At 31.7% G+C, this 60,948-nt stretch overlaps 4 protein-coding genes and 1 pseudogene across 10 annotated transcripts; 2 read left to right on the forward strand and 3 right to left on the reverse strand.

The window, feature by feature from the left end:
- Window positions 1-1,179: 1,179 nt before the first annotated feature.
- LOC107399082 (uncharacterized) lies at window positions 1,180-3,641 on the reverse strand. The gene is made up of 5 exons (XM_015984763.2): window positions 2,680-3,641; window positions 2,364-2,632; window positions 2,248-2,316; window positions 2,110-2,199; window positions 1,180-2,057 (listed from the first exon to the last, which is right to left on the reverse strand). Exons 1-5 carry the CDS (start codon window positions 3,167-3,169, stop codon window positions 1,986-1,988), a joined length of 990 nt encoding a protein of 329 aa, XP_015840249.1. The 5' UTR covers window positions 3,170-3,641; the 3' UTR covers window positions 1,180-1,985.
- A 10,799-nt stretch (window positions 3,642-14,440) lies between these two features.
- On the reverse strand, window positions 14,441-15,938 carry LOC107399089 (putative gustatory receptor 28b). Its single transcript, XM_015984769.2, has 5 exons — window positions 15,680-15,938; window positions 15,158-15,631; window positions 14,768-15,108; window positions 14,631-14,720; window positions 14,441-14,585 (listed from the first exon to the last, which is right to left on the reverse strand). Exons 1-5 carry the CDS (start codon window positions 15,906-15,908, stop codon window positions 14,517-14,519), a joined length of 1,203 nt encoding a protein of 400 aa, XP_015840255.1. The 5' UTR covers window positions 15,909-15,938; the 3' UTR covers window positions 14,441-14,516.
- An 8,491-nt stretch (window positions 15,939-24,429) lies between these two features.
- Window positions 24,430-26,935, reverse strand: LOC135266769 (uncharacterized; annotated as a pseudogene).
- Window positions 26,936-44,270: 17,335 nt separating this feature from the next.
- On the forward strand, window positions 44,271-46,501 carry LOC655811 (brachyurin). The gene is made up of 6 exons (XM_064358019.1): window positions 44,271-44,278; window positions 45,093-45,305; window positions 45,358-45,524; window positions 45,923-46,009; window positions 46,062-46,201; window positions 46,262-46,501. Exons 1-6 carry the CDS (start codon window positions 44,271-44,273, stop codon window positions 46,439-46,441), a joined length of 795 nt encoding a protein of 264 aa, XP_064214089.1. The 3' UTR covers window positions 46,442-46,501.
- Window positions 46,502-50,008: 3,507 nt separating this feature from the next.
- Window positions 50,009-60,346, forward strand: LOC655897 (carboxypeptidase A). Of its 7 annotated transcripts, none has more exons than XM_064357788.1 (9): window positions 50,009-50,197; window positions 50,255-50,320; window positions 50,372-50,686; window positions 53,804-53,949; window positions 54,002-54,740; window positions 58,788-59,052; window positions 59,114-59,318; window positions 59,377-59,568; window positions 59,765-60,346. In XM_064357788.1, the coding sequence occupies exons 3-9, from the start codon at window positions 50,455-50,457 to the stop codon at window positions 60,299-60,301; spliced, it is 2,316 nt and encodes a 771-aa protein (XP_064213858.1). In that variant the 5' UTR covers window positions 50,009-50,197; window positions 50,255-50,320; window positions 50,372-50,454; the 3' UTR covers window positions 60,302-60,346. The 7 variants fall into 7 exon arrangements, with proteins under 7 accessions (XP_064213858.1, XP_008196741.1, XP_008196734.1 ...); XM_064357787.1 differs by having other exon boundaries at window positions 50,079-50,203; XM_008198519.3 differs by having other exon boundaries at window positions 50,255-50,686.
- The last annotated feature ends 602 nt before the right edge of the window (window positions 60,347-60,948 follow it).

Genomic DNA, 60,948 nt, shown 5'->3' on the forward strand with positions numbered 1-60,948 from the left:
TCGCATCCACTTGTAAACGATTATTTAACTCTGTAGACACAAATTGAGTAAATTCACATAAATTCGTTACAGTGGAACGCCCTTTCATAAATCCGTGTTGTTCTGGAACAATTTGACTACTAACATGTGAAGAAATAAGAAATAAATAACACACATTCGAAAAGTATGGCAAAATTTGATAACAATGATACTGGTCTGTAGTTGGTGATATGCGTCTTGTCACCTGCTTTAAATATTGGAGTTACGCGAGATTTGATGACATATAATCATTTGATGGCATTGTACTTGATTAATGCAGCAATGACCACTGTGTGTTATCGATATTCATGATGAAAACGAGCACATTTTCCCAATACAACTAATTTAAACCCATGAGCGCCGTAAGTGGCACGGATTAAGGGGTTTCTACTCCTACGAAATAAAAACGTAGATATGGTACAAATCGTGTCTACTTATTATTGGCAAGCTGTGGTAAAACTTTGTCGGTTTATTTAAGAATCACGCTGTATAGATTGAAGTGATTGAACCTGATACTAGACAGAGTCGAAAATCTATAAAAAATATAAATCAATCGTTTGGAGCTAAATTGAGTAAATGTTAGTTTGAAGAGAATAATTAATAATATCCATAATTAATTAATAATTAAGCGACAATTACACACTCGCAGTATGTGTTCATACAGGCTGCTTAAAAACTAGCGCACCAACTCAGTGCTACGTTGTTGCATAGATTACGAGAAAAATTGTGAAAAATTCCTAGTCTTAAAAATCTGGGGCTACAAACTAATTTTGTTAACTCCTTCAGTTTTAATTATTTTTCATTAGGTTTATGTTTCACACTAAGTAATTGCTCCCGAAAACAATGATCAATAATTATTTTTATATTTATTATCAGACTTTAGTAGCTGTTTGAATCTAAAAAAAAATAAAAGTCATCAAAAAATCACAATTTGTAGAAGTGGTTACACTGGGAGTTATTTCCTAGAGAACCGTTTCTAAAATAAGGCAGACAAGCTTATTTTGGTATATAATTTATTGTCGACGTTTTGTCACCGTTTTGGGGGCTTCTTCAGGGCAATAAATAGGTAACCATTCGTGGAATGTGACGGGGAACCATTTGTATTGTATTTTTTTCCTGAACCAGATGAACCAAGTCACTTCTTCAGTTTGTCCTCTTGAGTGTTGGGTTCGATTTTTGTCACATTTTTTGTCTTTTATGTAGGTTTTACTTCTCAGACTCGTATAAAATAGTAATGGAACACAAGCACAAAACTCTCTGTGTAGAGAAATTGCCCCATAATTAGAATACAAGTTTGTTTTTTGGGAATAAGCAAAAAAGAAACGGTTTAGATCAATAAAAATGCATTAATTATCGGGAAATTATCTAACTTTAACAATACAAACAATTAAAGTAAACAAAAACTAGGAATTTTCTCAATTTTGTATCAAACTGAAAATCTACAAAAGCTTGATTTCATTTAAAGTGCAGGTAATTTGAAAAAAGTTTTTACAATTGTATTCACTTTTTTTAAAAAAACTAATTCAACTAAATTTACAGTTTTACAGTGTCTATACAATTGTCTTGTGTATAAAAAAATATTTTGTCAAGTAGATACAGTACCTAATGTACAATGTGTTTTTAAATGATTCTCATCTAGTTAGCTTTGAAATTGGTTTTCATGTAAAAAAATGTGCCGCTCTACTCAATTGAATTATCTGTCAATAAATGTCAAATCTGTCAGTTGTGAAATTCAATTAATTTCTTTTAAATATTTCGTTAAAATGCAACTAAATTGTTATACTATGGAAGAAAACACTTTTATTATCGAAGCTTATTTCCAAATTCGAGACTTAATAAATGGAGAATGGTACCTAATAATATTCGATGTCTACAATAAATGCCTAATTCCATGAAGCGGCATTTTCTGATTGTACTTGAGAAATTTACAGACGACTAGATGAGAATCATTTAAAAACACGTTGTAGTTACACCACTTGTATTGTTCTGGAAGTGGATTGCATCAAAATCATCCAGTAAGTACTGATAGAACTAAGAATCTAAAAAAATTACAACGAATTAACAATACGAATAATATTGAACAATACTAACGGAAATGATAAGTCTTCTGTTAATTTTCGGCAAAGCATATGCAGAAAACAAGATTTTTCTAGTTGTTACCAAAAAGAAAAGTACTCTAACCTAAAAAATCAAACATACACCAATTTACAATCACATTTGAATGTCTACCATGTTTTTGACTTTTTCGTTTAATTTACAAAGTAATAATTGATAAACTAAACTTCTAGTTTTTCGGTTCTGTAAAAAAATGGCAAAATATGAAATATCAAAAAATGAAACCAAACCTCATTTTCACATTTCTGACAAACTTCGACAATTGTTAAAACTCTCATAATGTGTAAAGAGATCCACAGTAAATACACATAGTTAAATAGAGAAGTTTCAGTGCTTGAGACTACCACAAAAAGTTGGTACGGACTTATTACTAAATGAATATAACAGCTGAAAATAATTGTAGTCGTACTGTAACTAAAACATTTATTAATTTCTTCCACCGAATCATTGATCGAATTAAAACTTTGGGTGACCACTAATATTTCATGTTCGCAGAATCCTAGAAATTATTATTTTTTAAAAAATTAACAATTTGTTTGAACAAACCTGTTTTATTTTTAAAGTAATCTCTCAAAGTTTTATTGAGCCCCAAAATACGGGCATACATCATAGTCATGATATGCCAATACTGCAATTCGTGAACGACAACAATGCTGTACATTATGTAAAAAGCAAAATAATTATTTAATCCCTCCCAGTTGTTTTTCCCCCACATAAACAGATCAAGGACGTATAAAGTTGGCAAAAAAGTTACCAAGACTTTTACAAAAATATTGCTCCTTTTTCGAATCTGTTCCACCAAGATTGGAGAGATGCGAGCGTCAATTCGGTCAAAATTCTCGACGATTTGCACAAAATGCTTAAATTTGAAAGGTGTGGAAGTGACGAAAAAAATCGCACTAACAATCACATCATTGACATCGAAGCAAGCAATCACAAAATCAGCAGTGCCTCTGAAGCCCAAGGCTGTGAAGGAAGCCACTTGCATGTCACGTACGAAGCCCCAAAACGACCAACATGCTATAAAAAATTTCATAAAAAGTAAAAAAAAATATACTCACCTAAAATTGTAATTATCACAAGGGAGGTAATATATAATTTCCAGGACCATTTGAATGCGTTTTCATGTTTGTGGTAAATAACAGGACACAGTCCCATAATTTGTGACATTTTAAAAATAGGGCCCAGACTTTTATGAATTTTCTGACCAGGTTTGTAATTTGTCATTTTGTGAATACATAAATTGTGTATGTGGAAATGATTTTCCGTAATTGCGGGAAACTTTGTCATGCATTTTTTATAATCAATAGACAAAGATAATGAGGTGAAACAACCAGTAAAAATTCGTTTATTATTTATCAGTGTTTTGTTACTTTCAGATCCAATCGTAAAGTAAACTTTGGTGAATCAATTTCAATTTATTAATCCGTCTATACTCATGTCTTAAAATAAAAAAAAATTAAAAAGTGTTTTTTTAGAAAACAGTGCTCAATTTAAGAAAGTAATTCTGTAATGCCGTATTGTTATGAGTTATGAACGTTCCCAAAGCTTTTATAAATTTTAAAATCCTAATTTGTAAGCAAAAATATTCTCCTCTTATAGAAAAACATAATTTTTGACATTTTATTGCATCTTTTAATAAAAACAATTTTCTTAAGAACATTTTTTAGAATTTTTTTATTTATTGCTTTTTAGTCTTAACGTCTTTTTCTTCGAGATTTAGTTTCGCCGTATTATTGTAATACCATTATTTTGCTGATCTGTGCAAACTTGTTTTGGTGATATGTGATAGAAAACAGCTGTTGTATTGAAAGCTTTACCTCTGTTCTGTGCCTATACTCTGTCGTCCAAGATAAATGAATTTAAAAAAAATAACGACACTTGTTTGTAATAAAACGTAATGGAATTGATTAGGTGAGACCATTCGGGCCTTTACACCTTATGCAACCAACATTTCGGCACATTTTTTTTTTTCTCTTTTTTTTTTCTTTTCCATTTAACGAGCCAAGCATTCAATATTTAAATTATTTTCTTCATCAAAAATCCTACAACGTTTTAAAATACAAGTTGAGAAACTTCTTTGCGTCACTTTTCGACCCTCGAAGAGACGATTTTACCCAACCACCGGATGTGAAACAAAAGAGCAGGTAGCGAGGGCCTGAAAAACACCACATTCCTCAAATTCCAAAGGGAGAAAGCTGATTCCAGATGGCGGACTGTTCTATTGTTTTACCCTAATTAAATCGTTAATTCTCTGCATTACCAACCAGGCAAAAACCTAATCTAAATCAAATTCACAAGAGGAAGCCCTAAGCCCGAAATCGCCGATCTTTGATACCGTTTGAGGTACATTTCGATTCATCCCCATTTTATATCAAACAAAATCGTCACGGATTGAATCAAACCTGCAAACTTCATTCAACATACAACTCCAAACCTCATTCAGCTTAAGACACGAGAAAATTATCAAGAATCAAGCAGAATAAACCCGAAGAAAGCTCTTTTATTCCACGTGGAAACGCTTTTATTAATTAATTGGCGATTGAGGAACAAATACGTCGATTCTATCACATCTCGACATCACCCAGAGACGTTTGCAAACTTCCTGTCAATCCTTCGAAGATATTAACGCATTGTTTATCAACTTTAAACAATATTTCTTGTTAGTCACGTAGGCCACAGATCCAGTGACGTCACGCAACCCCTATAAATAGTTGCCGCTTGGAAGAGGAAAAGCAGATAGTGTTTGTACGTCTTTTCGGAGACAACGCTTGCACTCGTCTCACTGCTGTAGTTGAGCTTCTTTGTCTTCGACGGGTTGAGCCAACTAGCTTTGCGTTCCAAACTCATTTTTTCCACCGACGGGTCGGAAAGACTGTTTGGAGTAACTCCTGGTGCTGGATGTAAATCCTTGGCAGCTTCTTAGTCTCCGACGGGTTGAGCGCCAACTTCAAATAAAGGATTGATTCAGTTACCAACTTAATTCAGGTGCAGCTTCTTTGTCTTCGACGGGTTGAGCGCACCAGCCGCGAGTTTTGTTGAGCTTCTTTGTCTGCGACGGGTTGAGCCAACTAACTCGCGAAGCCGATCAATCTCTCCCGCCGACGGGTTGGAAAGATTGTTTGAGAAATAATCTCCTGGAGTTGAACGAAAATCTCAGGCAGCTTCTTAGTCTCCGACGGGTTGAGCGCCTCTTCAAAAGATGAGATTGGTTCAGCTTTCAGTTGGGGTTTTTCACCATGGCAGCTTCTTTGTCTGCGACGGGTTGAGCGCCAAACGGTGAAATGTACCTCGAGAGAAACCTCCAGGTCTCAAAGAGACAAACTCTTCGTCACACCACCAGGATCACCATCTTCGACGGTTGGAAGTCTCAGGGGAGGATCTTTATCTAAATCTTTTATTTTTCAGAGCGTTAATTAATCCTTTCTTTTACAGAGCGTTAATTAATCTTTTATTTTTCAGAACGTTAATTAATCTTTTCTTTTACAGAGCGTTAATTATTCTTTTCCACAGGGCGCAAACTTAATCCTTTCATGTCATTTATTTTATTTTTACTAGACTTTCGCTTACTGTAAAAATACTTAAGTTTAGTTAGGAGCACGTGATATGTACGTGTTGAATTTGACGAGAGCTCTTTTGCTTAATTAAAACAAACTGTTGATTACGAAGGCTTAATTTGGCTGCATGTTTGAGTAGTAACTATCTTTCTGTCTCCCTTTGGAACTTGCCATCACACTAGGGAAAAAGACCTCGGCAGTCCCAGTGAGTGCAATGGCCCAACTACAAAACATGCCAATTTAAAAGAGAGCCTAGCTTTTCCCCCGGGGCTTGGGGAGAGATGTATACCCAAGGTTAGGGAATGGAGAGCACGCGGTGGTCGGAACCTCTGGGAGTCCCTCTTGCAACCGTCTTTCTAGAATCACCAGGTTGGGTCCGAGTAATCAACTTTGCATTCAAATTTCCCGCTCAGTTCTCCGAGATTCAACACTCGATTAGCTGGTTGCCTAGGTATAGTGTTTAACTTGTTGTCTATACTCACTTCTGAATTGTATAACGTGTTGCATACTATCACCAATGACTGTAAATTTAGTGAATAAACATTTTGGGTCGAACTCTTTGCGTTTTCTTTTCCCAGACACACAGTGCTTGAAATAACGAATCTCCAAGTCTACACGACAACGTAGCGGTCCTCCAAACAATCTCTAGACGATCACCTCAAAACTAAATATTTTGACAAGGCCAGACCCCCGAACGGTTACATAGGTATTAATATATTTTCCAATGACCAACATACCGTTAATGTTGGTATAAGTTACGGTATGTACACATCGAAAACTTATTTGTAAACATAACCTAAATCTTCAAAACCCCATTTAATTCCTTTAGATGGTATTTAACCCATAGGATTGCATTGTCACACAGATTAAGTAAGTATGCAAAATTTCAATTTATTAGGACAACGGGAAATTCAAATTCAAATTTGGATACAAAAATATGAAACAGACAGACAGACAACAAAACAAACTAAATAAAAGCTTGGTATAATTAATGTATTCTAAAAAGAACAACTAAACAATTTTCATAAGTTAAAACGTTAATTAAAAACTACCTACTAAACGCAAAAAACTGCCAGAATAAGTGATTTAATTTGCAAACTTAGAAGCCTAATCAAATTTGACTCAACTAAATTATGCAAAAATTATTATTTGTCAACAAGATTCAGAACCGTAAGGACTTTGCACTTTTTTCTTTGCAGCAGCAGACTAAAGGTGTGTTGATTTAAGAACACTAGTCGGCAAAAAAGTGTTTTTCCTTCATCTTATTATTATGCGTGTTAAATTGGTTACTACAAATTTAATGCGTCTGAATCTATATACAGGGTGAACTAAGGGTGCGTAATCGGTCTATTTTTTTTTGTTACTTGAAATGTTGCCATGCTGTTTTTATTATCTGATAGATCGACTTAAAGTTCACAAATTAAAAATATTTTTATTATATACAGTGTTATATACAGGATGGTGAACTAAAGTTATATTTTTTTAAATGGGACACTACATATTTTTGAATAATTAGAATCTACACAAAAAAATATGTAACTTTATATAAACTATTCTATCTCTTGCCATTTCGGAATTATTTAAATTTTCGTTATAAAAAAGACCAATTCTTGAAAAATTAATGCAAAGTCGCCTATGAACATTTTCAGACAAATTTGCAACAGAAAACTCAGAACATCTTGTAGTTTTTCTTTTTTATTTATTTTATTATAAATTCATTTATGTATCAAGTAATAAGTAAATTACTAATGTAATTAATCACGTTAGTACATATCAAAAATAAATTACCATTTGATTTATCAGATTCTAGGATAACAAATTTTCTTGTACCTAATAATATTTTTTTTTTGAAAAATCTTAAAAAACATTTTAAATTTTCTATGCACACCATATACCATTAGAAAACTTATGCAAATTGCTATGAATACGTGTAAAAAATTCATGATGTTTCACTTGAACAAAATTAGTTAATCAACTTTTTGCATTTTGTTACTCCCTGTACATTTTCTGCAAGTTTCAAGTAAAAATCGACCATTTACTAAAGCTGCAAGATATTTTGAGTTTTACTGTAGCAAATTTCTCGGAAAATATTCAATGGCGACTTCGTAGTGATTTTTCAAAAATTGGTCATTTTTAATAAATATTCTGCTAGCATATTTAATAGAACCTTTAAAATTTAGTTTGTTTAACAAATTTTTTGTCGTTTTTTTTGTAAAGCACTTTTTGCAAAAGCGCTTTTTTAAATTTGATCCGCATGTGAAATGCGATTATGTCATGTGATCGTTGTAATCAGGAACAAAAAAATTTTCAAAAATACAAGTATCAAATATGGTGTCCATAAAAAAACAAAGTTGAGTGTTGTAATTCTTACATCAAGAATATCTTGGAAAAGGCAATGACAGCTTGAGATTTCTTGTAAAATAATAATAATAATAATAATAATAATAATAACTTTATTGACGCTAAGAAGCATTTACAATAACATAAGTAACGCAAAAAAAAACAATTACACTTTCATATTCATAACACAATCTGCTCTAAATCTGTACAAGGAGGAACCAAAAAAAACTATTTTGCTGGCATATTTATTTGCTTCCAAGAATAAACTATTAAGTGGTGAATTATAGGAATAATTGTGTTTATTCTTGTAAACAAAAAATAATTCCGGACATCTAACATTTACCAATGATACATTAAAATTAATTTTACATATTATGTCTGGTAAATCTAATTGGCTGTTAACCAATTTAAACATAAAACAAAGTTTATGTAGCGTACGCCTTTTTTCTAGGGGTATAATAGATAGATAGGATGACACATCATCTAAGCTATTCAAAATAACATTATTAGTAGACAGTTTGTATTTAGCATATTTTAGAAAACTAGTCTGCACAGCCTCTAATTTATCTGTATAAGTAATATATATAGGCGACCAAACGATGCAGCTATATTCAAGAATAGAACGGACCATAGAGTTATAGAGTATTGTGACTGACCTAATATTGCGAAAATCAGCCGTCCATCTTTTTATACACCCCAACATTTTTCTGCTTTTAGATAGGATGTAATCATAATGATATGTAAATAAAAGTTTTGTATCCAAAAAGACTCCAAGATCTTTTATAAAATTAATTTCATTTAATTCGATTGAATTTAGCATATATGAGTGTCTATTGGGATGTATTTTACGGCTAAAGCACATTGTCTTACATTTATCGGTGTTAAACTCCATGCCATTGCTTTTACACCAACCTTCAAGAGCTTTGATATCTTCTTGTAAAATCTTTATATCTTTATAAGATTTTATTACCCTATACATCTTTAGATCGTCAGCATACAATAGGTACTTAGATTTTATAACACTGCCAACATCGTTAATAAATATGTTAAAAAGTAAAGGGCCAAGTATGGAGCCCTGAGGCACACCAGAGGTTACTTTAATGACAAAAGATTTAAAGCCTTTTATTGAAACAGTTTGCGTTCGATGAGTAAGATAGTTTCTGATCCAAGATAAAAATGGATCGCTTATACCATATAAATTTAACTTATGTAATAATACAGAGTGGCTAACCGAATCAAACGCTTTCTTGAAGTCGGTGTAGACGCAATGCACCTCAAACCTGGACTCGAAAGCGTCTAATATGTCATTAACAAACACAAAAAGATTAGACTGAGTAGATCTGCCAGTGAAGAATCCATGCTGCGATGGGCTAATAACATTTTTAAATAGATAAAACAACTGACTGGATACAATGCTCTCAAATAACTTGGCGGGGGCAGATAGTAAACTGATAGGTCTATAGTTCTCTATTTCGTGCTTAAGACCCGACTTAAAAACATTAGAACATTTTCCATAAATTTGGAAAAATACCAGATACAAGTGAATTACGAAAAATGTGAGTCAAAGGCTCTGCAAGGGAGTTAGCACAGTTTCTGTAGAACAGAGGAGGGAGCCCATCAGGTCCTGCTCCTTTCCTGTTGTTTAGACTGCAAAGTTCTTTATGTACAGTGTTTTCAGATATAAAAATATTATTTATATCTACACTGTCTTTAGTAATATTGAAGTAATTTGTACCAGTAAGTGAAACTTGGCAGTCTTTGTATATTGAGGCAAAATAAATCGCAAATGTATTAGAAATATTGCTAACACCCATGACAGACTGACCTCTGAAAAACATTATATTAGGGAGATCATTACTACTTTTTAAGTGATTTATGAATTTCCAAAAATGCTTTGGATCAGAAGTTATTTGATCTTCTGTCTGTCCAATATAACTGTTGTAGCAACTGTTTATTTCATCTTTACACTGTTTCCTAACCTTTGCAAATGTAGCGTAGATATTAGGATCATTACTCAGTTTATACTCACGATGTAATGACTTTTTTAGAATTACTAAGCGCCTAGCCTCATCATTAAACCATATTGGAAAGTTATTTTTACGTCTACGTTTTGTGTGTACAAAAATATCACATATATAATATAAATAATTATAAAACAATTCTACACTAGCATTAATATCATATAAATTATCAATAAAAAACCAATCAATAGAGGATACAAAATTATTAACAAGTAGATAATCACAGTTTCTAAAATCGTAATAAATGTCACAGAAATAATTAGAGGTTTCATCACAGCTGTAAATCACAAATTCATAAGGAGGATGATGTAGATCCTCTTTGACAATGACTGTATTGGGCCTTTCAATAATAATGCTATCACTATTAGAAAAGCATAAGTCAAGTACATGACCAATGGGATTATCAAAAACATTAAACTGACAAAGATCATAATTAAAAAATGCATCAAATATAATAGTTTCTTTATCAGATTTAATACATGTGGGTATGTAACCCGGAATTTCATCATCTTGTATCCATTTGATATTTGGAAGATTGTAATCGCCGAGAATATATATTAAACTAGACAAGTTATTAGTAATAACATCTTTGACGATTTCAGTGTGCTTAATATAAACGTCTACTGTTGCATCTGGTGGAAGATACACTGCACCAAATGTGAAATATTTTTCCGCAACAAGTACTGACACCCAGATATCTTCAATATTCGAAACAATATTTAATTTGCACGACACATAGTTCTTATTCACAGCAATTAGCACACCGCCACCAATTGATTTGTAACTATTGTTCGAAGCTCTGTCTGTACGATAAACAACATATCGCATATCAATAAATTCTTTATCATTGATGCCCGGATGAAGCCAAGTTTCTGTGAGAATAATAACATCATAACTTGCACTTAGACAGGATAACAGACAGGATTTTAATTTAGTCCGTAGTCCTCTTACATTTTGGTAATATACCCGGAGATTGTAGGTATCAGGACTTATGTGACTTTTTTTTGAATGTTTCTTTACCTTGGAATTGTTTAAGAAGTTCCTTCCAGTGGTGCTTGAGAATTCTCGTTTGTTGGTTCGCCAGTTTCCCCTAAAAAAGGTTTCTTGCCAAAGTGGAATCTTCTAATCAATACACCGACCGGCCAGATTCCCGCTGAAGAGATATTGTCTTTAAAAACAAAATTAATCCCAATTTTGAAGGATTCATTCTTTCCAGCTGAATTTAATTTTTCTACAATAAGCTCATCAGCTTCCGGGAGTTTTCTTGAAATATAGTTTCTTATGACATCTTCATCCGTATCCGGTTTAACTTTGCCTAGATAAATCCAAGCTTTCTTGTTGGGTTTTGCCGCAAAGTTCTGTTCAAGATTCATTTTGACGTTTCCATACACCACATTTTGGGTCTTTTTTGTAGTGCCAAAAGAACGTCCTACTTAAAAACATCTAGTTCCTTTGGTTTTTGCTTAAGAAAATAAAAACGAAAATTACATTTTTTTAATTTTTATCAATAATTCGAAAACTAAAAATAAGTAAATGACATCAACTTTTCTTTCAGACAATTGTTCAGCATAAAAAGACGCAACTTTGCCCTAATTTAACCGACTCGTACTTTATAATAACTGAGATTCCCATAGTGGAGCTCGAGAAACGGAGACTGCATATTCAGCACGTTTAAATCTTTATTCTTTTTCTAATAATAATAATAATTTTATTTAAAGAAGAATTTCATTATAGACCGGTATAACAATCTTTATTCCTTGATACTGTCAAAATTTCCGGTTTTTCTCGTGTATAAGGCAGTTTTGACAACTGTTTGGCATTAAATTTAAATTTAAAGCAATTTTATGCCTTATTGAGTCTAATTTGAGAAATAAAATGTTGTATTCAACTAATTTTCGTGTAAATCGGTACAGATATTTCACCTCGTGGATGATAAACCATTCGTTTTCACTTGTGGTTTGGTGACATAAAATTTTACTTTTACTTTTTATCTGTTGCTGCAAATTTAACAGTTGATTTTATATATTTTTGGAGTGTAGATTTTAAATCTGACGTCTAAATTTGGCCCTTAGCTCAAGTTTCCTTTTTATAGCTCATGAAAAATGCGAAAAGTGCTAATAAAATTTACCTATTAGCTGTTTCAAAACTATAAAAACGCAAACGTCGCATCTTCTCTCAAAATTAGCTGTTATAAATTATTCGTGCACTTCAAAAAAGTAATAGTTAACTTAATTTATACTTTCAATGAAAGATCTAATCACTAATAATTATTTTACAATTTTATCAATCTTATTTAAAATAATATTCGGTAAAATACGATGTTGGCGCTCTCAAATATTCTCAAAAGCTGTTCCGAAAAATGTTATAAATGGTTATTTTGGCTAAATAACAACGTAATTATTGTTTAAAAAATTCTTCTTATTGTAGAAACATGGAAATAAGTAGTACAAACAATTAACAATTCTAAAATTCTAAAACTGTGTTTAGCCCGGCGCATCCACCAATATTCAGAAATTTCTAAACTGGTCGCTAACAATCTTTTAGAATGCAAAAAATTATTCATCGTTATTTTATTATCAATCATAGATTTATGTTTATAAAACAACTATTGTTTATAATAAAACAACGAAAAAAATAAACACACAAACTAACACATACTTTTGGCATTATACTTATTCTTGCTATTTATTTGGGAAGTGTATTAACTGCAGAAAATTAAACAATTTTTTTACATTTTTAATCGAGTTTAATATTTTAGTCTTGAAATGAACTTACTTACATAAAAACAAACCATCAGCAATTTTCTTAATGACATAATTTGTTGTTTATTGATAATACATTTTACATAGTTAAGCAACTAATATCTCTCAGAATAAACAGTTTTTGTAATTTTTCCGTTATAGAGAAAAGAAGCGTGCAGCAATTATCAATTTTTAAAAACTTACCTCACCATTGCATCAAAAAAATTTTCATAAATCTCGGATATCACAAAATTATGAAAAATTTTATTAAAGTTTACTTCATCTTGTACTTGAGCAGCTTCATAATTGATGTGGATACATGTAATACATGTGGTACATGTAACCACAACTTCAGTAAGGAATTGATGATAAAGTACGGAAGCACGATGATGCTTATTAGTTACGTAAGAGCATTATATACAGTGTTCCGTATAAAATAATCCGTCTATTACGGTCAATCGATAACAGCTTGGGCATCTGTTTGTCTACTCTTTCACATGTTCAACTTCAGCCAACAAATTAATTTACAAGTATTTCTACTCAATCAAAAAATACGTGGAATTGCTGAAGGTCATGATGATTCGCATTTTACAACGGCTCCTGACGATTTATATTGTCAACACTATGTTTTACAATGGATGCGTTTGTGCATTTCTCAGTATCTGAAAGTGAAAAGGTATCTTTTTTAGCCTACATTTTTTTTAACTTAACACCAATTCAAATACCCTATTTGTTTTTTATTTATTTTCTATCACTGTTGTGATAAGTGCATACAAATAATTGAAAAAACAGTAATGACAAAAATGTATTATTAATAATTTGTAATTAATTTAAACATACACTTAAACTTTAAACATACACTTTGACTTCCCATTTGTAGTGCCACTTGATTCATTTCGATATCTTCGACAGTGTAAGTGCAATTGAGCACGACCATATCAGTGATTCACCCTGTATGGTGAAGAATTTATTTCGCTGAACATTACATAGCACACATAACAGTAACAACATTGTATTGTATTTATGTATTTAAAACTGTTCAGTTTTAAAAAGTCCATGTCAATCTACTGCAAACAGTTCCATAGAAACGCTTATAATGTCATCAAGAAAGCACCGTTTCTATTTTTTTTTATTTTAAAAACTAAAGGTGTAAAACCTGAACTTGAACCGATTTAAAAAACTTTAAGGACATGTAAGAAGCTAAAAAGGCATCCTAATGAGAATTAAAAAATCATACCATGCCATTAAAAAATATTATTATGATATACTTTTTTGGGACACTCTGTATAATCAAAAATATTTTCTTGAAATACGTCCTAGAGTAAAAATAACATCTAGAAAAGATCAAAAGTTCAACTTTACTAATAACTGAGCTACAGAAGACAGGAGCTGAGCTGAACCACCCTGTAATACTTGTGCTTATTTAATTATTAATTAATTTAAAAAAATTAAAAAAAAAACTTTGGCTTTTTGCTTAACATTTGACTTTATAAAAAAATTATATAATTAATTTTATAATTGATTTATAAAAATTATGTTTCTTTTAACCACAGCCGTCTTTATAAAATAAATTATAAATAAATAAATTCTATTCACGCCAAAGCATTTTTTTAGTTCAACTGATTCCTTTTGTTCCTCTAGGCGCTATTTATATTTATTTACTTTTATTTATAGTATAGTAGACTTTTATACATTTCATTAAGAAGTGAGTGGTGTCAACAAACTCATATTTTGCTTGTTCTTGAGCTAAACTGCAATAGAATCATCCAGTATCCACCAATCGAACTCGCAACCTCGAAAAACAAAATAAGAAATCAATCAATAAAATTAAAGCTTACTGAGAGCAGAAGATGTCGTCCAACTTTGGGCAATCCATAAGCCGAAAACTTGATTTTTTTCTTCACCATTAGGAACAGAAACGTATTTGCCTTTAACACGTATTAAGCAATGAAACAACACACTTTTCAATTCTCACCTCCTTTTTTACATTTTTATCTAAACGACAATTCAACAACTGCGAAACTAAAATTCGAGTATTTTGAATTTCTTCTTCACAGTTGTGACAAACTTCTACTACTAAAACCAATCGAAAAATTTGCAATAAAACCCATAAACAATAAACATAATTCAAAATGCTTGTCTCGTTACTTGTTATCATTACAAAAAGTTGGTACGGACAAGTGACCAAATGGACATAACAGCTGAATAACATTAATGTTACAGTTTTGTTGAAACTTGAATTTATTGTTTCAATAGCGTCAGTTGTGTTATTGTAACAATGAATTAAGTCAAAAATAAATTCAAGTTTGATTCTACCTGAAAAAATAAAATCAGTTTATTGAAAAAAACAAACTTAAAAAATTACTAGTGTCCTTTTTTATATTTTCTTTGACAGTTTTATTTATCCCTGAAACACGAAGTTGGGCCATTTTAACAACTTGATAGTACTGTAATTCGTGCAAAACAACGATCGAATAAGAAACATAATAAGCGAAATAATTGTTAACACCTAGCCAGGAAGTATTACCCCACATAAAAACATCAAGAGTGTAAAGTACTGGTAAAAACACAAACCAACATCTTGAAAACCAAACCAAATTTGAGTAAAATCGATCACAAAACACTGGCGTAATAATCGCATCCACTTTATTAAGATTATGGAAAACAATCGATAATTTTGCGCACTTAAACGGCATCGAAACGATGAAATAAAGGCAACTTAAAAGCACATCACTAATATCGAACGAGGAAATCACTACATCGACACTTCCGGTAAACCCCAAGGACACAAAGGAGGCAATTTCCATGTCGTGGACGAAGCCCCAAAATCCCCAACAAACTGAAAAATAATTTTTTTGTATTTTATTTTGGGAATTTTTAAACGTACCTAAAGTCAGAGCCGTAGCACAGTTGGCCATATAAATCTTCCAAGACCACCTGATTGTGACGAAATTTTTTTGTTTAGTGTAGGTGATGGGGCACAGGCCTAGAATTCGAGCCGGGTTGATGAGAGGGGAAAGGGTGTGAAAAAGAGATCGGTTTGTTGTTATACTTCGAAGCATTTTGAACGAATTGGGGTTTGTGTAATGGAGTTGGGGGGAAATTACAGTATACATTTTTAATAGGGATGTAATTATTGTATGCACAATGTCTTTAAAATTAATGGGCTAGGTGGGGTTAAATATCAGTTTCGATTTGAAAAATATTCTGAGCAAGAATTAAGAACGTATACCATGTTCCTTGGTGTGTTTTGTAATATAGTGCGAAAATAATTTGTCATCCAACTAATCAACAAATAAACATTTTATTGTTAGAGATATATCACCAAGGGAATCTCGGTTATTACAAGAGACGAGGTCGGTTAAATTAGGGCAAAGTTGCTCATTTTTATGAAAAAAAATTGATATTTTTAGTTTTTGAATTATTGAAAAAAATCAAAAGTTTGTAATTTTTGTTTATATTTTTTTAAGCAAATACTAAAAGAACTAGACGTTTTTAAGGAGAACATTTTTCAGGCACGTTTTTACAAGAAATCTAAACCTACCATTGCCTTTTCCAAGGTGTTCGTCATGATGTCAGAGTTACAACACTAAAATATGATTTTTTTATAGACACCGCATTTGATAGATTTATTTTTGAAAAGTTTTTGATTAGAATGATGTATCACATGATTTGATTTCTTCTTACATGCTGATTAAAATTAAGAGAAAAGCGTTTTTACAAAGAGTGCCTTTTAAAAAAAAATGTTTTTTTAGAAAAAAGCTTTTACTTAAAAGATGCACTAGAAAGCAAAAAATAATGTTTTTCTATCAGAGGAGAATATTTTTACTTACAAATAACATTTTAAAATTTATAAAAGCTTTGGTAACAGAATTTAAGAAAGTAATTTTGTTATGCCGTTTTGTTATGACTTATGACCGTTTTCAAAGCATTTATAAATTAATCCTAATTTGCAAGCAACAATATTTTTCTCTATTTTGATCAGGATGTAAGATTCGATCATATCATCGTTGTAATCGGGAGTAAAAACTCTTTTCAAAAATACATAAAGCGAATATGGCTTCCATAAGAAAAACCAAATTTGAGTGTTGTAACTCTGACATCAGGAACGCCTTCGAAAATACAATTCCTTCGGAAAAAGTGCGTGAAGAGCGTCCAATTTAAAAACCTCTATTTCTTTTGGTTTTCGCTTGAAAAAATAAAAACCAAAATTACAAATTTTCGTCTTTTTCCAATAATTCAAGAACTAAAAATGACACATCAAATGCTCGGTCGTGGCCGAATTGGTTCCCGTAATAAGTATCATTCTCTAAAGGTGTTGATCGAATCGGTTTCTAAGTGAAGGTCGAATTGGCTCCCACATGAGCAGGTAGTTAGGAGGGATAAGCAACAGGTATGTTTATATTTTAGATTTAAAACTGGTAGAAATGTTCAAATAATTGTTTTCTTGGCACAATATCCAACAAGTTTCCTTTATTCCTGACTAACTGGTTATTTAAACAAAAGGGAATGTTATTTTTTAAGCACAATGATCTGTTTTCGATGGCAATGCAGCATTACTACTGAAAACAGAAAACTTATTTTGTGAACTGTAGGTACATGTATTTCACTACAAGGAAACAAATCATATAGAAAATAACGATTTATTTACGTTAGTAACATCTAATTATACACATATAAACTATATATACATACTTATATGCTACTTACTGATCTTAAAATGAGACGAAACGGCTTGCAGAAACGACGTGTTAATTGTTAATTTTTATGTTGTTCTATTTTATTACGTATACATTCATGTTTATTCAAAACACGTCAGTCATAAATTTTTGTTACACAATATACACTACGTTGTTTTATATATAAGAATCTTTAGAACAGTTGAAAATACATATTAGGATGGGCACTATAGAATAACAAATTAAATTTGGAATGAAATGTTTCACATACATTTGTAGTTCTTTGTAGAGATGCCGAATTTTTAGCCCACATATGAGGCGGAAACTTTGAATCATCGGATATATATAGTTTTCTACCAAACAATCCACAAATGCAGTCACGGTTCTGTTGGTTGGCTGAATTTTGGACAGGTCGAAGGCTAAAGTGTCTCCAACCTCTTCAGGGTGCAAAAGGGGTAAGCCAAACACATATGTAAGGTAGTGTGAAACTTGGGACTCCTTTTGAAGATATTCACTCACAAGGCCGAGCTTTTAAATCTCCCTGTACCTATTTACAAAACATTCATAAGAATAATAAAACAAATGTTAGTTTCATTTTAACTTACCATGATTTGCACTGGGAAAACTTCTTTAACATTTAAGTGAATCGATACTTCAAAATCAGCTGTCATGTTAGATGGTGAAAATTTTGTTTGAGTTTCTTCACAGGCTTGTTTTAAATACGACAAAGCAAGTCTGTACAATTTGGTAGATTTATCGCGTAATACAAAAAGGCCAGTGGAATATAATGTTTATTTTTTAGAGCATGAATACTAAACAATTGTAAAAAATATTTTGGGCAATATTTAAAGGTCCTATTTAAATATATTGCAGTCAAAGTCGAAAGAAATCGAATGTTGGTCTGACAAGAAAACATTATAATATTATTATTTCTGTCGTTTTTTAAAAGAAAATTTTCCCTCCGATTGGTTTTTGCAGTATTTAAAGATAGGTATTCGTGGACTTCTTCCACATTGGAAGGAAGGTTTGGAAGTATTGCTTTTCTAGATGAATATAAATTTCTTCTGATACGATTTACGGTGCGAACAGTCAAAGTGTCAACGTCATTGTTTTTTAACTCATTGTAAATAATTTTTGACGGTTTTTCGCAAATATCATCCACTGCCTTACGTTTTAAATTGTTGCTAAGACCTTGTCTATTTAATAAAGATTCTGAGTTTGGTTCGTGATTAAGAGTCAACGACGTCTCGACTAGAGTATTTTCAACACCTTCAGTTTTTACAAAGGCTTTACACTTGCGAACTGTACATGCCCATCTTTTCACTTTACCACCTGACAACACTTTTTGAAACCAAACTTGTAACAACTAATCACTAATAAGTCTTTGCCTCTTTCACTTTTAATGGTCTTTCCTTGAGATACAATTTTATCAAAACTGTCGAAAAGTAACGGTCGTGGTCGAATTGGTTCCCGTTAATCTTTATAAGTATAATTTTGTAAAAGGTGATGGTCGAATTGGTTCCCGCATGAGCAGGTAGATAGAAAGGATTTAAGGCACAGATATGTTTTTATTATAGATTTAAAGCTGGTAGAAATGTTCAAGTAATTATTTTCTTGGAACAAATTTTATTTATTTATGGTTAACTGGCTATTTAAAAAAGGAAAATGTTATTTTTTAAGCCCAAAGCTCTCTGTAAATTTCGTAAAATATTCTGCAAATAAGCTCATTTTGCTCTAACCGTTCTCAGTTTACTAATTTGCGTCTGTCATTTCCTTTTTCTCGATTACGTTGGGCATTAAGATTGAATTTTCACAGATAGGGTTCTATGTGATCCGAGAAAAACGTTTGAGAGAACTTAGATATGTGCCAAGTATCATATAAAAAAATGTGGTTCTGGCTCTAGAGTTCTAGTTCTTGTTCGGTTTTACAGTATTTGCTCTAAATTATCCGTCAATTTTAAATTCTATGCACCTTTGTACTATTAAAGCATTAAAATGGAGACAAATTACAAAAACAATTTTAACATTTGTCAACTTAGCGAGGAGATTCGGCTATGGATTTTACTTCAATATTACGTTTTTGAACTTGTGAATTTATTCATACACTTGCCATTCCTGTTATCATAATACTTTAATCCGTTTATCTGACCTGACCTGACCTGACCTGACCGACGGGAACCAATTCGACCATCCCCGGGAACCAATTGAACCAGAATTAGAGAGGATTACCGAATTTGGGAACCAATTCGACTGGTCCCATCCGGGTTACTTCAATGAATGCCGCAAAGTATCTGATAACTTTACCTGTCAATGAAGATTTTACAAGATCACGTGAATCATCTTCAGTTATTCTATTAGTCAAAACAAAACTTACCCTTAAAATAGGCGGATGACTATTGTAGGCTAGATAATCTTTAATATTTTCTCAGGTACTCGTACTACATACATTGATAATGAGTATTTGGCCATATAATAAATCGAGGAATAAACTTATAAACTAAAGGAATAAACTTGCCCTTATTTTGTTGTTTTTACACAATAATTTTTACTTTAATCGATCTATGAATTTTTGTGACGATTGGTAATGTCTATTAAAAGTAAAAATTTGATCTAAAATTTCGTGAATTTGCTTCTTGTCAACCTAAATAATTTTGTAAAATGTTCCGTCCAATAATGACTATTAAAATAAAACATTTCGTATGATGATTTTGCGGTCGTTAATATGTAGGTATATTAAAGCGTTAAAATGGAGACAAATTACAAGTGCGACAAAATGACTTATAAACGAGTATCATACAGTATTTTGTCGACTTCACACTTTTCGTACCAAAAAAATTAATTTTGAAATTTAGGGAATTTTGTGGCAGTTGACAACACTTGCACGCAGACAGTGAAATGGTAAGACATTTTGCAATGTATACCTTAACAAACACGTTCTCTTGTGGCAAATACGTGGAATTTGAAAATTAGCCCAAGGATAATGAGATCTCAAATTACTTACTTGCACTGGCTTTTGAAGTTATGTTTGTACATTACAAAAGCTTCTAAAGGTCTGTATTTGATTAATTTGATTAAATTATGCACTTGAAACAGGTGCCGATTGACACTCACAGTTCTCTCAGATACACACTTCGTAATAACCTTTTTCATTATACCAACACCGCTTTCGGCTTGACCATTTGAAGCTGGATGGTAAGGTGCTCCTGATAAATGTTTGATGCCATTTTGTTTAAAAAAAAAATGAAATTCACCTAATTAAACGAAGTCGAATTGTCTGAGCAAATTTGTTCAGGTAAACTAAATCAAGCGAAAATAGAACGTAGACATTTAATTGATAGTTCGGTGGATACGCTACTCATAATAAAACATTCAATCCATTTTGACGTTGCATCTTCAATTACGCAAAATGTCTTATTTAATATTGGTCCAAAATGGTCTATGTGTAATTGACTCTCACACTCATTAGGAATGGGCCATGAGATTATAGGTGTTTTGCTGGAACTGGAGCAAGTGAACTACATATTTTACACGTTCGTGCTATTTTACTCAATCGCTTTGTCCATCAACGGCCACCAGAAATACGAACGGGAAAGTGATTTCATTTTTACTTATACCAACATGGTTTTCATGTAGTTCTACTAAAATTTGTTTTCTAAATTTATTCGTAATAATGAGTCGATACCCTCATAACAAGCAATCGTGTTCAACCTAAATTTTTTTACGTCTAAGAAAATATGGTTTAAGGTTTTCCGATTTAATCTTTTTTGGCCAACCGTTTAACGTGTATTGTAAAACTTGTCGTGATAAAAAATCAGCTGCATTTTGAGAAGATATTACATATCTAATTTCATAATTAAATGCTGATAAAATGTATGCCCATCTTGGAAATCTGTTAGCGGCAAAAGATGGTATCCCATTTTTAGGATCAAAAATTGTTATTAACGGTTGATGGTCGGTGCACAAAATGAATTTCCTTTCGCATAAATATTGAGAGAATTTTTTTACACCGAAAATTATTGCAGCTGCTTCTTTTTCGATTTGCGAATATTTTAATTCGGCAGAATTTAGTACACGAGAAGCAAATGCAATAGGTTTTTCAGAATTATTTTCAAAAACATGGCTAATTACAACGCCTAGACCAAATTCAGATGCATCTACCGTTAACTTGACTTTTTTTTCCGGATTATAATGTCCCATACGCGGAAATCGGGTTAGTTTGTTATTACCTAATATTCCGTAACAAAAATTATGTTTCGAAAAGAGGTCTGGGTTGCGATGTGTTTCATAAGTGTAAGACAGAAACGTTATCAATACTGTCGAGTCAGTAGAGTCCTTCTGAGTCCTGCTCAGTCCCGTTTAGTTTGTGATACCCGAAAGTGACATGTGCCCCTTAAGAAAGAAACATGACCGCCCCACAACAGATGTAAGTAGACATTCTCATCAAAATCTAGTCATTTTCTGTAAATAAACCTTTTTATACAAAACCACCCACATGACTTTTAATCCCACCCTGTGACATACGGTGGAGGCGCCCTTAAGTTCTGGGAGGGACAAATCTTCATATTTGTCCCTGATGGATTTCTTAGTGATGCAAGCGAGTAGAACGGGTGAAGGGGTTGAGATTTTAAGTATGTGGGTGTAAATTCAAAAGTTCGGGTCGGGGTGGAAATGGAACAGCGAAAGAGGTAATTTTGTGAAAATTTTGGGGAATGTAACAATAAAAAACTAGGACAATATAACGATAAAACTGTTGATGAGAGCAGTTCAGTCATAATCCCCATGACTGGGATTGTAATCAAGTCAAAAGTAGCGAAACTGATGACTGATGAGTCGGCAAATCGGACAGATGTTAGTGGTAAGAAAGTAAGAAAAAAGACGATGATAAAGAAAACTTTAGAAGAAGTTCTTAAGGTAATGCGGACCCCGACCCTAGAATATTTTTATTTTTGGGAGGTAGAGAAGGAGATATAAGTAATTAGGTTAAGATGTAATGGGGTATAACATGAGAAATAGGCTAAGAATTAGGGATAAGTTAGATAAGGTTTTTATGGGGAAAAAATTTGTTTACGTGTTTTTAAAATTATAAGCTTTTAGATTGCAACTTTAGAAAATTAAAAATTGTGAAGAGCATGGTTGAATTCGAAGTTAGGAAGAGATCAAAGAAAATTTTAGGAGAAAGAACTACGAAAATTGGAGTTATCGTGAGTTAGAACACAGGAGGTGTCCAAATAGGTACTTGTGGTGAGGAGGCCGCAAGTGTTGATAAACGTTGCCAGGAGGAGTATTCCGTGGTAAAGAGACCACGAAGAGTGGCGCAGGCGGTGCTGCTGAGGGAGGGCCTAAGGGGCTGAGGAGTAAGCCGTGGCGAGAGGACCACGAAGAGCACAGGAGGTGCTGAAGAGGGAAGAAAGAAAAGGACACATGCGGTGTCCAGAGGGAAAACTTGTGGAAAGGAGACCACAAGTGAGCGCCTAAGTGGCCGAGTTAAGTCCGTGGCGGAGAAGTCACGATGAAAAAGCACAGGAGGTGCTGAAATAAGGGCAAGAGGTATTCCGTGCTACGTCGACAGGCGTAGTGCGAAGAATTTTTGTAGTTCTAAAAAGAGAAAACGTAAGTAGTGAAATTTGAAGTCAGTTAATTATTTTTCAGCAGAGAAGTGAAAGTAAACGTATGCTCGGTGTTAAAGAGAAGGAGGAGATAAAACCATGTGTTAGGGAAAAGAAAAGAAAGAAAAAACACGTAAGTATATTTTGTTATTTTTAAAATCTTGAGAAAATATTAGAGTAAAAAACAAAAAATTGGAAAATCGCGTCGGGATCTCATTTAGTTGAGTCAAGTTCCTTGGTTATATGGCTGTCAGCAAAAACAGCCACATACCAGTCAAGGTCTGTGCTGCAAGAATGAAGGTCGCGAAAATTCATTCTTGTCAGCACAACGTAGTAAATAGTGTAATGTAAAACCATTTGGCTCAAATGTCAAAATATTTATGTAGAATTTAAGTTTTTTGGGAATGTAATTAAATTTTGTGTTATGTGTGCCCAACGCCCACGAGAAGAGAACGTCCAACCGGAAGACGAGCCAAATCCATATCAGAGGGAGGCCTTTGTCCTGTCCTAGGAGTAGTCTGGAGAGGGTGGAGAGAGCACATTTCGAAGTCAATCAGTTGAAAAGTGGCCACATGTGAAGCTCTTGTCAAGTTGGGAAGCAAGTTCTTCCAGAAGGCAAGGAGCGGAACCACGGAAGAGGGATAAAATCAGCAATGAGGCTGATCACCTAGGTGTGAACGAAATGGTCCCTACAAGTCTCTCGTCTTCAGGCAGAACGAAAGCTGAAGAAATGTGTGAAGATTTTACAAAACTGGACCAGGTGGCCAAGCAGAAGAGAAAATGGATCCAAGACAAAGTCAAGGGGATCCCAAGCAATTGAAGGTGGTGAAAGCAAACATCGCCAACATGGAAAAATTTATGCGGCTCTGAAACCTTCTCTAGGTGAAACTAGTGACAGTGATGTCGAAAAAATTGGACAAGTGTGAAAATTTAGAGACAGTAACGACGTGGACATATTGAAAGTGAGGCGTTGGTGTGGAAATTTAGAATGTAATATTTGGTATGGTAGTTTGTAAGTTAAAATTATAAAGTGTTTATCGAGGCGACAAACTCGTAGGGCCGGGCATATGTCACATACGCGGAAATCGGGTCAGTTTGTTATCACCTAATATTCCGTAACAAAAATTATGTTTCAAAAAGAGGTCTGGGTTGCGATGTGTTTCATAACTCTAACACAGAAACGTTATCAATACTGTCGAGTCAGCTTTTCGAAACATAATAAAAACGCGAAATATTAGGGAGTCGAGTTTAGTGGTGTGAAGTCGAATAGAGTCCTTCTGAGTCCTGCTCAGTGCCGTTTAGTTCGTGATACCCAAAAGTGACATGTGCCCCTTAAGAAACATGACCGCCCCACAACCAATGTAAGTAGACATTCTCATCCAAATCATTTTCTGTAAATAAACCTTTTTTATACAAAACCATCCACATGACTTTTGATCACACAGTGTGACAATAATGTGCTAAGACTGTTGATGATGCTAAAATTTGTTTTATTTTATTAAATGTCGCATCACACTCTTTTGACCAAAACCACTTATTATTTTGTTTTAATAAATTATATAATGGACTCAAAACACTGGATCTATTTGGAATAAATTTTGTATAAAAGTTAATCATACCCAAAAATGACTTTAATTGCGTAATTGACATAGGAGGAGTAGTTCTTAAAATTGCTTCGGCTTTCCCTTTACTTGTGTGTAATCCATGTTTATCGATGACATGTCCCAAATAACTGACAGATTTTTGAAAAAAAACATTTATTGCTGGCTACTCTAAGTCCACAATCTTTTAATTGGTTGAAAACTAATTCTAAACGTTCCAAGTGTTCTTGATCATTCTTACCAGTAATTAAAATGTCGTCTAGAAAACAGACAACACCAGGAATAACAAATAGTTTTTCCATTATGTTTCAAAAATCGTGGGCGCGCTAGTAATACCGTATGGAAGACGTGTATAAGCAAATAAACCCTTGTGTGTCGATATAGTTACAAATTTTTTAGACTCATCGGTAAATAAAATTTGTTGATAGGCCTCCCAAAGATCAATTTTAGAAAATTTGTCACCGCCTTCCAATTGCGAAAAGAGATATTTTATTCGAGGCAATGGGTATTTTTGTTCGACTAAATATGGATTAACAGTGACTTTAAAATCTCCATAAATTCGAATTTTTCCATTTGCTTTGAGTACCGGTACAAGTGATGTACCCCATTCAGAAAAATCAGCAGGAACTAATACTTTAAGTGAATCTAATCGATCAATTTCTTCTTCAATTTTAGGTTTCAAAGCAAAAGGAACTGGTCTTGGATGGTAATATTTTGGAATAGTCCCATTTTTTAACTGTAGTGTGACTTTACATTTATTAAGATTGCCGATGCCACTCACAAAAATTTCACGATGGAAATTACATAACATTTGTACTTACCTGGGTTTTGATTTGCAAAACAATGTATTTATATTTGACGGCACCTCATTCACTTCTGCAACTGTTAATTTTATGCATCGCATTTCTTCGTAATAAAGGTGGTCCCCCATTTTTAATTACATAAACTTTAAGCACATAACAATTATTTTCGTACTTTGCGTCTAATTGTAAGTATCCCATTGATTTAAAACTCAACCCAGCTTAATCTTTAAAAGATAAATCATTTGAATACATTTTTTGTTGTTTAAAATGTTTTAAATACAGTTTTTCGGATATTGCACAGTGTGAAAAACCAAAATCAGTTTCAAAATTTATACGAACATTGTTTATAAATTTTATCATAAATTGGTTTAACATTACCGTTGGTGTCAATACTGTTCAAACAAAATATCGGTTCTTCTTACACCTGATCGGAAATGGGAGCTCTATAGCCTCTTCCAAAATCTTTTGCCGCATGTTCTTGCAAAACGAAGCCAAATGTCCTTTTACACCACACTTATGGCACGTATAATTACGAAATTTGCACTTAACTGATTTATGAATTTTTCGGCCACAAACACTAGACTACTGCTGCACAAATTTTCCTCGTCCAAGAGATGATGCCACGGATGTGGGTGGTGGAGCTACCGATGAATATGCACCAGCTTGCTTGAACTTTCCACTCCAAATTTTCCTTGTGACTTTGGATGTATGCTCCGAATTTCGATGATAATATTGATAATACACATTTTCATCCGCTTCTCGACTTTTCGATATATCAGAACATTCCATCACAGCAGCTTCCTTCGCTTGGGCAATTTTCACCATTTTAAAATAATTATTCAGACCATGGGTGGGGTCTTCTTCAAAGAGTCGGTCCATGATTTTTACATGTCTTAATCCCAAACAAAAATGTCTCGCATTACGGCATTACAACATCAAGTTCGTCGCTATACCCACACGAAGCCGCTAGGCTTTTCACGCGTGCACTCCACGTTGCTTGTGGTGATTTCCTTGCGGTATAAAATTTCAACCTTTGTGAAAAATAGAATTTTACAGGCTTAAAGTGGTCAGAAATAGTTTGAATTAACTGCGAATAAGGTTTATTCGTCAGCGCTTCTGGAAAGCAGATATTTCGTACCAGGAGATAAGTTTCTTCATCGAGCGCATTGATAAGGATTACTGAATTTAGGAACCAATTCGACTCGTCCCAAATGTTCTTGTTCAGCATAAAAATGCGTAATTTAACCAGCCTTGTATCTCTTATAATAACTGAAATCCATAGTGGAGCTCAAAAAACGGACACCTTGTGGACTATTATTTCTTATTAGAAATTGAGAAGTTTCTATTTTGTTAGTACATCTCATTTAAATTTTGTTAATGATTTAATTAGTAAGAATGTTCAGCATCTTCATTTATTTCGCAATTTTATAACGTAATAAGTTATCAATATTGCCAAGACTGTTTCTCGAATTATCGAAATACACAGTGTACACAAATTGACGCTCTTCAATTTGCTAAAGCACACGTTCCAGCAAGCTCTAGAAAAATAATGAAAAAATCCTCTCTTATTATTCTAAACAAAAATAACAAGGTGTTGGGGATTGCAGCTTCGTGGTCATGAATTAAAGGCACTGTTCTACTTTTCTCTATGTATTGGCTAAATATGCATTTCTAATACGATACAAGATGTTGCTGTTAAGAAATCTATATTCGTACTACTCGTTCAGCCCCTTGTAAGGGCAAACTCTCAATCTAGGGTGGGGGGCAGGTAGAACTTACAATGTAAATATAACACAAGGAAAGTAGAGGTTTTCCTCTTAATTTCTTTAAATGTTTTTTATTTGTGATAGAACCAAGGAAAAGACTAAATTCCTCGAATCTTCCACGTCAACGAAAATGAAAATTATGTATAATATAATCGTTAACATAAAATTTTCGAAATTCTAGTTATTTTTTCCAGAAAGCAAAAAAAATGATCTGGTAATATAGCAAATTAAAAAATTCCAACAATTAAATTAGAGAAACGGGGAAAACATTCAAGTACTAACAAATATGCCTGTTTTACAAATCTTATTACATCTTTTAAAAGTTTCTTTAAACGTTTTCAGAAAGCTTATGCGCTATTTTGTATACACTCTGTATGTGTAATAACAACGCAGAATATTCGGATATAAAAGTAGTTTTGAGATCATTTCACATGTTTTAAATTTCATTACGTGACTTAAAATATGGTGGAGGTGCCGGGTGTACGAGGGAAACAAAATCTACCGAAAATTCGATTGGAAAATTGGGAAGAAGGACAATTAAACTAAGAGAATTTTACTAAGTAAAGTGAGTAAAGTAACACTTTTTGTAACAAGTAGGCAGTTTCTACGAGTTAAAAAACGATACTCTATTCACGAGTTGCATACAAAATATTTTCTACATCAGTTATAAAACGTAATACTTCTTTCATTCATTCAATCTTTCATTCAAAACATAAGTTTGGAAAACTCTTTGTGTGAAACTCTGGAAATCATCATATTCTGTAAGTAAAGTGATGCTACAATGCAAATGTATGATCTTGCCACCGAAAGATACTTCAGACATTTGTTTACTCACGGACAAAGTGCCTACTTAATATCCCGAAAACCAAGCGCGCTGCGATTTTTGTAACAATGTGCTTGTCGACATACAAAATTGTAGAAAAAATTAAATAACTTCTGAACGGTTCAAGTAAATTGCAAAAACTAAATTGATTTATAAAGCCTGAAAACGTCCTCATCTAAATATGTACAAATATTCAGAGGGTGCCAGTTAAAAAAACATGTTAAAGACTGCATTGTAAAAAATGAAACACCCTGTGTAAGGCAAAATAATTTTAGGACGTGCACTTTGACCTCATTTGCAGTGACATTTCTTTCATTTCGATGTCTTTGACAGTGTAGGTGTAATCGCACACGCCCATATCAATGACTCTGTATATGGAATACTATCAAATTTACCCTGTATAAGTTTTGATTTATTTTAATTTGCTCGATCCTCCAACGTGTGGTCATGATGAAGTATGCTTTCTTTCCGTTATCATCGCATTGCAATTAATAAAGTTAATTACAATAAAAAAAGAAACATTGAAAAAAGTTATAAGTTGGCAGTTATAAAACAAACATGATAACTGATAAGGATTTGTCAATTGAAATTGTGCAATTTCGAAGGCAACTGATTGTTCCAAATCTTGATTTATTAGCATAGATGCGTTAGAATTGTTAAACAAACGAGAAAATTACTGAAGTGGAGTTAGAGCCTTTTAAAAGTGATAAAAGAGTTTTTAATGTAGAAGTAATGTCACTGAGATCTGAACATTTTCCAATAAAACTAACAAATATGGTTTATTTCTACCAGGATGTTATACAGAGCTTTCAGTGCATAAGGAGCCAGACTCAGTTATTGTTTTTTTCACGGTTAGATATGTTTTTCCCCTTTTTCCAAAAATGTTTTAAATGGTATTGTAGTCATGTTCCGTGGTCAAAGGAAATTAATAATAAATGAATGACAATCGAGAATTCGAGAATAATTATATTTATTATTTTCCTCTTACATATTTAAGCAAGTATATCCCACGTCAGTTCAGAGTAGAATTTTGCAACAGCGCATAGAATTTTTTGGAGTGAATTTTTTTTCACGTGAATTTTCTTGGCTCAAAATTTGTCGCTGGGACTTAGTTTAACACAGAATTCTTCTCTTATACAGAAAATTTGTTCTTTAATTTATTCCAAAAATTCAAATGTGTTATTACAAAATTCTACTATGAACTGACATGGAATATATAGGGTGATTTTTTAAGGCCAACATTAAAAACTTTTTAACTTTTAATAAAGGTAAAGTTTTAAAAATTTGCACTCGATCTAAATCGACCATTCTAAGTTCAACTGAATTATTTTCAAAATGGCTGAGCTTTCAGAACTACGAGAAATTGGCGCCAACTTTAAAATTTTAAATTGTAACCAATAGTCCGGGAGTAAGCTACTCGAATTCAACATGGCCATCCGGATTCGACTGCACACGATTACTGAAAACTGATTCTTATGTAGAATTTCCTGCTGAATTCGAAACTGTGGGTCGTTTTTTGTTTGGAATTGTCTTCATTATGAAAAAGACGTTTTTCTGAAAATTTTTGAAATACTAAAATTGCGCAAATTTTGTGTTTACATCGTCATATTTTCCTTCTGAATAAAGCTTGAAAATTCATTTTTTTGCACTAGATTCCCCTGTATCTGCAGATTCTAACGTATAGAAACAAACTTTAAATTTTACAAAAGAAAAGTAAGAAAATTATTAATTAATTATTAATTATTAATTATTAATTATTAATTATTAATTATTAATTATTAATTATTAATTATTAATTATTAATTATTAATTATTAATTATTAATTATTAATTATTAATTATTAATTATTAATTATTAATTATTAATTATTAATTATTAATTATTAATTATTAATTATTAATTTTCTTGTAACGTGTCAAATTTGTGTAGTGGAATTTTCAAGATGCGAAATTTTTTTTTTATTTTAATAGGTAGACCCATACATAAACGAGATCAAATGATGTCAATAGTTCAGATAAGTTTTTGGAATCATTTCGATATCTGTAATACTCATCAAGTTATTGCAAATCATAGTTACTGCAAAATGTGCGCGAGGTGGAGATCGCGGCATATCTCCCTTTGTCGTGACTACAGGACCACTGAACCAAGCTCGCTAGGTCAAATGCCGCGCTATGTCGTTCAACTCCTCTTAATTTTTATTTTATATTTTTTTCAATTACAAACATTTCAAGCGTCAAAAAATGATGGTAAATAAATCATCAATAATTTTTCACGTCAAAACAGTTTTTTACTAACTAAATCCCTTGAAATTGGTTAAAACACGTATTTTATTCCATGTTAATCACTTTCTACTTTTTTCGTCGTTTTTTTTTAATATGTGACTATAACTCAAGAATGAACTAAATTACTCAAAAATGCCTGAAATCACGTAAGTGCATTTTAAATAAAGAGTAATAAAGATTCTCCGTTCGATCACTTTGGTGAATACGTAAATTACGATACAAACATTATTATTAAAGAATTTTCAATTTACCATCATGCGATATTTGGTTTATTAATCAGAAAAAGAAAGCAATTGCAGAGTTTCGTTCAATAGACACAACATCTTTAAACTCGTTAGCTGATGGTTAATAATTAATAATTAATAATTAATAATTAATAATTAATAATTAATAATTAATAATTAATAATTAATAATTAATAATTAATAATTAATAATTAATAATTAATAATTAATAATTAATAATTAATAATTAATAATTAATAATTAATAATTAATAATTAATAATTAATAATTAATAATTAATAATTAATAAATTTTCTTACTTTTCTTTTGTAAAATTTAGAGCTTGTTTATATACGTTAGAATCTACAGATACAGGGGAATCTAGTGCAAAAAAAATGAATTTTCAAGCTTTATTCAGAAGGAAAATATGACGATGTAAACACAAAATTTGCGTAATTTTAGTTTTTCAAAAATTTTCAGAAAAACGTTTTTTTCATAATGAAGACAATGCGAAATCAAAAAGCGACCTACAGATTCGAATTCAGCAGAAAATTCTACACAAGAATCAGTTTTCAGCAATCGTGTGCAATCGAGCCCGGACCAACTTCTTAAATAAGCGACTTTTGAGATGCCTGCTCCCGGACTACAAACATTTTTATTACATTTTTGTATTTACCTTGTCAAACTGAGTAAAATTTTACAAAGTTGTTGATACTTATCTGTCATAGTTTTACTCATAATTATTAATTATATCATTTTTTTTGTTAAAATTTTCATTCGCAAAGGTTTTTTTAAAAATATTACACCCCTTGAACCTTTCGTGCAAAGTGAATATTTTTTTGCATTCAATAACCAAAGATTCGAAGAACTCTTATAGAATTTTCAAAATTGTCAACTGTCAAAATTCAAGCCTAATATGATTGTTGAAAAACAAAATGGTTATGAAAAATCGGCTATAACTCAGTTTTTTCAAATAGAACTACTCTTTTTTCATAATCGCAATCAAAAAAACAATAATATTTATGGTGACTTTTGCCAACACGTCCTTTTACAGTTTAAAAAAAATTACAAATAACGGATTTTACTTCGTAATTTTCATAATTAATCAAATAGACCTTAGAAAATAACAACATGGTCAACAATTGTCAAACTTTAACATTTATTTAGTTTTTAGGTGATTCATTATCGAATAAGCAGTAAAAAAATAACATTTAATTATGGTTTATTATAAATTCAGTGAATTATGTCGATTTTTTTTATAATCAACTGTCTATGCGCCGTCAAGTTGGCATTATCATAAATAGTAATTTTTTTTAATTAAGGTTGCTGTAATTTTTTACCTGGCAAATTCAATTTCCCAATTTTTACAAGTTGCTTCGAATTTAAAACACGTACAACAACGCATTTAGTAATTTTAGACCACCTTTAGGCTAACGAATTAACGACTAACACTAACGTGCAGTTTTCAAAAATGTCAAATCTGGTTCAAAATACAGAATACAGCCAGTTTCAAAAGTGGTTGGACATTAACTTTTAGAGTGATATAGTCGGGTCTTTATCAGAATTTTGTCACTGACAGTTGATTATATAAAAAAGAAACTATAAACTACTTCAGTCAGTTTGCAATTCGAAAGTGAACTTCTTGTGTGAAAATGGTGGACAAATGTAACACTTCTTTTACTTAATAGCACAATTGTATCGTATTTTTACATCATCATTTTAAAAAAATCATTGCAATCCGACAGTTGACAATTCTAAAGATTTCAGAAGACAATTCGAGCCTTCCGTTATCAAATACAAAAAGAATTATTCACTTATTGTAAAGAGTTCAAGGACTGAACTGAACCCCTGCAAATAAAAATTTTAACAAAAAAATTGGCATACGTAAAAACTATGATAATAAGTACTAACAATTATATAAAGGTACATTTTACTCAGTTCCAAAAAGCGAATTCAAAAATGCAATAAACATAGGTTGTTACTATTTAAAATTTCAAATTCTTGTAGTTTCAGAAATTCAGCCATCTTGAAAATATTTTAGTAAACTCCAAATGGCCGTTTTAAATCGTATACAAAATTTTAAAGCTCTGCCTATATTAGAAATTAAAAAGTTTGTAATAAAGGTTCCAAAAGAATCAACCTATATAGTTTATTTACATTATCGAGTATGGGAAAGATTAATTATTAAAAATAAACTCAGCGATAATATCTTTTCTGCTGACCAGATTCTTAATCTTAATTCTGATCGTCCCTTATCTGATCAAATTTCCGCCTAATTTAAAAAACAGGATGTGAAAATTTCGATCAATCATCCAGTTATTTATAGAATAAATGTATTTATCTTAAATCAGAAATCAAAATAACCCCAACTGGCTTAATCACGTATTTTAAAAACGGAATTTTTTAACAAGTTCAAGTGCGTATTTTGCAACAAGATAAACACTTTAGTGCAAATCTTTCAACTTTGAAATAATTTAAATGAGAATAAAAGGCACCAATCTAAAAATATTGTTGTGTCAAACAGCCACTTTAAAAATTAGTCCAGATAAACCCACTCGATCATATCAAACATTTTGGAGATAATTTTAAACCTATATAAAGAATAACAACAATCAGGAATCAACCAAAATGAAGTCGTTCATAATCTGTTTGTGCGTGGCCACCATTTGGGCCGTACCCATTTCAGAAGTAACCATTTTTCAAACAAAAACCCCCAACAAAATAATTATACAAAAAAATTTCAGAGGAAAGCAGTGTAATGTACCCATTATAAATATCCCTTTAACGTTATAATTATCATTATCATTAGTAAACATCTTTCATTATCATTAGCAAACGTCTTAAATTTAATTTGTATCATCTACATCCGGCATGTTCAACTTTGTACCTAATTACTTTACTATCTCGAGTCCACTTTTATTTGTACATTCTTCCGCTTATCGCCTTTCATCCCTCTATATATAAGAAATCATTTTTATGTTATAGGGCAGTCAGAATAAGTTAGTTGTTACTGTACGACCTAATGTCAATTCCAAATTCCAAATTTTAATAAATTATAGTAGTAGTTAGAAGTAAAGTGCTGGAGTTTCTCTTTCCCATCACCGGACCATCACAAAATTGGTGTCAGAAGTGGGATCGTAATAGTGCGGTTGGAAAATTTATTTCAAATTCAATTTGAAATTTCAATCAGCAAGTTTGGGAAACTTCGATTTGGGCTATCGTCCATCATCCAGTGGTGCAACATCCAGGTCTTCAAGGTTCGTGTATTCGTGCTACCTGCTGCATCGTCGCTACCATAGGTGACAAACGGCGATATTCAACCCCAGACGTGAAGGTTTTCGAAAATCGTGTGGTCCAGTGTAACATAATGGGATTCCAGCAGTTATCTTCCCTTGTGTAAGTGAATTTATTTGTTTGATGCCAACAACGAGATCTATGTCAAAACACAAAAAGGAAGCTACGACGAATTTAGAAGGAGCTACCGCGTCTAATCCACATTCAATCGGTTCAGAAGAAACTAACACGATTGATTCCGTTACGCCCAATTCGGATCAAAGTAGCCTCAATAATTTAAGTATTCAATCATCTAGTAATTTAATTAACCCTAACTTAAATCTCACCAACATGTCGATTTCACTAGAGTTAGCAGAAAAAATGTTAATTAAGTTTGATGGAACCAAATCAATGTTGTTCGAATTTATAGATAATTGTGATCAAGCTCATAATCTTGTTGGAGTCGCAAATCAACCACTTTTACTTTCAATTATTAAAACCAAATTAACGCATAACGCGAGAACTTTAACACGTAATAGAGAATTTACAAATTGGAAACAATTAAAGAAACATTTACTAGATTTGTATTCAGATAAACGTACAGTTGGTCAATGGCAATTGGAGTTAAATTCCTGTCGGCAAAATCACAATGAAAGTGTCGTTTCTTTTTCAAATCGTGTAGAAACATGCTACGTAAAATTAATAAATTCGCTAAGTGACAATTTAACCGAAGAAGTACGCAACGGAAACATTGATTTACTGCAAAATGAAGCTTTGAACGTTTTTATCACGGGATTAAATAAAGATTTGTCAATTTTAGTTAAAGCTCAAAAACCGGATACATTAGAAAAAGCAATCTCGATCGCGATTAACGAGGAACAGGAACTTAAATCCAAATACGAAATTCATAAATATCAAAACGTAAATAATAATTCGTCAAGTAGATTTTGTAATTATTGTAACAAATCGGGTCATAATTCATTTAATTGTCGGAACAAAAATCAACAACACAACCAGAACAAAAATTTTAATAATGTTCACCGAATTCAGAATCACACACATATCAATTCTCCAAGTACCAGTAATTCCTCAAAATTTAATCGTAACAATTTCCATAATAATAATTCTTCCTCTAAAATCCAGCCAAGATCTAACAATGATTTTCAAAGAAAATTCTGTAATTACTGCAAGAACAATGGTCATTTAATTAACGAGTGTCGTAAATTACAATATAACCAGTCGCGAAAGGAACAAAATAATAATTCCCGCATTAGATCTTCATCACAGTCCCTACAAAATTCAAACGGCAGTAATTTAAACTGCCCGGGCTCTTCGACGTTGGCGGAGAACTCGAGGACTGCCCACCAAATTTCCGCCGAATTGCAACATTAAACATTGCTGCTGTAACAAGTTATATTCCATTAAATATTGCTCAATTAAAAAATCATCCAGGTAAATTCCTTTTAGATACCGGTGCTGACATTTCGCTTGTAAAAATTTCTCATCTTAAAGGTCAAACTCATTGTTATGAAGACAATCTTATCACTCTGAAGGGTATTGATATAAACGTGACTCAGCATACGAAAACATTGTGCTATACTTATTTAGATTTCTATATCGGCAATCAGAAATTTACACATATTTTTCATGCAGTTCCCGATAATTTCCCGATTCCTTTCGACGGTCTTTTAGGTAACGACTTTTTAAAATCGTTCAACTGCCTAATTGATTATCAAAATGATAAACTATTTATAAATGATAAACATCTAGATATATTCCATTTAGAATATCCCATACGTGCGCAAATTCAACGCGATTACAAATCAAAATTTTCACAATCTAATTCTAATCCTCCATTAAGTCAGAACATTCCTGCTTACAATGAAAAATTTTCTTCAAATAAAATAAAAAACAATCAAACTGATTCAAATGTAAAATTTCAACTAGCTCCTAGAACAGAAACAATTGTAAAAATTAAAGCCATAAACGGAGAAATAAAAGAAGGCATTTGTCCAAATATTGATATACTTGAAGGTGTTTATCTCTGTCCAAGTTTTGTAAAGGTTGACAAAGATAGCAACATAATAACCTCAATTTTAAACACTACCGAAAAAATCGTTAATATTAAAAATATCGAAGTCACATTAGATCCAATCGATTATAGTGAAAATAGTGCGAATATTTCCTCATTACGTACGAGTACCTCTGATAATAATTTCAAATCAGAACGTTTAGAAAAAATTTCAAATTTATTACGAACTGATCATCTAAATTCAGAAGAAAAACAATCTTTACTACAAATTTGTCATGAATTTAATCATATCTTTTATATCGATGGTGACAAACTAACATTTACAGATACAATCGCGCATAATATTCCTACATCATCGAAAGTACCAATTAACGCTAAAACATACCGATTTCCAGAAGTTCATAAAGAAGAAGTCAATAAGCAAATTAATCAAATGCTCGATGAAAATATTATCGAACCATCTAATTCACCATGGAATTCTCCTATATGGGTTGTACCTAAAAAATCAGACTCTTCCGGAATGAAAAAATGGCGAATAGTTGTCGATTATCGTAAGCTCAATGATATAACTGTCGGTGACTCATATCCGCTTCCTAATATCTCTGAAATTTTGGACCAGTTAGGACATTCAAAATATTTTTCAACAATAGATCTAACATCAGGTTTTCATCAGATAAAAATGTCTACAGAAGATGCTCCTAAAACTGCTTTTTCTACTCACACAGGTCACTATCAATTTAATCGTATGCCGTTTGGATTAAAAAATGCACCAGCGACATTTCAACGATTAATGAATAATGTTTTATCTGGAATTCAAAATAACCGTTGTTTTGTTTATTTAGATGACATAGTAATTCATGCAGATACTTTAGAAAATCATAATAAAAAATTAAGAGAGGTATTTCAAAGACTATCAGAACACAATTTAAAAATTCAACCAAACAAATGCGAATTTCTACGTCACGAAGTAATGTATTTAGGACATAAAATCACTGATCAAGGTGTTAAACCTGATCCCAATAAAGTTAAAGCTATTTCAGAGTATCCTATTCTAAAATCACAAAAGCATGTCAAAACATTCCTTGGATTAATCGGATATTACAGAAGGTTTATTCCAAATTTTTCTTTTTTAACACAACCGTTAACCAAATTATTAAGAAAAAACGCAGAATTTATTTGGACTAGTGAACAACAACGCGCATTTGAAAATTTAAAATCAATATTAACCAATGAACCTTTATTGCAGTATCCAGATTTTACACAAACATTTTATTTGACAACGGACGCAAGTAATTTTGCTATCGGGTCAGTTTTGTCGCAAGGTGAACCTCCTAATGATTTACCAATAGCTTACGCTAGTAGAACTTTGAATAGGGCCGAATCAAACTATTCAACGACGGAAAAAGAACTTCTTGCTATTGTTTGGAGTGTAAAACATTTTCGACCGTACCTATATGGTAGAAAATTTAAAATCATAACTGATCATCGTCCATTAACGTGGTTATTTAATGTGAAAGATCCGGGTTCTAGATTAATACGTTGGCGACTAGCATTAGAGGAGTATGATTACGAAATTCTCTATAAACCAGGTAAATTAAATAAAAATGCAGATGCCCTCAGCCGAATTCCTCTAGATAATCTGTGTGTCAATCATTTCCGAACTGAGGACGACGATGAATCATATGCGAATTTCTTAAAAAAAATAAGAACAACTCTTATCACCAATGATAATATTGAAGAAGTTAATGGTAATATTATCGACTCAACCGATAACATCTGTTTATGCATTTCAAAGGATCTCGAATGTAAGGAATTAGTCCAAATACAAATAAAAGAGAAATTTACTAACAGCTATCAAATGTTACAAACAGAAACTTTAAACGTCAACGAAGTAATCAAAATACCAATAAATTCAGCAAATAACAAAAATATTTACTATATGATAACAAAAGAACATTATTGGGAATCTATATCATACGAAGATTTGTTTAATATTTTACAAAAATTAAAAAACCGATTAATTGCTGATAACGTAAAATCCATAAGCTTACCTAAATTAAACTCTTCCTTTGATAAACTTCATTTTCACAAAATTCGTTCAATGATAAGATACATTTTTAGAAAAACTAACATTAAAATTTACATACTTTCAAATGAAATCGTAATTCCGAACACTCAAGAAGAAATTAAGAAGATTTTAACGGAATATCATTCAAATCCTTGTGCTGGACAATTGGAGTTAAATTCCTGTCGGCAAAATCACAATGAAAGTGTCGTTTCTTTTTCAAATCGTGTAGAAACATGCTACGTAAAATTAATAAATTCGCTAAGTGACAATTTAACCGAAGAAGTACGCAACGGAAACATTGATTTACTGCAAAATGAAGCTTTGAACGTTTTTATCACGGGATTAAATAAAGATTTGTCAATTTTAGTTAAAGCTCAAAAACCGGATACATTAGAAAAAGCAATCTCGATCGCGATTAACGAGGAACAGGAACTTAAATCCAAATACGAAATTCATAAATATCAAAACGTAAATAATAATTCGTCAAGTAGATTTTGTAATTATTGTAACAAATCGGGTCATAATTCATTTAATTGTCGGAACAAAAATCAACAACACAACCAGAACAAAAATTTTAATAATGTTCACCGAATTCAGAATCACACACATATCAATTCTCCAAGTACCAGTAATTCCTCAAAATTTAATCGTAACAATTTCCATAATAATAATTCTTCCTCTAAAATCCAGCCAAGATCTAACAATGATTTTCAAAGAAAATTCTGTAATTACTGCAAGAACAATGGTCATTTAATTAACGAGTGTCGTAAATTACAATATAACCAGTCGCGAAAGGAACAAAATAATAATTCCCGCATTAGATCTTCATCACAGTCCCTACAAAATTCAAACGGCAGTAATTTAAACTGCCCGGGCTCTTCGACGTTGGCGGAGAACTCGAGGACTGCCCACCAAATTTCCGCCGAATTGCAACATTAAACATTGCTGCTGTAACAAGTTATATTCCATTAAATATTGCTCAATTAAAAAATCATCCAGGTAAATTCCTTTTAGATACCGGTGCTGACATTTCGCTTGTAAAAATTTCTCATCTTAAAGGTCAAACTCATTGTTATGAAGACAATCTTATCACTCTGAAGGGTATTGATATAAACGTGACTCAGCATACGAAAACATTGTGCTATACTTATTTAGATTTCTATATCGGCAATCAGAAATTTACACATATTTTTCATGCAGTTCCCGATAATTTCCCGATTCCTTTCGACGGTCTTTTAGGTAACGACTTTTTAAAATCGTTCAACTGCCTAATTGATTATCAAAATGATAAACTATTTATAAATGATAAACATCTAGATATATTCCATTTAGAATATCCCATACGTGCGCAAATTCAACGCGATTACAAATCAAAATTTTCACAATCTAATTCTAATCCTCCATTAAGTCAGAACATTCCTGCTTACAATGAAAAATTTTCTTCAAATAAAATAAAAAACAATCAAACTGATTCAAATGTAAAATTTCAACTAGCTCCTAGAACAGAAACAATTGTAAAAATTAAAGCCATAAACGGAGAAATAAAAGAAGGCATTTGTCCAAATATTGATATACTTGAAGGTGTTTATCTCTGTCCAAGTTTTGTAAAGGTTGACAAAGATAGCAACATAATAACCTCAATTTTAAACACTACCGAAAAAATCGTTAATATTAAAAATATCGAAGTCACATTAGATCCAATCGATTATAGTGAAAATAGTGCGAATATTTCCTCATTACGTACGAGTACCTCTGATAATAATTTCAAATCAGAACGTTTAGAAAAAATTTCAAATTTATTACGAACTGATCATCTAAATTCAGAAGAAAAACAATCTTTACTACAAATTTGTCATGAATTTAATCATATCTTTTATATCGATGGTGACAAACTAACATTTACAGATACAATCGCGCATAATATTCCTACATCATCGAAAGTACCAATTAACGCTAAAACATACCGATTTCCAGAAGTTCATAAAGAAGAAGTCAATAAGCAAATTAATCAAATGCTCGATGAAAATATTATCGAACCATCTAATTCACCATGGAATTCTCCTATATGGGTTGTACCTAAAAAATCAGACTCTTCCGGAATGAAAAAATGGCGAATAGTTGTCGATTATCGTAAGCTCAATGATATAACTGTCGGTGACTCATATCCGCTTCCTAATATCTCTGAAATTTTGGACCAGTTAGGACATTCAAAATATTTTTCAACAATAGATCTAACATCAGGTTTTCATCAGATAAAAATGTCTACAGAAGATGCTCCTAAAACTGCTTTTTCTACTCACACAGGTCACTATCAATTTAATCGTATGCCGTTTGGATTAAAAAATGCACCAGCGACATTTCAACGATTAATGAATAATGTTTTATCTGGAATTCAAAATAACCGTTGTTTTGTTTATTTAGATGACATAGTAATTCATGCAGATACTTTAGAAAATCATAATAAAAAATTAAGAGAGGTATTTCAAAGACTATCAGAACACAATTTAAAAATTCAACCAAACAAATGCGAATTTCTACGTCACGAAGTAATGTATTTAGGACATAAAATCACTGATCAAGGTGTTAAACCTGATCCCAATAAAGTTAAAGCTATTTCAGAGTATCCTATTCTAAAATCACAAAAGCATGTCAAAACATTCCTTGGATTAATCGGATATTACAGAAGGTTTATTCCAAATTTTTCTTTTTTAACACAACCGTTAACCAAATTATTAAGAAAAAACGCAGAATTTATTTGGACTAGTGAACAACAACGCGCATTTGAAAATTTAAAATCAATATTAACCAATGAACCTTTATTGCAGTATCCAGATTTTACACAAACATTTTATTTGACAACGGACGCAAGTAATTTTGCTATCGGGTCAGTTTTGTCGCAAGGTGAACCTCCTAATGATTTACCAATAGCTTACGCTAGTAGAACTTTGAATAGGGCCGAATCAAACTATTCAACGACGGAAAAAGAACTTCTTGCTATTGTTTGGAGTGTAAAACATTTTCGACCGTACCTATATGGTAGAAAATTTAAAATCATAACTGATCATCGTCCATTAACGTGGTTATTTAATGTGAAAGATCCGGGTTCTAGATTAATACGTTGGCGACTAGCATTAGAGGAGTATGATTACGAAATTCTCTATAAACCAGGTAAATTAAATAAAAATGCAGATGCCCTCAGCCGAATTCCTCTAGATAATCTGTGTGTCAATCATTTCCGAACTGAGGACGACGATGAATCATATGCGAATTTCTTAAAAAAAATAAGAACAACTCTTATCACCAATGATAATATTGAAGAAGTTAATGGTAATATTATCGACTCAACCGATAACATCTGTTTATGCATTTCAAAGGATCTCGAATGTAAGGAATTAGTCCAAATACAAATAAAAGAGAAATTTACTAACAGCTATCAAATGTTACAAACAGAAACTTTAAACGTCAACGAAGTAATCAAAATACCAATAAATTCAGCAAATAACAAAAATATTTACTATATGATAACAAAAGAACATTATTGGGAATCTATATCATACGAAGATTTGTTTAATATTTTACAAAAATTAAAAAACCGATTAATTGCTGATAACGTAAAATCCATAAGCTTACCTAAATTAAACTCTTCCTTTGATAAACTTCATTTTCACAAAATTCGTTCAATGATAAGATACATTTTTAGAAAAACTAACATTAAAATTTACATACTTTCAAATGAAATCGTAATTCCGAACACTCAAGAAGAAATTAAGAAGATTTTAACGGAATATCATTCAAATCCTTGTGCTGGACATTCGGGCTTTCATAGAACCTATAATCGAATCAAACAATATTATAAATGGCCACGAATGAAATCTGATATCAAGAATTTTATAAAAACGTGTGAGTCATGTCAAAAAAATAAATTGGTTCGAAAGAAAAGTAAAGAACCAATGGTGATTACAACAACAAGTGAAACTCCTTTTGAACGCATATTTTTGGACATAGTAGGACCGCTACCGTTATCAGAAAATGGTAATAAATTTATTTTGACATTGCAGGATGATCTTTCTAAATATTCTCAAGCTTATGCAATTCCAAATCATGAAGCAGGAACAATTGCTAAAAAATTAGTTCACGACTTTATTTGCAAACACGGTATACCTTCAACAATTGTAACTGATCAAGGAAAAGATTTTACCTCAAATTTATTAAAACAAATTGCAAAACTGTTTAAAATTAAACAGATAAACTGTACGGCATACCATCCCCAATCTAATGGTGCATTGGAAAGAAGTCATCACACTTTAGCTGATTATTTAAAACACTACATTAGAGAAAACCAAACAGACTGGGATGAATGGTTAGATTTTGCAATGTTTTCCTACAACACAACAGTTCATACTTCAACCAAATATACACCTTTTGAATTAATTTTCGGAACTAAAGCAAATTTGCCTACAAGCATAACAAAATCTCCTGAATTTAAGTACACTTACGATGACTACATGGATAACTTAACTTTAAAACTGCAAAAATCTCACGAAATTGCGAGAAAGCACATCTTAGATTCAAAAGAACAATCTAAAAAATATTATGATAAGAACTGTCAAAACCAAAATTTTAAAATTGGTGACAAAGTATTCCTATTAAACGAACAATCAAAATTAAATAGGTCAAGGAAACTTTCTCCAAATTATTCAGGTCCTTATGAAATTACAGAAATTAATTCACCAGTAAATTACACTATTTTGATTAAAAATAAAAAACATAAAGTTCATAGTAATAAATTAAAACTTGCTTATATTTAAGGCATTTTTATACTATTTTTACTTATCAATTTTTATCACTAATTTTCCTTTATTATTCCAGGCAACTCATTCTGTCTATCAGCTTATTAGCAACACTTGAATACGCACAAATCACCGATCAACAACAGTACACCGTAACACCGATTAACCATTTCTCTGGTATATATTTTGAACACATAAATAATGTGAAATTTCAAGAGACACATTGGCAAATAGTATCCTACCTCGATATAAGTTCATTAGAAGATAAGTTATCGTTCGTTGATCATGCTTATAATCAAACTTTGCATCTTTGCCAAAGTAATCAACATTCATTAATGGCGTTATGTCAATCATCGTTAAAACTATTAAAACATATAGTACCTTATTTGCATAAATCAGAAGTAGATCTCAAAAATCTTATTAATAATAAGAGAACTAAACGCGCTTGGTTAAATATCGTTGGCGATGCTCTAAAAACTGCTTTTGGTACACTTGATGAAGCAGATGCTAAATATTATAATGGAATTATAAATCAGATAAACAAAAACGAATATAATTTAGGCAAACTTTTAAAACAACAAATAATGGTAGTAAATTCGACAATAGCGAACTTTAACAATACCATCACAGATTTGAATAAGAACTCCAAAATTTTTGAAGAAAATCTTATACAAATAAGTAACTATTCCCGTAAAATAAACAATAGGTATCTTGCATTAGAATTAAAACAAAATTTAGACGAACACTTTTCTTTATTAAATCTAGTTATTACAACATTACAAAACGAAATAACGACCGTTATGGACACGATTTTACTTTCTAGATCAAACATTTTACACCCTTATGTCATAACACCATTTCAATTGATCGAAGAATTGAGTAAAACAATTCCACATTTACCTAGTTCATCTACGTATCCTTTACCAGTTAGCCGCGAAAATGCACACAAATATTTAGAATTACTCACAATCAAATGTTTCTTCACCGACAACAGAATTGGCTATGTTCTATCAATACCTCTTGTAAATCGAAATCAATTTAATCTTTATAAATTAATTCCATTACCGGTTTTAGACAACTCAACCTCTTATTATAAATTTATTTTACCGTCATTCAATTATCTAGCAATCTCCGAAAACCATAATTTGTATTTAGGTTTAAATGAGTTAACTAATTGTCAAAATTTAGATGAATCAACTTTTATTTGTGTAACTTCGGAACCTTTCTACTATACAAATTCTAGACCTATATGTGAAACCGAACTTTTAAAATCTCCTCTCAATATCCCAATAAATTGCAACATAAGAATTATAACCTCTCGCTTAGAAATTTGGCATAAATTGGATAAACCGAATACATGGATTTATATTTTACCCAAAAGAACTGATATCGCCTTAAATTGCTTTCAAATGTCACACATAACCCTTTTCTTAGAAAATACTGGAATTTTAAAAATTAACTCAAATTGTAAATTATACACAAGTTCCGCAACTTTCTTAACCGATAAAACAATTCGTAATAGTACACACAATGCTGTTGTACCTCAGTTAAAATTAAATGACGATTGTTGCATTAATTTAACTAAAACAAAAAATTTTTCTTTAAATCTATTACCTATAACACCTACTAATCTTCACATCGACACATTAAAAGAAGCAAGCCATAAATTACAAGATATTGCCAAATCAACAGACGAATTATTATTAAATAAAGATTTAACTTTCTTCCAGGATACTAGTTATACTAATCATATTTTTCTTTTGATTTTCGTAATTTTCATAATATTCTCATTATATTCGCTGTCCAAATATTGTAAGAAACGTCACTCAAATCACTCGATATTTAATCTATGTAAAAAATCATCATCAGCTCCATCTTATAATGTAAAATATGATAGTTCAGCAGGCTCACATTCAGAATCTCATTCATCAGCAGTAGATATAAGTCCGGTTGCGCCAAATACATCGTCATCACTACCAAAATTAAGAACCGATAAATCGTATTCTTAATTTTCTTTTACGGAGGGAGGTGTAATGTACCCATTATAAATATCCCTTTAACGTTATAATTATCATTATCATTAGTAAACATCTTTCATTATCATTAGCAAACGTCTTAAATTTAATTTGTATCATCTACATCCGGCATGTTCAACTTTGTACCTAATTACTTTACTATCTCGAGTCCACTTTTATTTGTACATTCTTCCGCTTATCGCCTTTCATCCCTCTATATATAAGAAATCATTTTTATGTTATAGGGCAGTCAGAATAAGTTAGTTGTTACTGTACGACCTAATGTCAATTCCAAATTCCAAATTTTAATAAATTATAGTAGTAGTTAGAAGTAAAGTGCTGGAGTTTCTCTTTCCCATCACCGGACCATCACAGCAGTTCCAATCAAAAAACACTTCAATGTTGGGATCGTTGGCGGTGATGTTGCCCAAGATGGTCAATTTCCTTGGCAAGTGGCTGTGTATTTCGACACCAGTGAGGGTTCGTTTTTCTGTGGAGGGGCTCTGATTGATACCAGATGGGTTCTAACGGCCGGACATTGCACCTATCAGTAAAATTTCTTTAGCAAAAAAAAGTTTTAAAAAATCAAGAGGAAATTTCAGCGCAACTGCATTTACACTTCATTTGGGGGCAAATTCTTTGGTTGACGCGGATCCAAATCGAGTGACCTTGGGGGCCAGCCATGCGGTGGTTCACCCAGATTATAAACCTTCAGATTTGGAGAACGACATTGGACTTATCCGAATTGACACAGTTTATGAAACTAATGGTAAGTACAATGTGTTTTTAAATGATTGTCATCTAGTTAATTTTGAAATTGGTTTACATGTAAAAAAATTTGTGCCGCACTGCTCAATTGAATCCTCTGTCAGTAAATGTCAAATCTGTCAGTTGACAAATTCAATTAGTTTCTTTTAAAAATTACATTAAAATGCAACTAAATTGTTACACCGTGCAAGAAAAGACTTTTATTATCAAGCTTATGTCCGAATTGAGACTTAATAAATGGAGAATGATAATATTCGATATCTAAATGCCTATTATTAGTTATATAGAGCGGCATTTTCTGATTTCACAAGAGAAATTCACAGATGACTAGATGAGAATCATTTAAAAACACATTGTACTTCACAAGACGGTTTGATTTTGGGACGATTATTGTTTTAGATCATATCAAAGTCATTTCTCTTGATACTAGTGATATAGGGGGTGCTGAACCAGTTACTGTAAGTGGTTGGGGAGCTTCCGGTGACTGTAAGTTCCCGAACTTGTTAATGTTAGCAAAACTTATTATTTTTCTTAAAAGGGGATGGTGTTGTCAATGACCTTAATTTCGTCGGTTTGAAAACCATAACCAACGACGAATGTAAGGCCATTTACGGCGAACAAACCATCACCGATGGTATGCTGTGTGCTGTTGGTGAAACGATTGAAGGGACATGCAATGTGAGTTCTCACTCTCATTTTTGGGTTATTTTGCAAATATTATATTTTTTTTTTTCATAGGGAGATAGTGGAAGTCCTTTGATAACTGGAAGTGGAGATAAAGCCCTTCATGTTGGTGTTGTAAGTTGGGCAAGTGCCCATGGGTGTGAAACAAATCATCCCTCGGGTTATACGAGGACTGCTAAATACTACGACTGGATTAAAAGTGTGGTCTGGCCAAACCAAACTAGCACTGTTTGAGAAATTTGAGTTAGACTTTTAATGTAGTTGTAGCGAAAATAAATGTAGTTGTAATGTTTATTTCTTATTTTATTTGAAAAATTCAAATTTGAAAGTAGTTACAACCAAAAATCGTGGAAAATGATGTGAAAAACAAAAGTTTAAAAAAACTTGTTTTTATTAGTAATCTATTTTGCTTTTTTAAAGCACACGTGTACAAATTCAATTTTTATAAGCGCGCGTTTATTGAACTGTCTATGGCAACATCAATAACCCAAGAAACGTGAAGGTAAATGGCAACTTTTTAATGATTTTTATTATGACAATCAATTTCATAACAACGATAGATATATTGATCTCACTTCATTTCAAAGTGTACCAATAAAAAAATAATGTAAAATATTCATTATTTAATTAATTATATTCACTTATACTTTAATATACTATTTTTGCCGTTGACTGGTGATTAAATATCATTTTACATCAAATTGACCAACTTGAAAAAAAAATGTTTCAATATGTTTTTAATACGTAAAATATAAAATATAAAATATAAAATATAAAATATAAAATATAAAATATAAAATATAAAATATAAAATATAAAATATAAAATATAAAATATAAAATATAAAATATAAAATATAAAATATAAAATATAAAATATAAAATATAAAATATAAAATATAAAATATAAAATATAAAATATAAAATATAAAATATAAAATATAAAATATAAAATATAAAATATAAAATATAAAATATAAAATATAAAATATAAAATATAAAATATAAAATATAAAATATAAAATATAAAATATAAAATATAAAATATAAATCAAACGAAGGATCAAAGTGGTAAGTGCAATTAGTATTTTTGGTTGCATCTTATGACATGTCAGAGGTAACCCACTATTGACTCATCCTGTATTTGAAAAATAGAGATGATGCAATATTTTCCAACGATCATTATCTTTGTTTTATAATAAACATAAGTAGGAAAAAATTACCAGGTTTGTCTACGTCAATTTAAAATAAAAACTTGGCAGATTAGATAAAAAAAGCACTTAATTGAAGAAAGAAAAACAGTTTACAAATAAAAATAGAAATAGAAGAGATAAGACCTATTTGTTATTAATTTTTTTTGTCTTTAAACAAACAAAATTAATTTAAAATATAGTTTTAGTATATTTTTATTTTTTTTAATTTCATTCTGAAAATGATTTTCAGACTTAAGTTTAATACATACTATCTTTATTAACTCTCCTATTCAAACATAAGCTTATTAAAAGTTTTATCTTGCACAGTGAAACATTTAGTCGTTTTTTAACGAAATTTTTAAATGTAATTAATTGGTAATTTGTGAATTTCACAACTGACAGTTTTGACAATTATTAACAGCGTATTCATTTAAGTAGAGCGGCCCAAAATTTTTACAAGTAAATCCGTTTCAATGTTAACTAGACGAGAATCATTTACCTCACCTTGCAGTTCAATATCCGAACAGAACAATATTTTTTTTTGAAACTATACAGGGTGTTTCAGCTAAGACTTTCGAGCTTTATATCTCAGTTATTTGTCAACGGATTGTTATGAAATTTAGAAAGCACATATTTTAGGAGATGGTCTTTTAATTATGGGCAAAAAATGGCCTCAAGTTAAAAATGAAATCTTAAAAAACATTTCTTTTATTTAAAATTAAGCCAAATGACCGTTGGGATCATTAAACCTCGAAAAATAAATGGCCACACAAAAAATTAACCAAATCGCTAGGCTGATCCAAGAAAAAAATTAAATTTTGTTGTTAAAAACTTAATCCAAACTTTGATAGTAATTTGGGCAGTCACCGTTTAAAACACTTGATGAAGCATTTCTATGCGGCATTTTGTGTTGCACTGAAAAAAACTGTCAAAAGTGTACGCGCTGTAGAAAAGAAAAATTGTTTTAATTTGGTGAAATTACTTTAAAAACCAACAACAGCGGCTGAAATTTCTGTGTTATTGAAAAAGGAATTAATATTCGTTAGACTTTTTGTGAAATGTTATTTATGAGAGTTAAAGTTCAAAAAATCGTCAATAATTTAAAGACACAGGAAGCGTACCTGAACTAAATCGAGTGAGGACAAAACACGTCACTGAAAACGAAGCAATAGTTGGGGCTGTAATTCAAGCTTTTGAAGAGAATCCAATCAGCAGTGTACGAAACATTTCCAAAGTCCTGAATGTTCAAGTGTCTAGAATTTTTCAGTTGTTGTTCAGTCTTTTAGTCTTTTTTGAAAGAATTGAAATATCCAGTACCAAAAGTAAGTCAAAAATATTGTTTTTTAACTTTGTATGGAGAGATAATTGTTAAATGTCCCTTGTGTGACAGTTACGTTTCTGCGACTAGGATTGACCAAAATTCAATGGTAGCGCTCATTTGTCTCACAAAGATTCGTTTGATTCTCATTTTTCTCGCGAAACAGACGTCATTCACGAACGGGTTTTTTCTGACAGCATTTTTCACTGCCGATAAATTTTTTAATGTACGTCTTAAAAGGCTTAACATTTTAAAAAGCCATGTAAAAATTACGTTTTTAAGACTTTAAAAGTTGTTGCATTAATTGGATTTTAATCTTTCTCTTCTAAAATATCTGCATTTTAAATTTCATAAAAATCGTTGACAAATATTGAGATATCAGGCTCGAAAGTCTTAGCTGAGCCACTGTATGATCAATATCAATTTACTCCTTGTAAGAACAATTTTTTAATGTAAATTGCACTGCTAAATTTAAAACAATAGTTTCAAATGGCCTCTGTAAGCAAAAACAACATTTACCAAATATATTATTGAATTCTTTGCGTTTGTCGTAGTAATTCATTTTAAAGCTGCTTGAAGAATTAAGAAATATTTTTTAATGTGAGTTAAACTTGGTCACTTTCGGTTGTTTTATTAATTTGTTCAAAATCATCTGTAGTAAGCAAATTATTGTGACAATTAAAGAAAAAAAATATTATTACCCACTAGTGAAAGAAAAAGTCGGATTAAGGAAATAATTTAGATCCTTCGTAAGAAACTATTTCATATTTTAATGTAGTACTAAAATTTATTGTAAAAGATATCTAACGAATATCTTTTTCTTTCTACTTTTTGTAATTTTTCCATTTAGTTGATATCTCTTCTTCTTCGCTCGATCAAATACGCATTGGCTCCATCTATCGTGTTCTACCTTTAAGTTCCAGGACTCTAATAGCTGTTTCAAAACTATGTAAACGCCAACGTCGAATTCTCTCTTAAAACTTGTTATAAATTAGTTATGCATTTCAAAAATTAATAGCTAATGTAATTTATACAATGAGAGATCTAATCATTAATAACTATTTTACATTTTTATCAATCTTATAAAAATAAATAATTTGGTAAAATGCGACGTTGGCGTTTACATTATTTATTCCACTCATAATCAATACACGTAGACAACCACCATTACACCACTGACGGTTTGCATGCGCCTCTTTGCCCTACCTTCCCCTAGAAGCCAATTTTTTTCGTAGTAATTATTGCGTAACTCCGAAAGGTGCTTTACATAATAAAACACTACGTGTATCACTATCACTATTTCTAGTGACGGTTTCTGTACAGTTTTCCGTCAATTTCTTTCAGAAAAACTGAATTTCCATCCAAATGTCACTTGTCATGTTTGTGTAATGTCAAAACAAATACAAAACAACTGTCAGCTGAAAAAATGACAAGTTTATAAGAATATTTCGTGTCAAAACAATTCCGTGAGATATTTTAGGTACTGGTGAGTGGATTTGACCCATTTTTCCTGGATTCAGTCACGAAATCGTTGTAGTATCGATTCTAACCTAAAAAACCAAACAGCTGATTGGTTCCAGACGTCACCTTTCTGTTTACATTTGTGTTTACTTCGGTCAAAATTTGAACAAAATTCAAGTAAAACGCTTTCTAGGTCAAAGTGTTGCGGGGGTGACGTAATTTTCGTGTAGATTTTTGATCATGGGAAACTTTGGTTACTGTGGTATCAAGTGAATTATGGAAGGAATTGAATGTTCAGGATTCACTTTTTACAATGAATTCGATTCGGCCAATTTAGCTAAAGTTGTCTACGTTCACCCCAATGAATCGGTTATTCCGGTTCCCAACAGTTCGACCAAGTCAACACCTGAAGTCCCAGATGCTGAGTTCAATCTTTGGACGAAGCCCGATTGTTGTGGGACGGAGTTCGAGAACGGGAACAGGACTTGGTTCTATTTTGGAGTAAAAGGTAAAGATCGATTCTCAAATCTGTGCATTTTTACGAATTTTTTAATGATCACTTCAAAAATGACACTAAATTTTATGAGCCCATGTATTCAAATAAAATCCAATAAATTAGTCAGTCAATAAAAGCCTTTGGAGAGCGATAAAATTGAAAACTTCGTCTTTGGGATTGTTTTCTTATTTTGGAAATCACCATATATAGGATGCTCTGATAAGCGAAAAGTATAAATACAAAGTGATCAAGAATGACGGTTTAAGTTGGCAACACTGCATATATTTTTAAATGGTGGTGGAGAACATTACGAATTGTTGACACTTGAAATCGCATTTAAATGAAATAAAAGCTTACCCAATAATGTTACCTTAAATACCATACCATAATGTGTGCTCAAATGTCTGCCAATTTGTATTGCTATAAAATATTTAATAGCCTTCTAGAGTTCTCGCTTGTATCGTATTTTTTAAGCAAAATTGTATACAGTTGCAATGTTCGAAATTACGGAAAGACAAAATAATTTCTATTTTATTTAACTCAGATTATCTTGCAGCTTTAGCAAATGGTCGACTTTTACTTGAAATACGCAGATAATGTACAGGGTGCGAATAGGGGATCTCAGAAACTAAGAGGTTTAGAAAAAAACGAGTGACACATTCTCGAAATCTTTTTTTGAAAAAAATACTTTGATCAAAACCGGATCTCGCTATCGTCTTTTGTTTTGACTTATAAACAAACGTTGACATTTTAGTGAAATCTTAAAAAATTCATATCTTCCTTATTAAGATACACGTTTGAAAAAAGACATTATACAGTCTTTTTTTTACAGAGAATTTAATAATTTTATCAGCGTTTTTTTTATTTATTTAGCTGTAAAAACAAAGTTTTTTTTTAAATAGAAATCATAGTTGACTATGCAATTTTTGAAAAGCTTATTATTTCTGAACTGAAAACATTATAAATACAGTTTGATATTTTTATATACTTTCGATATAAATATATATTTAAAATATTTTAAAGTAGTTGGCTATGGAAAAATTATTTCACATTAAACGTGTGGATAATCTAGAAATTTTGTTATTAAAGTAAAAAATGTAATATCAAAATAAGCTATGTTAAAGTTATTTTCAATTAAACAATTATACAATGGTCATAGATTTCAATTACATAAAATACGTACAGAACATTGAAAACGATGTGTCACTACCATTTGATGACACCATTTTATGATTTAGTGAAGTGCAATGTAGGTCGGAGAACGTTGATAATGTTATAGAGTGTGGAATTTTTAACTGGAATAAAATTCATAACTTGGATATAGGCACTTTTTTAAAAATTCCAGAAGCAGGTCGCTTTTTGTTTTTTTTGCCCATCATTTGGTCGATATGGTTTTTGTTTATCTGCTGTCAAAACTACACAGCCACCTCCAACTTTTTTTTTCAAATGTAACGGTAAGTCGTGTGATACCTCATGTAAAAGAGCACTTCGAAAGCAGTACAACGCACTATTTGTTTTCTAAATATTGTCAATGCTCAAGTGATAAAAAAATTAAAGCAGTGTAGAATTATTGTCTAAAATAAAAATTTTAACTTGGATATAAGCGATTTTTGTAAAAAATTCTAAAACAGGTCGATTTTTGATTTTCGTTGCACATTATTTGGTGTATGCGGTTTTTGTTCATTTGTTTTCAAAAATGCCCAGTCATCTCTAACATTTTTTTCAAATGTAACGGTATGTCAAGTGTCACCTAATGTGTAAGAGCGCTCTGCAAGGAATACAACGCACTCTTTGTTTTCTGAATATTTTCAAGGCCTACACGATAAAAAAATGAAAACCAATTTTTATAAATTGAAATTAGGCAAATCACACTAGAAATGTTGCAAAATGTTAGAAATTCATGCTACTATCGTTATGTTATTTACGAAGTTATATTTTAGGAAAGAACTGGTGCCCATTTTGAACAATTGTTGTATTAAAATGATGTTCAACTTATAAAATTGTTTTTAATTTTTTTATCACGTAGCCTTTGAAAAAAAATTAAAAAACAAATAGTGCGTTGTAATCTTGTAAAATGCCCTTTCATACGAGGTGTCACTTGACATACCATTACATTAAAAAAAAAGTTAGAGGCGGCTGTGCACTTCTGACAACAGATAAACAAAAACCATAAGCACCAAATAGTAGGCAAGGAAAAATAAAAATTGCCTGTTTCGGGAATTTTCACCAAAATCGCCTAAATCAAAGTTATGAATTTTATTTCAGTTAAAAATTCCACGCTGTATGTATTTTTTTTTACCAAAAATATAATTTGATTTTGGTGTTTGGATTGATATTTTTTTGTAAAATAAAATTTTATTGATAGGTAATCGCAAAAGTTTGATCTAATAATAATTTATTATACAGTTTTTGAATAAATTAGTGTTTAAAAAATTATTAAATTATAAATACTTGTTGGGAAATACGTTTTTCATAGTTTTAATTGAAAATCCAAAATTTTTTCATGGCCTACTATAAAGAAAAAGCGAAATGTTATATATTTTTTAACTATTTAAAAGGAATGTATTACACAAATAGACATACCAAATCAGAAAAAAATTAGTTTTTCAAAAATATCACAGCCGCCTGTGATTCCTAACTAAAAAATAAAACTTTTACAGATTTCACTAAAATCTCAACTTTTGTTTATAAGTCGGAAACAAAAGACGATAGCGGGATGCGGTTTTGACCAAAATTTTTTTCTCAAAAAATGGACCCGAGAATGTGTCTCTCGTTTTTCCCTAAACGTGTTAGTTTCGGAGATTTTCTATTTGGACATCCAAAATGCAGCACCCTGTACAACATTAATAATTAAAAATTTTGTTATTTGACTTTTTATGCAGTTTTTGAAGCAGTTTTTTTCTAAGTTGTTGCTTTTGTTATGAGAAAGTCGAATACTATATCATTAGATTTTTTGATAATTTTTAATATTCATTTCTAAAAAATTATGTTACTTTTTTGATTGTTTTAATCTCTATTGTTCTTCAACTGAACTATCTATAGGATAATTTGATTTTTTCATTTAAAATGTTTGTTTGATTAAGAGAAACTATGTATAATTTTAACGAAATGTAAATATTTTCATTCTAGCACATTCGCCATGTCTTCTAGTACGCCTCAATATAGTCGATCTCAATCGACAAGGCAAAATGTACAGTCAAGGTATGGCACCCGTATATCGTACAGTCCCTGGAAAAATGCAATGGGAACGCATACGTGACAAGCCCATCTATAACGTAAGACATCCAACAAAAATGAAACACAAAAAATAAGGAAAATAAATTCCAGACCGTTGACGACATATTCACTCTCAGTTTTAAATTCAAAACCCCAGAAAATGTCCAAAGTATCACATATTTCGCCTTCACTTACCCATTTTCCTACACCGATCTTCAAAAACTATTAACAAACATTGATTTAAAATTCGAAAATTTCACAGCCAACTATGAGGACGATATTTACTACCATAAAGAAGTAGTTTGTCGATCGTTAGGTGGCCGCGACATTCACCTTTTGACAATTTCTTCTTACCATGGAATAACACCCGAAATTGAAACCCGCTTGAAAAATCTTTTTCCCGATAAAAATTCCCGTCGACCGTTTAAATTCGTCGGTAAGAAAGTCGTCTTCGTGTCGGCTCGGGTTCATCCAGGAGAAACTCCTTCGAGTTTTGTTTTTAACGGTTTTCTGAATCTACTATTGACTCGTGACGATCCGGTTGCGATAATGTTGAGAAGATTGTACGTTTTCAAGATGATTCCGTTTTTGAATCCTGATGGTGTAGTTCTTGGACATTATAGGACGGATACAAGAGGTGTTAACTTAAATCGAGTTTATTTGAATCCGATTTTGGCACAACATCCGGCAGTTTATGCTGCAAGGGCTTTGATAAGGTACTATCACTACGGCTATGAGAAGGAGGATGTGGTGGATAAGTCGCAAGGAGACGCGACGATTAGTGTTAAAGTGTCGAATATGAGTCTTGAGGAGAAGGAGGGAGGAAGCGTTTGGTGTGCAAAATGTAAAGGTGAGTTAACTAATTATATCATTTCTATATTTATGTTCGCATAAAATAAGATAAATACATCAAAAACAGGCTGTCTCAAAATTGATGCCGGTGCTTTTAGGATTTGTTCTAGATGACTAAAAGAAATCGAAATTTAAGAGTGAAAAATTGTTCTGTTGGACTTCGGTATCGAGTTATTGATAAAAAATTAAAATTTAAAATTTAAACATTAAATTTTATTAAAAGCGATTTTGCGAAATTTCTTGTCACAAACAATGCGATTTGGAAACTTTTAAACTTTTCCGCATATGCACAACCCTCAGCAGTGGCATTACCATCATACACATAACTATCTAAATTATAACCGAACTTTTAACATATCCACAAAATCTCGAATGGATTAATGCAGTAATATTGTATCATTTTAAACATATAGAACCGAAGGAAATTAATAATACTTGTCACTAGACAGAGCGAATGAAAGAATTTTAACATCGCTAACATCGCTTATTATTTACATTTTTATCAATTACTAGATAACTAAGAAAAATTGGAAAAAATTTTACTCTTAACTTTCGATTTGTATTAGCTCCCTGAATCAAATTTTCAAAGCACGGGCGTCAATCTTGAGACAGCCTGTATATTTTGACTATGAAGGTGTCATTCTCGGATGAGAGTAATAAGACTTAATATTGTCTATAAAACAGAAAATGTTCGTTTTCTAATTCCTCAGCAAATGTTATAAAAATAAACATGGGTTGTCATTTGATCTGAAATATGGAAAATAAAATGTTCCAAAGTATAAAAAGTTTGAAAATAAAATGTAAACACTCTCTAGCTATTCAGATCAACCAAACTTAATTAATAAGTCTGTTAGACCTTGTTCAACATGTATATCTAGTAATAATGTCATCAAAAAACCACTGTTTCTATCTTTATTAATTTTTGAAACTGATGGTGTAAAACTGACTTTTTTGGTTTTTATTTTTTAATCCCTGAACTAATTAAAAAAAACTTTAGAAACATGTGAAGTCTAGAAAGGCATTCTAATGGATTTAAATAAATAATAACATGCCATTTAAAAATATTGTGTTTGTCATACTTTTTTGAAACACTTTGTATAATCAAAATTATTTTCCTGAAATGTGTCTTGGAGTATAAATAATATCTACAAAATATCAGAACTCCAACTTAAATAATAACTGAACTACAGAAGACGGAAGCTGGCCTGGACCAAAACCAGTGATACGGGGTGGTCCGCGAGTAATAATGAGCCTGAAAAATTTTTTGAAGCAACCAACATTACATTTCGTAGATTATAAAAAATACGTGGATAGTAAAATACTTGGTTTTAATAAATTAAACATAGTGATAACACAGCACTTTCTAGACAAACTTCCTAGTTGTCAAACATTGTTGAATTTGTAATACAATGTGTTCAAAAAAAGGTTGTTCATCAAGTCGACTATGGAATTCAAATTTATTGTGCTGCTTTGTCTAAATGATTATTGTAGTTACAGTACTATCATCTCTGTCAAATCATTGAAATAACTTTTTACTCATTTTTTGGGCAAAGTTGTTTCAAATATACGGTTTATTTTGATTTGTTTTTTTATTTCCGTGATTTTTGTTGTGTATTCTCTAGTTTTTAGATTTGAAGTCTTTTTACATTATTTTGATGGACCTATCACTTTGCCGGTATTCACAATTTAAACTAAGCGGCACATCACGTTCAAATTTCACAGGTGACTTGATGCATGACCATTTTTGAACACATTGTAGCATTTAATTTAAATATAAGAAGAGTAGTTACATTGGCTGGAAATGAAGCTGCAGTTGTTGCAGTTATTGATGAACATATGTAGATGAATAGGAAGGAGTTCCGTATATCCTTTGCTCTCTAGAAGTCCAGATATGACGCCTTTTGACTATTTCTTGTGGGGACTGCTTAAGAAAAGATTTTAACACGCACGTATTGTTGATTGGAGACATTTAGAAAACCGAGTGCTTGAACAGTGTGTGAATATTGCGCCTAGAACAGTGGCTAGTCCGAGAGAATCATTCTTAAGAAGAATTGATGCATGTGACGGAAACTGTGAATACCTTTTACAGTCGTCTACTACGATTTTCTGAAAATGACAAGCTCCAAATGGCAATAACTCGATTTTTTCAAATGAAACACACTATATTTTATTGCACCATTTAAATAAACAAAACTTAGTTGGGTATTTTATTTTGGAACATTCTGTTAACGCTTTTTTTATCTAGAATCTATAATATGATGTTGCTATGGTCTCGAACCGAGTCTTGATCTGGAAACTTGCTCAGCTTACGGCAGTTTACAATAATTTGATTGATTCAACGTGGTTGTAATAAGGTTTCAATCTGGATTCAATCCGTCCTTAAATGTTAGTTCGAAGTACAGTACTTTTAGTTTAGAAAATGATAAAAAGAGATCGACTTTTCACTTAATTTATTGATCAACAAACTCTCTGACCATAGCAACATGATATCATATATGGATTTTAGATAATAAAAAGCGTTAACAATAAACAAATTAAAATATCTTTAGAATGTGTCTTATTGCCAGCCCTATCGTTTAAAAAAATTTAAATTGATAGCTTGTATAGAAAAATGTTACGTAGCATGCACGCACCCCTCGGTCACTCTGTGTGTTCAAGAATGATGAAGTAATGAGTGGACTTATTTTAGAAGTAAATACAGTCTTTTTCGGAGAATACGTTGATTTGTCCGTGATTATGACTTTTTAATATACTGTAAAAATATTCTTTTAGCAGTCTCACTTTTTAAATTAGTTGCGTTGTCTTTTCGTTTCCCTTTCTTCAAGATCATTGATTTCGTATTTGTTGTCGAAAATACTTATTTAAAACGTCGTCCACATATCTTAGCTAGACTCTTGGAATATATTTGTGCTCATCATTTAAACTTTTTTTAAAACAGCTTATGTAAAAGTACAGGGTGTCTCAGCGATGTGAAAAACTCTATTATTGACCTTTAAATGTTAAAAAATTAATCTTTTTTTACGAAAGCCGTACGTACCAACCTCCTGACATACATAAAATTATTTTCAAGTATATAGAGTGTTTCTAAAGTTAGCTACAATACAAACTTATGTTTTTTTAAATGGAACAGCCTATATTTTTGCATTTTTGGATGTAGCTTTTAACATTGATGTTTTTAAGCTAAATTGTTTTTAGTCGATTTTGCTTTGTTTTTTAAATAACTTGATTTTTTTGACGAAATCATCATAAACATTAAAAAAAAATAACTTTTGCTTTAGTATCGAAAAGTGAAATTTTCAGCGACTAATAACTTTAATGTTACTTTTAGGCCATTATTCGTTATTTATTACAGTGAAATAACTAAAATTTTAATTTATGTCGAATTTTTAAATCTCCTTTTAAACTTACAACAAATGGTTACAACAAAGCTCATGAATACTGTACATTGTTGCTGAAATTAACTTTTAAAGTGAAATATCTTGTTATTTACTTTTAGCATTTGAAACTTTATGCTTATAGATAGACAATTTAATAATATTTGAGAAGCAAAATAGGGTGTTCCATTTAACTTTCTCAAGTTATTCAACTTTTAACAAACTTTCTAATTCTTCTATATTTCAAATTGCAATGCGCTAAATAATTGGAACAGATAAGTTTGAACTTCCCTTCAAAGTGGTGAAAGTTGTACTTTTCAACGATTCTCCCTTTTTGTATAATAATTTGTTAAATAAAACGTGTTTTTGTCAAAAACATCAAATTATTTCAAAAATTAAGCAGAATCAATGAGTACAAGTTTAGCTTAATGAAACATCTAAACAATACAGCAATATTTGAGAAACATACAGCAGATTAATAAACCTGAATCAGAACCTGATTAATAAATTTTATCGAATTTTTACTGCAAAATTTACAAATATAGTGTGGTATTTTTTGGTGTTTTTGATTCATCGAACACCAAAAAATTCAACAGAAAGATATAATTAATACATTTCTGCTATAATTTACTTTAATTTAAAATTACCCAAGTCGAATATTTTTCCGTTAGGTAAGATGTGTCGAAGATGTAGAAGTGCCGAAATTGTAAAAGATGAAGATGAAAATATCGAAGTTAACGCAAACGAAAGCGGACTATTTCTGTACATAGATTTGCACGGCCATGCGTCTAAAAAAGGGATTTTTATGTACGGAAATCATTTTCAAGACTTGGAACGGAACGTCGAATGTATGCTTTTACCGAAACTGATGAGTATGAATAATCATAATTTTCACTTCACTGCCTGTAATTTCACCGAAAGGAATATGTATCTCAGGTGTGTGATTTATTGAATTTTTATTTTTATACTTGTGCTCACAAGATTATTACTATTTTAGGGACCGTCGAGACGGCATGAGTCGAGAAGGCTCTGGCCGTGTAGCTGTACTCAAGCTCACCGGTTTAACAAAAAGTTATACTCTCGAATGTAACTACAACACAGGTCGAATCGTAAACGTCCTTCCAGCGACCATAAAAGAATCTCACAATAAAGTCCACACGATTTTGGTTCCTCCAAAATACACTCCACAAATATTCGAAGAGGTTACTATTTCCAAAAGTCGGCCGATTTGATTAAACTAATCGATTGGTTTATCCCCAGGTCGGTAGATCACTAGGTGCTTCAATTCTAGACCTCACCGGTCAAAATCCCTGTTCACGTATTCCCAATTCCGAATTTCATTCCATTTCCGGTTTGAAAGATTGGCTAAGGATCTATTGTGCCAATGAGATGGACGAGACTAGACCTCACAGCAAAATCAAGCTCAGAAACTTAGCCGGCCTCCATAATCAGGTAGGCCATGACGATTTGAGCGAGTGAACAGTTTGTGTAAATATATTCTTGTCAAAAAGTAAAATTGCACTCTTATTTGAATCTGTTTTTATTTTGATGCACTCTTTCGCTTCGTTCGTTCAAGAGCACAATTTTACGTTTTTGCGAGAACGGATACAAGAAAATCAACTCTGTTTTAAGAGTGTGATTGCTGTAGGGAAAACCCTCTCATGGTTTATTACTGAAGACGCGACCCGTTTCGGCGCCGAAACGTCTAGCAAACCGTCCTAGACCTGCCACAGTTCCAATCGAGCGCAAAGAAAACATGGCGGTGAGTTCAGCCGCCGCCATGTTGGCGTCACAACCGAGTTGTTCACATCATACCACCACCAATGATACTAACACTAAAACTTTCCGTTTGAATAAAATCAAAACGAAAACTAAATTCAAACGGAACGTCAGCGGTGAAAGAAAAATCGTCCGCAAACAGATAAAACCAACAAAGAAAACAATTGCTGAAGAGCGGAAGAAGTTGCGCGAGATTTGCATCGAAGCGAAAAGCGAGGAGAAATTGTGGAAGGACGAGGCAGGGCCGAGTCGTGGAGCCACTTTTATCGTTCATAATTTTGCGAAAAATTCCACTTTTGTCAAGTGTAAGTTTAAAAAGCACTCGTTGCGGAGGTTGACGAAAAGTTCGCCCGATGCTGGTAAGGTCGACAAAGTGAAGAAAAGGAAGAAACTCAAGTCGAAATAGATTTCTGTTTGTAAATTGGTGGTTTATAAAGTGATATTTTTGTGATTTTGGTTGTTATTGGTTGAGGTGGTGCGCTCTGGTGGTCGGTTGCCAAACTGATCACTGGTGACCGCGTTGTTTTTTTTTTTTGTTGAGTTCATTGGTTTCTGCTACGAATATCTAAAGGTTAGGGTATGAAGCGTTTCTGACCTCGATAGTTCCGTATTGTCGCCAGAGGACGCAGTTGTTTTCAGAGCATTGAATGTGAAAAAACTGCTGTATTTACTACTGGTAGGACTCATTTTTTTTAAGCGAAACAGCTTGATTTTCAAGGGTAAATAAGAAAAAGTAGAACATATTGTAAAAATTGCCTGATTTTTTTAATTAAAATATTTAAAAATTAACTTGTTCAAAATCTGAAGAAGTGCCACATTTACTACGTAGGGAGTAAAAAAAAACGTATTTTGCCAGCGCTCGCAAAAATATAAGGTGGAACGCAAATTTTATAATTCTAAGCGATATTTTTTTGCACACCCTCATATATTTATCAAAACGCTGGAAATACAGTTGAAGATGCAAAAAATTGTAAGGAACAAAGAGTGGTATGATTAAAAAAGCATTTGCTTTTACTTGAAGTAGAAGAATTTACTCTGTAGTATTTACTGAAG

The sequence above is a fragment of the Tribolium castaneum genome, chromosome 7, assembly GCF_031307605.1.
Source record: "Tribolium castaneum strain GA2 chromosome 7, icTriCast1.1, whole genome shotgun sequence".
NCBI classification, from domain to species: Eukaryota; Metazoa; Arthropoda; class Insecta; order Coleoptera; family Tenebrionidae; genus Tribolium; species Tribolium castaneum.

What these genes read in the sequence shown, in the direction of transcription:
- LOC107399089 (XM_015984769.2), bottom strand. Translation starts at nt 15,908, where the DNA reads ATGTATACTGTAATTTCCCCCCAACTCCATTACACAAACCCCAATTCG. An exon ending in TGCTACGGCTCTGACTTTAG is followed by an intron (nt 15,632 to 15,679) that starts GTACGTTTAAAA and finishes ATTATTTTTCAG; the next exon opens with TTTGTTGGGGATTTTGGGGC. An exon ending in AAATATAAAAAAGGACACTA is followed by an intron (nt 15,109 to 15,157) that starts GTAATTTTTTAA and finishes TTATTTTTTCAG; the next exon opens with GTAGAATCAAACTTGAATTT.
- LOC655897 (XM_008198519.3), top strand. Translation starts at nt 50,455, where the DNA reads ATGGAAGGAATTGAATGTTCAGGATTCACTTTTTACAATGAATTCGAT. An exon ending in GAAAGGAATATGTATCTCAG is followed by an intron (nt 59,053 to 59,113) that starts GTGTGTGATTTA and finishes TTACTATTTTAG; the next exon opens with GGACCGTCGAGACGGCATGA. An exon ending in TAGCCGGCCTCCATAATCAG is followed by an intron (nt 59,569 to 59,764) that starts GTAGGCCATGAC and finishes TGATTGCTGTAG; the next exon opens with GGAAAACCCTCTCATGGTTT.
- LOC107399082 (XM_015984763.2), bottom strand. Translation starts at nt 3,169, where the DNA reads ATGAAATTTTTTATAGCATGTTGGTCGTTTTGGGGCTTCGTACGTGAC. An exon ending in GTCAGAAATGTGAAAATGAG is followed by an intron (nt 2,317 to 2,363) that starts GTTTGGTTTCAT and finishes ATTTTTTTACAG; the next exon opens with AACCGAAAAACTAGAAGTTT. An exon ending in ACGAAAAAGTCAAAAACATG is followed by an intron (nt 2,200 to 2,247) that starts GTAGACATTCAA and finishes TTGATTTTTTAG; the next exon opens with GTTAGAGTACTTTTCTTTTT.
- LOC655811 (XM_064358019.1), top strand. An exon ending in TTGGGGAGCTTCCGGTGACT is followed by an intron (nt 46,010 to 46,061) that starts GTAAGTTCCCGA and finishes TTTTCTTAAAAG; the next exon opens with GGGATGGTGTTGTCAATGAC. An exon ending in CGATTGAAGGGACATGCAAT is followed by an intron (nt 46,202 to 46,261) that starts GTGAGTTCTCAC and finishes TTTTTTTCATAG; the next exon opens with GGAGATAGTGGAAGTCCTTT.